At 34.8% G+C, this 72,089-nt stretch overlaps 1 protein-coding gene across 1 annotated transcript; it reads right to left on the bottom strand.

Moving 5' to 3' along the window:
- Positions 1-12,351: 12,351 nt before the first annotated feature.
- Positions 12,352-49,092, bottom strand: LNX2 (ligand of numb-protein X 2). The gene is made up of 9 exons (XM_044668286.1): positions 48,692-49,092; positions 43,767-44,008; positions 42,252-42,451; positions 37,073-37,441; positions 32,887-33,027; positions 26,068-26,245; positions 21,852-22,083; positions 16,812-16,970; positions 12,352-14,702 (listed from the first exon to the last, which is right to left on the bottom strand). Exons 1-9 carry the CDS (start codon positions 49,090-49,092, stop codon positions 14,567-14,569), a joined length of 2,058 nt encoding a protein of 685 aa, XP_044524221.1. The 3' UTR covers positions 12,352-14,566.
- Positions 49,093-72,089: the final 22,997 nt, after the last annotated feature.

Below are 72,089 nucleotides of genomic sequence, written 5' to 3'. Positions count from 1 at the left end.
ATTTAGTTTGCTATTCCACAGCAGCCATGGGAGGACTCCAGTCCACACCAACACAAAAGTCGAGAGCTCAAAATTTGGTCTGGCCTCAGTTTATCAAACTTTCTCATCACTCACTAACTCACATGTCATGCCTCATGAGCCAGCTGTTGCCCTTTCTCCTTTGCCTGGGCTGGTCAGGGAGCTGCCCAGGAGACATCTGTCCAAGGAATATCTAGCATGCCTTGTCCTTTACCTCAATTGCTGGATTTTCCTGCTGGCTCCAGAGGGCATCAGAACTTCGATTCTATCCTTGTGATCCAAGTCCCCTTAATAATTTCCTTCACACATGAACTTGGATTTTTTTTTACATTAATAGAAATAGATTTATCCTATTGTCATGATGTGCTCTAATTGGAATTAAAAAATTCTGGCTCAAATCTAAGCTCTGCTACTTATAATTTGTAAGGCCTTAGACAAATCACTTTACTCCTCAACTGAAGACACTCCCTATGATATTTACCATTGGACTATGAGCTCCTTGAGAGCAGAGACTTTTTTTGCAGCTTTTAAAACATTATGCTTAGTACATATTTGGTGCCTAATAGAGGCTTATTAACTTCATTTTTCTACGAAAGAATTTGTGGTTCTTGTTTCAGGTATAAAAATGCTTAGTTATGGCTTTAGAATTAAAGTAGTCTTGGGGAAAGCTAGGTATTTTTGTTTTTGTTTTTGTAGCTACATTATACTATTGGGTCAAATGGAATTTGTCATGGAATAAACTTTAAAAATATTTAAATCTAATTAATTAATTAAGAATATTTTTCCATGGTTACATGGTTCATGTTCTTTCCCTTCTCTCCTCTTTCCTCCTTTCCCCCTCCCATAGCCAATGAGCAATTCCACTGGATTTTACATGTGTTATTGATCGAGATCTATTTCCACATTATTATTTGCACTAGGGTGATCGTTTAGAGTCTACATCCCCAATCATATCCCCATCGAACCATGTGATCAAGCAATTGTTTTTCTTCTGTGTTTCTGCTCCCACAGTTCTTTCTCTGGACGTGAATAGTTTTCTTTCTCATAAGTCCCTCAGAATTGTCCTGGATCATTGCATTGCTGCTAGTAGAGAAGTCCATTACATTCGATTGTGACACAGTGTATCTATCTCTTCTGTACAATGTTCTCCTGGTTCTGCTCCTTTCACTCTGCATCAGTTCCTGTAGGTCTTTCCAGTTCATTGTTCCTTTTAGCACAATAGTATTCCATCACCAACAGATACCACAATTTGTTCAGCCATTCCCCAATCAAAGGGCATCCCCTCCTTTTTCAATTTTTTCCACCGCAAAGAGCATGGCTATAAATATTTTTGTCCAAGTCTTTTTCCTTATTATCTCTTTGGGGTACAAACCCAGCAGTGGTATGGCTGGATCAAAGGGGAGGCATTCTTTTAAAGCCCTTTAGACATAATTCCAAATTGCTTGTGGAATGAACTTCTAAGTGTTTTTCATATGCCCAGTTCTCGGCCAGGTTCCTCTTACCTAGATTGATGTCATTTAAAAAAATCCTAAATTCAAGGCTATATATACCTATATGTTATATATAATAAAAATTATGTATATAAATATTTTTGCTAAACTTCCTTTTGTTGGCTCGAATCCATGGTTTCAGCTTTCAATTTTGAATCCTGATTGTCATCAAACAGAATCTCAGCCATCTCAACTACAAAGATAACAAGGGAACCTTCTTTGTCCTTAACCAAAAGCTTTGTAGTAGCTATTCTGAGCATGGTGCCCCAAGACAAAACACAGGCTAGTGTTAATCAACACTCTGGACATGGTTGTTCAATAATGGGATTTTACTTAGAGCTACAGCACAGAGTCACTCTGAAGTGTGATTCTAAACCATTAAATGCCCACTAGTCATGGCACATATTTGAACTGAAGAATGGGAAGAGAACTGTGGCCATTTCAGAAGAGTACATAGAGTATTGGCATCCCTGTCATGCCTGGGGCTGGGATTATGAACATATTTAAAAGGTGAGTAACAATAGAACGATGGCTGGGTTTTCTTCTCAAATAGGCCATTGTTCTACAAAATGACAAAAAAAATTAGCTACAAAAAGGAAAGAAAAGAGCCAGGTGGTATCTTTTTTGCAATAAGGCATTATAATATAAGCTGTGATGATCCAGTGCTCCTGGCTATTGTCCATTCCACGGTTCCAGCTAGTTTTCTTTCATTCCTGGAAGGTACCCAGGAGGGCCTGCCCATGTGTACTTCCCCAGGGATAGCTCATGTGTCTGCTCTTGTGCTGACAAGCTTCTTGGTGGTTTAGGCAGGGCTCTCCCCAGTAGGGAGTCAGTCTTTGATGACTTCCTGCCTCAGGCTTAGGGAAGGCTCCAAATACCTGATTCCATCTTCTGAGACTCCTTTTTCTATAGACTTGCACCTGGCAGGTCTTAGAGCCCTCTCAAATATTACATACATACGTGCATAGATAATAGGAAAAACATCTATATTACATGTGTGTGTGCAAGGCATCTATGTACCTTGCAGGAATTGTTTGGATAGGACAGAGCTGAGATGAAAAAGTCCTGGATTAGTCATCTCAGAAATTGCTTCATGTTCTAATGTCTTAAGTCTCAATCCTTGGGGTTTAATGGTACCTGTTATTGCTGTTTGTTTTACTTGCTTTAATTTCTGCCGATAGCTAAACATAACAGGAGTCATAGATTACTGAATCCCGATTCATCTTTCTGACAAAGGGAGTCCTAGAGAGCCCTTTGTGCCTAGCATTTTTTTGTATCTATCTGTCCTAAATCTCACTTACATTATCCATTAAATATCTTTCTAGGAGCAGCTAGGTAGCTCAGTGGATAGAGGGCCAGGCCTGGAAATAGGAAGTTCTGGGTTCAAATTTGATAAATTTGGGTTCAAATTTGATAAACTTGGGCAAGTCTCTTACTCTCCATTGCCTAGCTCTTGCTGCTCTTCTGCCTTGGAATCAATATTTAGTATTGATTCTAAGACAGAAAGTAAGGGAGTGTATGTGTGTCTTTCTAGTCTCCTCTTTGCAGAGATCCAAGACATGAACTAAAATGAAACTTTTAAGTAAATCTGCCCTGGAGGCTGAAATTATGGGGCTAAAGAAGCAAAAAGGGGAAAAATGGAGTCTAATTTCTCTCCCTACAGGAAAGGCACAGACTGTAGGCCTGGTCTATAGGAGATGGACCCCATGGTAAAGAAAAAAAACAGCACCTCAATCTTGGGGATCCAGGAATGGTTGTGATAGTAGATTAGCATCTGAGCATTCCTGTGGGATGGCTGGGTTCCCTTATCACAATGAAGCCCTGGGAAATGAAAGCATTTGGATTTGGTAGTAAAGTACCCCAGAACTGAGTTCCATCAGTCAATGCTGTCCCAAGAGCATAATGGCAAATCAAGGCAACCCCTCTAGGTGCTGAGCTCCTAGGAGGACAAGGTCAAAGAGCAAAGACTCAGGGAAGAAGCAGGTGGAAGAGAAAGAAATCCTTGTCTGTCCAAAACCAACCAAATAAAACAAGCTACTTATACAAATAGAGGCAGTCTGCTGTGTCCACTCTACCCTGCATCCATCCTACACCCTATTGTCCACCAAAAGGAAAAGAAAACATGTTTCTTCTGAAAGGGGGCTCAGCGGGCTTTCCTACCACATCCCATAACAAGAGGTGATTAGAAGTACTGCAGGTAGCCAAAGGACCAGCGGTGAGCCCACACAGATCCTTCTCCACCCAAGAGAAATCTGTGCTGGCTCCCATGCGGCCGAAGTAGACTTCCTTTGTTAGACTCTTAAATCTTCCTATTGGGTAATTCTCTTTGTACAGAATGAATATGAGAAAGGTTTACATTGTCTGAATTACTTTCCTATTTGAAACCCAGAATCTCTCTCAAATGGCTTTCAAACCCATATTGTAGTAGAGTATCCTGTTTTTTCCATTAACTACTTGCAGAGTCAACTGGGGGACTGTTATTAATTTCAACGGAAAGCTAAAATGCAGTTCATTTTCTATAATTGCGGGCCTGCTGTCTAAAGAGCCGGCAAAAGCTTTTAATCTGAGGCATTTTTAGAAGAGTATGATCAGAATTACATTTAACATCTTATGAAGGTGCATAATTATGAAAGCCTCAGTAATGTGGACATTCAAAGAGCCCCATATTGTGGGAGCTGAACTTTAAGAGTGGGAACGCATGGCTACCTGAGTTCAACAACCTGCAGACTACTTTTTTTTGGTGCTGTTTTTCTGGTTTGGGTAATGGGACTTCTAACACCAAATTTATTTGCTTTCTGAGTATGGCAAAGAGATCTTCTGTAACCCCCAAATAAATTTCTATGTACTGGGTAAGAGGTTGCAAAGCGTCTAGCTTTTCCCTCAGAGATGTAGCTTTTGCCTGTTTAGTGGCCGTACGTATTGCCATTGGCCTTCCTCTCCCACATTCTGGGAAAACTTAACAATCTCATGACAAAGGCAGGATGACCGCTCCATCTGACCACAAGAGGGTACTATAACATGATACAAGTTAAGAATGTGATTTTATTTCAGACCACTCTTTTGCTCACTAGACGCACTCCTGATGATAGCTTGTCTCGGATTTTTAGGTAGAAGGGGCCTTGGAAGGAATCTAGCACAACCCCCTTGCTGGCAGATGAAGAAATTGGGGCCTGGAGATGTAATATGACTTGCTCAAGGTCAGGTCGTAAATAGTAGGGCTGACATTTGAATCCAGTTCTCTGACTCCAAATCCGGTGGTCTTTTTGCTGTCCCACTCTAATGACTCCAGGGGTTATCTTGTTCTGAGGTACTCCCATGCTCCCTCTTCCTCAAGTTTTGGCAAATGCTCAAACTTTTGGGTTCTCAGTTTTCTCATCTATAAAAGAAAAGGGGTTAGAGGTGATCTCGAAGGCTCCTTCCAGCTCTAAATCCTCTGATTCCCCTAAGTGGGGACCTGATATGGAGAAGAAAGAATAACATGAATGCAAGGAAAGAGAAATGGGGCAAAGATTAATCATGAACTGTTATTCATGTGGAAAGTAGAAGAGAAGGTACAGAGACTTATGAAGTTGACTGGTATTTATTAACAGGAAGGGGGAAAGACATTATCACTACCCACTTGGCATGAGCTCACTGTAGGGGGCAAAACAGCTGTGCAAGGCGTTGAAGAAAATAGGAATGCTTTTAAACACAATTCATGTCTGTGTGCTTTTTCCAGGGAGAAGTCTGTAGCGAGTTAAACATGAATATATGTAAAAAGTAAATGCAAAGTCTTTTAGGGGCACCAGAAACTGGGAGAGGACACGTTGACTCAAGTATGATTGTATCAGTATGGCAGTAGGAGTCGAAGGCCCTGCCTTAGAGACGTGACAATGATGAGAATAGTAGCTAGGCTGAGAAAGGGCAAGGAATATATCTCCTCTCATTGGTGCTTCACACCAATGGACAAGTTGAGGAACTGGCTTCCCATAGTTTAGGTTCTTGGGAGATATGGCTCAAGAGAATACAAAATTTCCATAGGCAGAGCATCTGGTCTTCTTTTCCTGTCCTGGTGAATTGGACTAGAAAAAATGGAAAGAAACTTTTCTCTCCCTTTAGCCTAGAGGCCTAAAAGAGTCTGATCCCTCTCTTGGAGTCATAACTGGGAATTTCAGCATCTGGGTCAAATTCAGAAAAGCAGTGGTAGGATGAGAGGTAAAGTCTCTGGATACCCTGTGGCCAGCAACATTAGCCCTTGCTCTCAATCCCATTGCTGATTTTACCAGTCCTGTGACTTATGAATGCCTTTTTCTCTGTGTTCTTAGCTTTTTAGTAAAAAATGCTTCCCCCAAACACCACTTTTTCTAAGAGCCATAGCGCTCAATCTCCTCTTCTCATGATCTCAGATCAAACGTCTTAGAAGTCTTAAAACACACCATCCTTTTATCCACATGAAATGTTTTACTCTTTGACCTAGGATATGGAGTGGTTCTCTCTCCTCCCTATCTTCTCTTTTTCTCTTTTGGAATCATTCATTTCCTCTGGTGCATTGCCTTAGTTGCTATTTATTCTGGCTTACCCCACTCCTTCCATTGTGTGTTGTCGATGCTTTCTAGAACCCTTTTCCAAGAAGAACGAGGATAGAAGAGGACACACAATCAGGGAGCAGGCAAGAGGGAACGAGAGAATGAATGAAGCATTTTAAGAGGATACTATGTCCAGAGTGCTGTGCTAAAGCACTGGCAATACAAATAAAGAAGTCAGATAGTCCTTGCTCTCAAGGAGCTCACATTCTAATGGGGGAGCCAACACACATGGAAAGTTTCAGCTTAAATCAGATAGAAAGGTCTCCTGGACCTCAGGGTACAGAGGCAAAACAGAAGGGTATGCCTCTTCTTTAATATCATTTCCAGTGATAACATCCTACCGGTTTTTTTAAGCTGAAGCAATTGACAGTACAAGGACTTTGGGAACAATAACAATTTTGTGGGTCTTTGGTTGTGGTGGTTGTGGTCCTTACAGGGGAAGTTGCCAGGCTGCATCTTCAGAAAGGTTCTTTATCAGGATAATAGCCGCAGACACTGGACTGGAAGCATTGGTATTCGTGATTGGGATTCAGGATCCTGGGCTATCTTTATGAGGGAAGAAGTAATGTTGAGAGAGGCAGACAGCTATCAGAGAGGTAAAAAGAAACTTCCCTTCTTAAAAACAAAAAAGCATTCAGCTATTCAGGAAGCTTATGCTGGTGTGGCCCACATTGAGTTCATCTATGCGAGACTTAACCATTAGCATTCATCAAAAATCTGCTGAACGCTCAGTTAGCTGTGCAATTATTTACAAGTCATGGATCTAAGCCTTAACCATTTCACTTTTGAAATGGGAATAGCAGTATTTGTATTATCTACTTCAAAGACATATTCTTTTTAAAGTGTCATAGAAATACACTAGGTGTTATGGGAGATCAAAAGTAGAATACATATGTATTATACTTTTAGATAGAAAGTAATTATACTTTTCTCAAGAACTACTTATAGAGTAGGAGTAGTCCTCTCTACAGGACACACATGAAAAGCTAAAAATAAACACAAAATTAAGAATAAAAGCAAGAGACAGAATGAATACATCCCCACATTGAAGGGTGGATAGCATCTGCCCAGATGAAGATAGAATACACCACACAAAAAGAATGGTTTTGTGAGTTTGGGGGATGGGGAATTGGAAGCAGGAAGAAAAATGCTAGGGATGGGTGGGTTCAGGTTTATTCAAGCAATCTCTTAAGAATAAAGGGAGATAAGGTTGGAGAGGCAGATTGGGACCTATTGCTACTATCTTCAATACAGGGAAGAAATAGAACCTAGGATCTGCCTGTAGCAAAACACTTGAAATTCATCCCTATACATCATGAAAACACAGAGGAAATGAAAAAGAGTTGTGAGAAAAAAGGAGATAAAAGATACACACACAATGCATTTTTAAAAGCTGTGTACTTTGCTTTGCTTTGCAGAGGGAAGAAAAGAAGATAAGAAATAGCAAGAGAAGGAGAAAGAAGAAAGAGTGAAGATGTTGAGAGGTGGGAAGAGAAAAAGAATTAGAGAAAATCAGAAGAATAAGAGACTAGGCAGGCCAGTGTGATTGAGTGAGGATTTCCATTTAGAGCCTCAAATTTCCTTTACTCTGTATATTCAAGGATGTCACAATTTTCTTGGTTGTTACAGTTGACACGATGCTAAATCTGGCCTCAAGTCTTTGAATCTTATAGAGAAATGCAGACTTCTTTCAAGAAATCCAATATAGGGGAGCTAGATAGTTCAGTAGATTAAGAGCCAGGCCTAGGGACAGGAAGTCTTGGGTTCAAATCTGACCCCAGGCACTTCCTAGCTGTGTAATATTGTACAAGTCACTTAACCCTGTTTGCCTCATGTTTCCTTATCTTTAATATAAGCTGTCATCTGGCAAATAATGTGTATTACCCAAATATCCTTTGACAAATTCCCACATGAGCCTTATCTAAAATTTGTTTCATTCTTCAAGTCCACCCCGTTAGGTGGCAAGTAACATGCTCTGTCCTTGGTTGCCTGAAATTATGGCTGGTCTTTGAATTCCTCTGAGGTCTGAAGCGTTTCAAAGTTGTTCATTTTCATAATTAAACTATAAATTGTTCTTCTTTCCATATTATTTTTTAAAACCCTTACCTTCTGTCTTAGAGCTGATACTAAGTATCAGTTCCAAGGCAGATGAACCTTAGGATCTGATTCCCTTTTATCATAAATTTTCTTTGATCTTTTCCTTTGAAAAAGATAAGCTTTCAACCAGTCTAAAGTTGCTGATCTCAAATTATCCTTTCCATTTGTACTGTTTTTCCCCCCACTGAATTCCTTCTGTAACTCAATTTGAGGACTTATTCCCAGTTTTCCTGTGACACTGAAATTATTGTCAATCATCTTGACAGAAAATCTCCAGGATGCCAAAAAATTGAAATTTAGATTCTTGCAACAGAGAAATAAATCAGGTGGCTTCTGGTCTCTGCTTTAAAATCCAAGTAAGAGGGCAGCTGGGTAGCTCAGTGGATTGAGAGCCAGGCCTAGAGACGGGAGGTCCTAGGTTCAAATCTGGCCTCAGACACTTCCTAGCTGTGTGACCGTGGGCAAGTCACTTGACCCCCATTGCCTACCCTTACCACTCTTCCACCTCTAAGTCAATACACAGAAGTTAAGGGTTAAAAAAAAATCCAATTAAGAATAGTAAAGGTCATGGGAGAACCACCATTTAATACATTTTGCTCATCATTGTCTCATCTATAGCATGGCTTCCCCTACTACCATTTTCTCCTTTCCTATGCCCTACCACTCTGCTTTCATTTACCATAACTATCACATATACTGCTACCAAATTAATGTTCCTTTAATTTCAAGAGTTAACTGAAGGCTCATGAACTTTAAAAAGAAAAATCTAATTTAAGTTTCCTTTGTAATGCTATTTATTTTTATTCATTTAATAATACTGTTCTTAGGTGTCCATGGTTTCATGAGACTGCCAAAGGCATCCATGACACAAGAAGTTAAAAATCCTTATTTTACTCTCATTCCCCAACTCAAAATCCTTCAACGGCTCCCTGGTGCTTTCTAAATAAAGCTCAAATTCATTTGGTTGATATTCAAAGTTCTACCCAAACTGATAACCCTTACCTTTCTAATTCTGATTGTATGCTACACTGGTCAAATTGTACTACTCATTGTTCCTCGAAGACATCCTGTCTTGATGCATTTACTCATGAGGTATCCCATAGCAATAACTATTAGGACATACTGGATTTTCTGTTGCTTGAAGATCTACCCCTAATAGGAATGTTGAGTTTTGTTGTTGTTTTGGAAAGTGGTGGGCAAGTAGGTATGATAGAGATTTCCAAGTTGGAAAGATGTTTACAAAGCACTTAAAAGTGCAACAAAAATTCTTCCCAGCAAAAACAAAACAAAACAAAACACTAGAAGGATTTTACCCATTTTCATGGAGGGAGTCTTCCCCTGAAACCTTTTGATCACATCTTTAATGGAAGTTGGTAAGAAGAAAAGCAGTTAAAAAAAACCCAAAACCCCATACGAGCCTAGGAGGTCAGAGAGCTGGACCCTAGTTCCAGCTCTGCCACTAATTACTCAAACAAATTTGAGGTACCAAACTTTTTTTTTATGATTGATTTTTTTTCATTTGTAAAACAGGCAGTTGGACTCAATCTCTGAAATCCTTTCCAACTTGACAATTCTGGCTAGATTTGCTCTATTTGGTCAATTTCACTGAAACAGATCTACAGGATTCTGTAAATGAAGGCTACTGGTCCTGATCTAACCCAGCATATATACTTTAGGGATATAGCAGTGAATATGCCATGTGGGAACTTTCTCTGAATCACATGAAATTTTTCCAAGCACCTTGGTAGAAACCTCAATTTTTTAGACTATGTGGAATAGTAGGGTTGGTGGTAACCCTGATCCCACCTCCACATTCCACTTTCTATATGTTTTTTGAGACTTTTGTGACTACCACACAATTTGTCATGGTCTCGGTCTTTTATAGCTCATGTCACATAACCAGTAGGCATGAACAAATCAAGAAATTAAGTGAAAAGTTTATTTACAAAATGGCTTTTTTTTTTTTTTTTTGCTGAGGAAGCCAAGTTGACATGCTACAAGACAGATTCACTAGAAGGGAATGCCTTTGGCATGAAGAAAAACAAAGCAGAAAACTACTGTAAGCTGATTAGAGGGTTGCTTTAAATAAATCCAATAAAGAGGTTCATATTACATTGTTCAATAATTTTTAGTTTTTAGTTTTACTCTTTATTGTAGTTTAATTGTACTTGAATCAAATTCAAGTTATGCATTTGAAATCCACTTTCTCTAGTAAAACATTTCAATCCATCATGCTATCCTGGTTCACCAAAGCCCCATATTTCAATCACGCTCCAGCTTCCTCCATTAACAACTTGTTAACAAGGCCAGCTAGGTAGCACAGTGACTAGAGCTCCAGGCCTGGTGTGGGGAGAACCTGGGTTCAAATTCAGGCTCAGATTCTTCCCAGTTATGTGACCCTGGGAAAACCACTTGATCCCAAATGCCTAGCCCTAACTCCTCATATAGCCTCAGAATTGATACTAAAAGGCAGAAAGGTTAAAAAACAACTTGTTAATGAAGGGCCATACAAAGACTTTTTGGCTTAAGAAGATCTAGTCAGGGCTGCCATAGTCTTGAAAAATCCTTCTCCATGCCTGGAAGAAGAAACTTTAGTAGGACTTTTCAGACATGATCCCATTAGCATTTCTGAAACGTGAAATAAAAACTCTTAACAATGAGTAGACTGAGAATCAAAACTGACTGTATTCAGAGGAATTCAACCCTTACATGAAAATTGTTAGATGAAGCGCGTTTTAGATGAATCTAATACCTGTGTCAGCTCCACACACTGTTCAAGGATTAGTATTTGAGCCTTTCATGCTCCAGAATAGCTTCTCCTCTAGAAACACCCTGGGGCTACTGTAGCTTTCATCTTTGGTAAAGCCCTCTAAGGAGAGACCCACAAGTCTGTCAGCGTGGATACTTCCTTTACTGATACAGATGACTTAAGTTCTGTGACTTGGGAGTGAAGACTGGAAAGAGTTGTGGTGATCCCAACTTCATCCCTCTGTCCTGATTTGGTAATGGACCTCTTCACTTCTTTAGGCTGCTGACGGAGTGTGTGCCCATCATCGAAGAACTAGACTGATGTAAAACTAGCTCTGTTTTCTTTTTGGCACATGACCTGGCAGGACTTGTACTTTGAGTCTGGGGTTGATCTTTTATTACAAGACATTAGGCAAGTGAAGAGATTAAATATGATGGCTGCCAATGTCCAAAAACCTAATACTAGTAGGGAATGCATTAAAAACAAACAAACAAAAAAAAAAACCAGATGATGGATTTAGGTTGATCCACACTTGGATAACAGATACATTTATGAGATCATTGGATGGGGTTAGGGTATATGGCCATAGAACAAAATAATATCTTAGCTCATAGACCATGTGTAACTTAATGCTTAGTGAATTTTTACAAAGTCAGCCAGGTCAGTCAGTAAACATTTATTAAGCACCTCTGATGAGTCAGGGATTATACTAAACCTTAGGACACAAATAAGAAAAAAGGAAGTTCCTGCTCTCAGGAAGCTCACAAAAAGGCAGACAATGATTATATACCAACAAACTACATGCAGGATGAAGAGGACATAATTAAAAGGGGGAAGGCACTAGCATTAAGAGGGCTAAGAAGAAGGGATTTTAGTTGGGACTTAAAGGAAGCCAATAGGCAGAGATGAGAAGGGAGAGCATTCCAAGTATGGGGGACATCTGGAGAAAATGCCCTGAGCCAAAGGTTTTCTGCCACTCTCTTTCTTCCAGTCTGAGTCACTGTCTGACAAAATGGAGTGAACTAAGAGAGGCAGAGGGATAAAATATTCACAAATATGTGTGCATTTAAAAAATAAAAGGTGAAAATATATGAAATACAAAAATTTGCTTTATTCATGCCTTCTCCTAATAAAAAAACAAAAACCCTTTACCTTCTGTCTTAGAATCTATACTAAGTATCAGTTTCAAGGAAGAGAAGTAAGGGCTAGGCAATTGGAGTTAAGTGACTTGCTCGGGGTCACACAGGTAGGAAGTGTCTGAGGCCAAATTTGAACCCAAGACGTACCATCTCCACACCTGGCTTTCTAGCCACTAAGTCATAGAGCTGTTCCTCCCATCCACTAATAAACACAATTAGGAGTTGTCCATATCTTAAGATAAAGATGTTTTCCTGAATGTATTTTTGTTAAAGAAAGGAGACAAATGCCACTATTAGGAGCAAGATGACTTTTATTTCCATCCTTAATGAAAATCACACCATTATTTAAGAACATTTGAAAAATCTTGAAATAATTTAAACTGAAGGCACAGAAGAACAAACAAAAATATCAGATCTTAAGGGGGGAAATACTCCAATGATGAGAATAAATTATGAACAAGTTTCCTTCACCAAACATCATTTTGACCAAAAGCTATATATAGCCTCTTGAAATTATATCTACTACTGTGCAAACCAGTTTATACGTTTTGTGATAAAAAAAAAATGCTGAAAAAAGACTCTTTTTTAAAGGTACTAAAATTCTACATTTACCTAGTTCACCTGCAGCACTTTACATCTGGTGAAGCTTAAGTCATGATACTGGCTGGTAACCACTCCCCCAAGAGATGACCTATTTTTATAAAATGTTTAAAAAATGCAAAGTACATTACAAAATTCTATTTTGGGGAGCAGGAGGAAACTTGTTGCATGTCAAATAGAATATCAAAGTATTTCACTATCAGATCGCTTCAAAAGCCAATAGTCATGCAACAGTAATATACTGTATGGAAGGACATTCCACTGTCTCTTAGATGTTTATTGACCAGGGCCACTATAGGGATAAATGAGATAATGGCAATCATTGCAGCTTTCTTTATCTGGGTTTTAACAGATTACAAAAAAAAGTTATTACAAAAGTAACTAGAATAATCAGTGGCATGCTACAGAGAACTTCTACCCAGCTATGCAATTGCTAAAGCGTGAAAATAGGATTCATGCTTCACGATGTAGTGTATTAATTTTGAAATACATTCTCTGATAATTAATACCATTCATTACAATACAGAGGTCATTTGTAAATTAGTTCAGATTCTGAACTAGGTTTCTAATTGAAACTCTTTTTCAAGTATGTATAACGTTAACAATGTACAGGGTTTATTCCAACTCAGCACACCATTTTATATATTTCTTCAAAGGATAACTGTGCTGTATAAATGAAAACAAAACAAAAAACTTAATTGTAAATTTATAGTAAGTTTAAAAAAATGAGTGAATGAAATAGTCTCTGGTTCAATATTTGATCAAAAAATTTTAACCACAAAAAAATTCATAACAAGTCAGGTACATAGCCAATCTCTCTGGACTTTTAGTTATTAAAGAATGAGGGAAAAAACTTACTCAAGATTCAATGAGAATAAAATGAAATGGTCTCTCTCTCACTTAACTGTGCCATATGCTTTCATAATAATGTAGTTTTCTTTTTAAGAAAACTGGGTTTAATTACTTAACTCACAAAAATGTTTCTTCGGAAGATTACTGATAACTAATATAAACTCTAGAAATGATTATAGCAAAAATGTTTTCATCAAAATTTTCCTATGTAATAAATCATTTTTTTAGGGAAAGTACCTACTAAAGGCAGTATTTTTTGTTTTTGTTTTTTTACTTTTTAACCTACTAAAGGTTTTTTTTTTTTACTTAAATGCAACTTCTACAAGCAACTAACCTATACTTATTTTCTAATTTCTTTTTCACTATTGAGCATAATATTCCCTACTTATTTTTTACTATTCCAAATATTGCACATTATAAAACCCTCTAGTATTATTAGGCCTGTGCCTTCTTCATTCTGAACACCAACAGACTGAAGTAGAAATAAGCGGGACTAGAACCCACTTAATAAGACAGGGCCTTTGAAATGTTGGCACCAATGAAATTAGAATTGATGTTAGCCAAAATTAAAATTACATCTCTTCACAATACTGATTCTGATAAATGACAGAGCATCTATATTTTGGTAAGCATGACTGATGTGAGTCTTCTCCATAAAGAAGGATAAATAGCTTATATCTTACAATTTAATTTTAAAAACAGCAAAGAAAAACCACAAATCACATGACTCGAATGGTTCTGTCCAAGTCTGAGAAGATTTCATTCATAATAATAGGCCCCATCCTAAACACTTGACAGTGAATTTTTAGAAAACAAACCTTAAGTTCAGTGGAACTAGTGCCTTAAAACTGAAAGACAAAAATGGTAAGGTGGAGTAAAATTCTTTTAATTAAAATTTTTAAAAATGAACACAATCCAAATTAGCAGTTTTGGGCCTTGTTCATCACCAGCTATGTTAGTGACTTAGAAAAAAAAAATCACAAATACAAAAGAAAGTTTTTCTTTAACAATTCTTGAGAACAGAAGAGAACTGAAGTAAAACTTTATGTCACAAATCTATACAAGACTTCCAGGCCAACAGATAACTGTCAGAGTAACCTTGTTCCTTTGTTCCTTCAGCATGGGAACGAGTGCTGAATGGCTCATGCCCAGAGTAGACAGCCCATTCACAGCAATAATCATGTCACCACACCTGGACAAAAACAAAGCATACCCAATGTTACCAACAGGTTTTTAACATTGGACATTACTAGACAATCATTCCGTCTATTCTTCTGTAAGGAAAAGCTACAATGACATGTCTTGGTTGGATTGTTAAAAAAACCAAATAACTCATTGATGAACATAAAGGGCTTGCTTACCACAGATCAGGCATTGTGTTAATATATTGTGGGAGATACCAAGATAAATAAGAGATTCTGCTTATTTTAAGAGCCATCTAGAATTTTTACTAGTCTTGCTAGTTTTATTGTATTCATTATGTCAAAATAGATTTGAGTGTAGAACTTAGACCAGGAAGACCTGGGTTCAAATCCTAGCTATGCTCCTCAGTGTGTGTCATTGGGCAAGTTTCAGCCTCTTGGAGTTTAGTTTCTCATGTGCAAAATAAGGGAGAAGTTGGATTGATTAGATGACTCCTCAGGTCCCTTCCAGCTCTAAATCTAGAATCCTGTCATCTTATTACAAATAGAACCTAGTGAACAACATCTGAGAGACCTAAAGCTGACAGGTGGCAGTGATCAAGATTGAGGAGTCTGTGCTAAAGGATTATTAAAGAGAAATACAGAAAATCTAAAGTAAAACTGCAAGATTTAGCTGCTAATACTGTCCTGTTTCTACAAGGTAATTTTTTGAACATTTACACGAGTTATGTAATTTTATATAGACCTAAAGAGTTGATTCTGAATGAATCACTTGGTTTTGTAAGAAAATATAAATGGTATTGTGTAAATAACTTTAAATACAAGTATGGATTATTGTATAATATATGTGGTAATATTTTAGACTTTGTACTCTATCTAAAACATTTCGGCACCATCTCTTCCTACTGCTGACAAGTGTGTTTCCAAGGAAAGGAAAATAATTTTAATCTAATTGAAATAAAATCCTATTGGGGAGTAAACCTGCTGCTACTTCTAAGTTTTCAGAGGAAAAGGTGATCATTTCTTCTTGATAAGACTAATCTCTTTACTTGTATCCTTGAATTCATCATTGATGGGACTTTGTTCCAATCAGTCATCCCATATCTCTTTTGCATCTTCAATCTTATCCAAGACCTCTTTTAGCTCCTTTCTCTCCAACTATATAGTTTCCAACATCTTAAAAAAATGAATATAAAAAATTCTTGAGGCAATTTGGAATTATGCCCAAAGGGCTTTAAAAGAATAACACATGCCCTTTGATCCAGCAATGACACTACTAGGTTTATATTCCAAAGAGATAAAAAAAAATTGGGAAAGGATCTATTTGTACAAAAATATTTATAGCTGCACTTTTTGTGGTGGCAAAAAATTGGAAAATGAGGGGATGCTCCTCAATCAGGAAATGGCTGAACAAATTGTGGTATATGATGGTGAAGGAGTAACTATTGTGCTATAAGGAATGATCAGTCAATGGATTTCTTTAAGAACTGGAACAACTAAGGGCATTTTTTGCATGCTGCACCCCTCCGCCCAGTAGCCGAATGCCAGCACTTCCTCCATCCACTGTCTGAGGTAATTCAGGGGGCTCACAGGTAGTTTGAAGGTGCCATGTGACCTTTAAAATGTTCACCCATGATGATCTATGTCAACTGAATACTGTCCATAGAAGTGAATTATAATATTAGTCTTGTTTATCATTTCCTAGCAATATTTAGCTGTCAGTAGTATCATTTTATAAAAGAGCAAAATCATTTATCAAGCATCTTGTTCACTATTTTAAGTTATTTTTACAAAGATAGCTGCTACTAAAAATGTAAGGCATCAGGAACTAACTAAAATTCATCACTATCTCCCCTGCATGACAGTGTGCTAAAGGATAATTTCCTGCCTCCCCATAACTGTTGGTTCTGACTAAGAACAATGAGGAAGCCCTTGACAGCTGGGTGTGCCTAGCCAATCAAGGTGCTCAAATCTGATTGTTAGCACTCAGCTAAAGTGCTTTCCTCCATTGTAACAAGACCTACTTCAGTCTAGTTCCTTGGACTAAAAAAATGTGGCTATAAGTAACTGAATCCAGATTCTATCAACTTAAATGTTAACAAAACACATTAAATCTTTACTAGAATATTTAAAGATCTACAACCAGTTTCTGGACTCACTTTAATCTTCCATCATAGTAAGCTGGGGTTCCAAGGACAATTGTTTTAATGAAAAAAGGTTGATTTGTGTGGTTTTCTTCATACCCGCCAACAATGCTAAAGCCCCAACTTCCTAAGTTGCTTCTTCGTAGAACAACATCATGGAAGCTATGAAGAACACTGTTAAAAATGATACAGGGAACAAAAATTAAGTTGATAATGAGGTTAAAAAATTTTCATAACAATTTACTGGTAGGTTTTTATATGACCTACAATTCCCCATATAGTTCTCTCCTTTCCCTCACCAGAAAGTCACAATAAAGAATACTTTTAAATAAGTACATTGCATAATTTTTGTTATACCATTATATATTACACTTGAAACTTATGAAAAGAAAAGGTACTCTAGTAAATATCCAGTGCCACCTCCCATCCCCTGCCAAAGATTATAGATACAAAAGTTTTTTTTGTCACTTAAATTGGTACAATGTGTTCTCAACAAGCCACTTCTAATAATCTTTTAAGTGATTTTTAAATAAAAATTTGAATAAAAACTTCTGTGAAGAGCTCTAGCAAAGACCATCTCTAAACTAGTTAGTTAAAATGAAATTATATTTGGAGAGCTGGTCCCAGTGTAAAAAACTCAAATGAAGAAAATACAACATAATTATTAAATTCAAGCGTTCCACTTTAATTTTTCAGGAGTGATTTTTCTACATAAATTCTTTCCGTCAACCCAATAACAAAGATGTCCCAATTGCCACATTTGGGGGTTGGGAGGAGGGAATGGGAAATAAGTTCAGAAGGAAAAGAATCATTAGAATATTTTCTGCTTTTACATCATCACATATAAGACTTTAGAATTCTGTTGTAGATTTCCAAAATGTTGCTCAAGAAAAGAGGAAATCCCACATGTTCTTCCATTAATGTAATGTTAAAAAAAAATTATAGAATCACAGAATTTAAGAGTTGGGAGAGACCGTCACTGCTCCTCAATCCCCTATCCTCAAAAAAACAAAACAAAACAAAACACACACACACACAAAATCCACTCAAACAGCTTTTGCTTGAAAACCTCCTGAGTTGGAATCCAGCATCTCCCAAGGTAGTGAGTGCTTTCTACTTCTGGAGACTAACTCTTAGAAAATTTTTCCTGATAGCAAGCCTTCATTACAGCTTATATTCATTGATTTTAGTTCTGCTCTCTTTGACTAAAGAGAACATAATACCTGAAAACAGCTATTGTGTCCCTTGAGTTCTTCTCTTCTCAAGGCTAGAACAACCCCTTCCTTATAGTTGCTCCTCATAAGACCCGACTTGGGTCATCAACATCTCAGTTGATTCTTCTCTTGATGGTCTTCAGATGAACAATATTTATCCTAGACTGCTGTCCAGAACTGAGCATAATACTGCAACTGCGAGCTGATCATGGCCAAGATGGGAGACACATCTTATTCCCAAGATCTCTGCCTCTCTTAACAAAACTCAAGACCTCATTAACTTCTCTGGCAGTCACAACATACTGCTGACTCCTATTGAGCTTATATAAACCTCTTTATCTTTTTTTAAAAAGTCGAACTGTTATCTAAGCATGAATCACCATAGAGTGTACTTGGGAAGCTGATTTTTGGAAGGCTTTATATTCTCTAATGAATGTCTAAATCTTGTTGGATTCTGACTGTGTATCTCTGCTTTGGCTTTGTGTCATCTGCCAATCTAAGGAGCAGGTTATCACTGCTTTTATCAAAGTTCTTGATAAAAATGTTAAATAGCTCAGCTCTTTGGGGCTTTCTACTGAACATCTCTAGCCAACCTTACAGAGAATCACTGATGACTGTTCTCTTGTGTTGGCCATCCAATTCTATATCCAATTATATTATCCTCAAATCTACATCTCTCCATGTTTTCCACATAACAGCATGAAATAACTTTTAAAATGTTTTGCTAGAGTTGGCACAAACTTCAGCTACAGCATGCTCTTGATCTACTAGTTTAGTAACTGTCCAAAAAAAAAAAATAGTCTAGCCCAGTCTGTTCTTGATAAAGCCATTCTGACTCTTCATAATTATTGCTTTCCCCCCCTCCCCAGATGTTCATTAACCATCTCTTTAATGATTCATCCTAGAAACTGATGTCAAGTTTACTCGCCTATGTTTTGTAGATTATTTTCTCCCATTTTATGAAAATGTTGATAGGTGCCCTTTTCTATCTAGAATAAACCTACCAACACGTACTATAACCCACTGTGCTAGAAGGTAGAGATATAATTACAAAGCATGAAGCCATCTCTACTTTAAAGAGTTAAATTCTGATGGAGGAGGCAACAAACAACATATTATTTATATATTTATATGTGTATTTATCAATCTATGTGCGTGTGTATAGTTATACCTACAGATACATACATAAATATCTATATCTAGAACTACCTCACATTAAAACAAATATATACAAAGTAGTCAAATTCAAGATAGGTTAGGGAAGGAGATATTAGAATTTAGAAGGAAATCAGGTAAGATACATTTTCATGTATTTAAAGGAAGAGAGGGTCTTTCCAAGCTAGAGAAATAGAGGGAATGGGAGATAGACAGGCAGAGCAAATCATGACTTTTCAAATGTCTCATCTAGTTTTTTCAGTTACTCTTTTTGTGGCAGAGTGAATTTCATCTGGGCTAATGATCTGAATTAATACTAGGCAACTAGGTACTTGGGACTATCTTAAATAGCCTTGTGAACTACTTCCCCCTGTCATTTCCAGTGCAAAGGTTATTTTTCTTGCCAGAGAAAACAGAAGCAGACGATGCCTTGAGGGGTTCTGCTTCTTCTATGTGGTTAGCCATCCCCATTCCATCCATGCCCAGTTTTGGTTCTGTCTCTTCATTGATCTTTGCTTCCCCTCAAACAGATAAAACAAATCCATGCTGTTTTGTTATCATACTCTGCTTCCCTGGAAAACCTGAGCTCATTTACATTCTGGGCACCATTTTCCCAGGCCTATACATAAATGGGACAGTAAAGGAAGAAAGAGAAGACAGTTCTGAAGGTCACAGAAGCATTTATTTTTAGATGCCTTTGTTTTTTAAATGAAGTTGACAGTCCTAAGGTAGAGGTCCTTTTTCAAAAATATAATTATTTTATTTTCCCCCCAACACACACACATACATACAAATTTTAACATTTTTTTTCTAAAATTTTGAATTCTAAGTCCTCTCTCTCCATCCTCTCCCCACTTCCTGAGACAATAAGCAATTTGATATAGGTTATACATGTGTGGTCATACAAAACATATTTTCACATTGGTCATGCAGTAGAAGATGATAAAGGTCCTCTAAACTTCTGTTTTTAATGACCAAAAGGTGTTTCTTGATACTGATCTTTGATGTCAGGTTTTTATAGAATTGAGAACAGTTGTGATTACAAATACACAGACACACAAATAGTCTCTCCCAATGTCCAACAAATTCTAAGGAAAGATATGTGTAAAATGCTTTACAAAACAGGAAACTCTATAAGAATGTTGACTATTCTCATTCTCGATATCTTCTAGATAAGAAAGAAATGCACTGTACAATCAAGCCTTAAACTCAAAATACTCCTCTCCAACCAGAAAACAAGGGCATGGTAAAGTGTGAAATTGCTAACCAAATACTGAGACTGTTAGCAGATTAATATTTCATTAATAAGAGGTTGTACAGAGAGAGATTATGGAGAATTGAAAGAATTCCTACAAGACATGAATGACTCCCACACAATCTGTAAATGGAGTGGAAGAGCAGAGGGGAAGCACACAGGATTTGGTGAGGGGAAAAGTATTTCTCAATTACAAATGCTAATTCTCAAACTTCCCTATTTTTGCTAAAAGCACCACCCTCATTCTGGTCTCTCAAGTTCCTAATCCAAGCATTATTCTTAGTTCTTCCCATTCTTGCACTCTACAGAGCTAATCACAGTTGCCTTTTCTATCTTCAAAGATTTCTTCTATTTGACCGTTTCTCTCCACTCACATGGCTGCCATCTCAGGTCCATCACCTTTCCTTATTCAGCTCCCTGCATCAAATCTCTCAGTCAGAATCAAGGGGATTCCTGATGATCCCCAAGGTAAAGTTTCTGATCTCTGTGGGAAAAGGCATGGTAAGACTCTAGTCCAGGATTTCAGTGAAATGAGAAGTTGGAAGGAGCAGTGACTATAGCCAGGTAGTGATAGCAGCATATAGGAGGGACAAAAAGACCAAGGTCAGTGGGAGCAATGTAGTTACATCAATATTGGGCCAAGCAGCATTTAAGGGGTAAAATGTCCCTTTGGCATGTGTTTAGGTCACATGAGTTTCCTACATGTGTGCCTCTCTCCTTGTGAGCTATAGTCTGAAGAATACAGGATGCATAGCAATCTCCCAGGAAACCCAACCTGCAAGTACAAGTTGACAAAGTAGTCCAGAGGGTCAGAAAGACCACATATACACTAAAATGATTATAATAGCCCTTTCTGTAGAAATGAAGAACTGGAAACAAAGTAGACATTTATCAAATGGCTAAACAAATTGTGATATGTGAATGTAATAGAATACTACTTCACTGAAAGAAGTGATGAGTAGGAAGAATTCAGAGAAGCATAATATTTGACCTGATGCAGAATGAAGTTAGCAGAACCAGGAAGACAATATAAACAATGATTAAAACAAAATAAATGGAAAGAGCAGAAAACTCTTATGAAAGTTGTATAATTATAATCCCAAAGACTAGAAATGAAAGTGACTTTGTCAAGGTAGGGGATTATGTATCCTCAGATTTAGTTGATGTGTAGGTGAGTTTTGCTTTACTATACTGTTTATTTTCCTCTTTTCTTTTTTTGTTATAAGACATGGTTTGTTAAGTGGGAGAGATATATTTTGAAATGAATTTAAAACAATCTGATTTTTTCAAGAATTATAGTAAAAGGATGGCCCCATGTTCTAAGTTTTAAATGTCATATGCTATTTAAGTACTTTGAAGAAGGAATGAATTGTGCTTTTTCAATTAAAGAAAAAATACAATAATGCAACAAGCAACTAAAACAATTGGTACCTTGGAAGTCCAAGCCACATGATCCATGATGGTGACCAACTAGCATCATACTCATTTTCACTGATTGTACTGGGTTGCTCTTCATTAACCTGGGTCTGTTCTTCAACAATTTGGACTTCTAGTGCTTTGAGGGTCACAGCAGAGGAAGCAGCACTAGCTTTCAACACAGCAACTGCCTCACTATGACTTAAGTCAGTCAAGTCAATACCATTGATGTTTAGCAACACATCACCTGTTGAGAATTACAAACAAGAAAAAGCTTAGGTAACAGCCTAGGTTTACATGGCAATAAGGAGTTACCTAGAATTGATCACTGCAAATTATTTCCCATAAATTACATGTGAAAAGCCCATTTGTACTTCCTTGATATTCCTGAGCAACTGTGTTTATGTGACACAGATGGCAATAATGTTTATTCAAATGAGCAATATTACTGAAGGGTAATGCAAAAAACGATAGATAGTTCTAACATCCCCAAAATGATTTTGAGGGGGAAAAAGAGCAATAAGAATAATATTTATGTAACACACTTAGATGGGCATAGAAATAAATCTCTTACCCAACAGGGAAGTAGAGGAGGAAAAAGCAGAGAAAGGTAAAAAAAGGAAAAGCAGATTAAGGAAGTCAATGATAAGAAGCAAAACAGACTTCTGAAGAGGGACAAGGTATAAAGAAAGAAAGATAAACAGAAGAAAATAGGATAGAGGGAAATACAGTTAGTGATCATAACTAGGAAAGTGAGTGGCATGAACTCATCCCTGAAAAGGAAGTTGATAGATGCTAACAATATGTTGTTTATAAAAAACGCCTGAAATAAAAAGATACATATATAGTTATAATAAGGGGCTGGTGCAGAATCTATTAAACTTCAGCTGAGGTTAAAAAAAAGGCAGGGCTGGCAATCATGATCTCAAAGAAAACAAAAGCAAAAATAGGTCTAATTAAAGGAGATAATCAAAGAACATTTGATAAAAGGTACCAAAAGGTATCATAGATAATAAAGCAATATACAAAACTTTCATAGCAATTTTTCTGATAAAACTAAAAGAGTAAAATTTTTAAGAATAAGAGCCATTCCCAAATTGATAAGTAGTCAAAGGACATGACCAGGTAGTTTTCAAATGAAAGAAAACAAAGCTATCAATAGTCACATAAAAAATGCTATCACTACTGATTAGAGAAATCCAAATTAAGATACCATCTCACACCTATTATATGGGCTAAGATGACATAAAAAGTAAAGTGACATGTTGGAAGGGATATGGAAATAATAGGTTCACTAATGTACTGTTGGTAGAGCTACAAACTTGTCTAAATGTTCTGAGAACAATTTGTCCAAAGGGCTATAAAACTTTGCTCTCTCTACCACTTCTAGGTCTGTATCCCAAGAAAAAGGAAAAGGATCTATTTGTACAAGAATATTCACAGTAGCTATTTTTTTATGTTAGCAAAGAATTGTAAATTGAGGGGATGACCATCAATTTGGGAAGGACTAAATGAGGTTTGGTATATGATTGTGATGGAATACTACTTGGCTATAAAAATAATGAATAGGATAGTTTCAGAGAAAACTGGAATGACTTTTATGAACTGATACAGAGTGAGGTGAACAGAACCAGGAGAACATTGTACACAGTAACAGCAATACTGTAACCATGATTAATTGTTAAAGATTTAGTTACTTCGATCAAGACAATGATCCAAAGTGATTCCAGAGGGCTCAGGATGAAAAATGCTCTCCACTTAGAGAACTGATGAATTCTGAGTGCAGATTAAAGCATAATTTTTTTCATTTTATTTTTCTTTCCTTTCTTGTGTGACATGGCTAATAAGGAAATATATTTTGCAAAATTTCAAACATATAAATATTATTGCTTGCCTTCTCGATGGGTGGTTGAGGGGCTGGAAGGAGGGAGAGGATTTGGAAGCACAAAAAAAAAGATATTAAAACTAAATGATAAATTAAAACAACAACCATGGACTTAGTAGTGGTGTGGTCTTGAGTAATTAACTTCATCTCCATGGTCTTTAGTTCTTATATAATGTAAAAATGGAAGTTGGGGGAGGTAAGAGAGGGACCGGTTATTAATTTAAAGAAAGATGTTTTAAGTTTTTATTGCTATTTTTCTGCTTCTTATATCAGGATTCTATATATCCCTCTCCTTTTCTCCAAGAGACACCCAATATGTTAGCATTTTTTAGAGGAAAAATAACATTAGCACAACTGATTAATATACTGAAAAAGTCCAAAAACATGTGCAACATGTAACACTTGTGGATTTCCTAATTCCACAAGGAAGTAGGGTATGGCTGTTTCTCATCTCTTTATTCCAATCTCACTTGATCTTTTAAATTTTGTTACATTTAACTTTTGATGTGGAAGGTTGTTTTCTTTCTATTTACATTTTTGTAGTCACTGTATATATTATTTTGTTGGTTCTGCTGATTTCGCTGTGTATCAGTTTATGTAAATCTTTCCATGTTTCTCTGTTTTCATGCACCTACATTTCTTATATCACAGAGATATTCCATTTCACTCATATACCAAAAATTTTTCAGAATTTCCTCAGGGCATTAATTTTGTTTCTAATTCTTTGATATCATTTTTATTTCTGATATTAGTAGTTTTTATTTTTAAAAATCAAGGTAGATAATGGCTTATCTAATTTACTGTATATTTTTCCCCTTCAAAAAATCAGTTCCTAGGTATTAATACAATGGAGTTTTTTTCTGTCTCAGTTTTGATCATCTCTCCTTTGATATTTAGGATATCTATTTTAGCATTTAACTGATGCCTTTAATGTGTTGGTTTCTAAATTATATTTAGTTCCATGTCTAATTCATGGATCTGTTCTTTTTAAAAATTTTATTGATGAAAGTGCTCAGAGACATAAAACTTCCCCTAAGTACTGATTTGGCTGTATCCCAAAAGTTTTAGTATGGTGTCTTATTACTGTTACCCTTAATGAAATTATTTATGGCTTCTTTTACCCATTCATTTTTTAGGATTAAGTGGTCTAGTTTCCAATTAATTTTTAACATTTGCTTGAAAGATCCTTTGGGTAAAAAAAATATTTTGTTGCATTATCGACTATAAAAGGTATATTTAATAGTTCTGCCTTTTTTGCATTTTTTTTGCAATACTTTTGTACTTTAATAAGATGGTAAATTTTCATGAAGGTTATCATGCACAGCTAAGAATAGTTATACTCCCATTCCTAGCAACATTAACAAAAAGTCCATCCATTAAATTTAACATTTCTAAAATTCTATTCAAGTCTTTCATTTCTTTTTTGTTTAGATTCATCTAGCTCTGTGGGGATAAAGTGAGGTTCCCCTATTATTACAATTTTACTATTTATTTTCCATTTTCTACCAGCTACATTTTTAATTACATCTTCATTATACTTTTCTACCCTAGGAAATTCATCACAGGAAAATCTCAAGATTTTACAAGACAGAATCTGCCTGGTACTAACATCTCATCAGTAACCTCTGCCCCTCTGATTGGAGATTTTGACTGGAGAGCAGGGTCATGGGTCCTAGGACCTCTATTTAAGAAAGGAGTTTTACTCAGTCTTCTTCCATTTCCCACCAGCTACACTACTTTTAGACTTCTCCATCATGTCACTGTGCCAGACCCCTCCTCCCTACCTCAGCTTTCTTTTCTGTGCTATATTTCCTAATTAGGTTGTAAGCCTTGCCACCCTTCTAAAAACCTGTATTTGTACCCTGAGCACACAGTATAGTGTGTACACATTGTAGGTGCTTAATAAATCTTTATTAATTGACTAGTTCTCCCTGTAACTCATTTAATTTTTCCTTTAGGAATTTAGATACTATGCCATTTAGTACATCTATGTTTAGAAGTGATGAAAGACAGCACTCCAGTCTATTATTTTAACTGTATATTTTCCTATTTCAAGTTTGTTTTTTGTAAATAATATATTGATGGACTAGAGTTTCTAATCTATTCTGCTACCCTTTTCCTTTTTTTGGGTGTGTTCATCCCATTCACTCTCATAGTTATGATTTTTAATTGTGCATTTCCCTCCATCTTGATCTTATGCTTTTCCTTTACTTTGGATTCTGTCCTCATTAATGGATTTTAAAAATATTTTTACTGTATTAATAAAGAAACATCATAAGGCCCCTTTTTAAAGGAAAAAAAATCTGTTTTATTAAAGTTATAGAGTTCCTTAAAATCAAACTTTACCTCTCTTAATTCTGCCATCTCTTGCAAGGCAGCCATGCGGTGGCACACTGGTCACAAAAATTGGCAATTCACCACTCTTACTTCCTCTGCCGCCAGCCACTGTCATTCCAAGAGATTCATGTGGTTCTTTCTTCACAGTAATGTGCTTTTCTTGGCATGTAACACATTGGGAAAGATCCTATACAAAGAAGGAAAATGATCCATTAAATGATTTTTTAAAGTGAGAAAAAGAGGTTTTCTTTATATTAAAAATGACAATTTATATTCAATAATATGACTTTATTGTGGCATTTGCAAAGTCCTCTTTTTCTTCTCTTCCACTTGAGGGGAGCAAGTATTTAAGGATCAAATTTATTTACATAGTACTTTATATAAATGTTTTTAAAAACCATTTTGAACTCAAATTATAATTTCAATATTAAAAAAAGAGTAGAAAATGAGGATGGCATATGAAAATACGAAGCTATTAAATACAGTTTACTTTCCTTCTTTAAGTCTATAATAAATTCTGTTAAATTACTTTCAAAGCTGTCCTGCTCATATGTATATATTTATGAGCCTCAATCTGTTCTATTTAATGCAATAAAAAATACTGAGATGATCCTCTTTTCTTTTTTCCCTAATTGTAATGCCTTTTTCTACTTTGCAAATACTTGATTAAATATTAGAATTAGGTTTTTTTTTAAGTATTATAGAATTCATCTGTAAAACAACCTGGTCCTGACACCTTTTTGTTCAGAGTTCCTTCATGACTTGTTTAATTTCCTTTTCCGAAATTTAGTTACTTAAATTCACATAATTTCTTTAGTGGCTATTTTGTATTTTTGCAATCTGTTGTACATTTCATCTAAATCATGTAATTGGACAAAATAATTTCTGATAATTTCCTTAATTTCATTTTTATTGCTTATAAATTCTTTTTCATTATTGCTAATAAGCAGATTTTTGCTCTATTAGAAATCAGATTAGCTAATGCCAAATTTTTAGTTTTTAAAAAACAAAAAAATCTAATAATTTGCATCAATATGATAGTCTTTATCCTTTCCATTTTGTTAGTCCCTTTAATTTCCAAATTTTCTATTTGGTATTTATTTTTTTGTGTTTAAAATTTCTATTTTTTTAAAAAGGTATATGCCCAATTCATTGATCCATGCTTTCATTCTTGTTTCATAAATAGTTATCAGCTACTTTGATTAATTACACAGTTTTGTACAAATGACTTCACTAAATCTTGGCTGAAATATGACAGGGTATTAGGTTTTCTAATAAAAGAAATGTTGAAATTGAGGGAACTACACTGCCTCCATCTTGTGACTCAATTCTGGATCTGACTGTAAAGTTGACTAGCCATTTGAATCTACCTAACTCACATTAAAAACTGTTTTCTCACAGTTCTTTTATTGTTAATTTAAAAAGAAATAATAAATGAGAATTATTTAAAGAGATAAAGGCTACCTTTTTTTTATCTTTTCATACAAGATATATAACTTAAAAAAAATGATTCTGAAACCTCATTGTGGCAGGTGACCCCTTTGTTCTCTACAATCTATTTGGCCTTGAAGGCTTTTCACAATTTGGAAATATTTCCATCTAACTTCTGAGCTTATTTTACAAAACTTCTTCATGCACTCACTGTTCCAGCAAAACTGACACTGTTCCCTGTATGGGACATTCCGTCTTCCACCTGCCTACCTTTGTACAAGCTGTCTCTCTTGTCTACAATCCTCTCTCTACTCACCTACCTACTAGATCATAGAATTAACTAGAAGTCACCGTATAGGCCACCCAGATCAAATCCCTTATTTTACTAAGGAGAAAATGAGCCCAAAAGATTAAAAAAGGGCAAAGGCCAGTATTGAAATCAAGGTCCTCTGCCTTCAAATCCAAAGCTTTTCTTTCTACTTCCTACTTCCAAAAGGTCCTAGCTTCCTCTCAACTCACCTCAGTTGCCCTTCTACACTGAACTTTTCCTTAGCCATCAGATGAAAGTGTTCTTTTCCTGCCCCTAAATAATCAGTCTCTCTATCATAGTTATTCATCTGTATTTCCTCGATAGAATAAAAACCCCTAGAATATGAGATTGTTTTTTGTCTTTGTATTCTCAGCAACCAGGATAGTAACTTGTATCCATGGTAGATGCTTAATAAATAATTGTTGATTGAATTCCAAAGAAATGCTTTAAATAAGACCAAATGATGAGCTAACAGCAATGTAGTGCACAGAATGCTGAATGCAAGAAGTAGTGAACAAAATTAGGAAGTCGTGAGCTAAACACTTTGACACTTTTGGACCTTCACCAGCTGTTTGATGATGACTAAGTCTCTTCAGACTCTGTCTACTCAAGTGGAAACACTCCACTCCCTCCAACAGTACCTCCCCTCACTGGTTTGTTATGAGGATCAAATTAAGTAATAAATAAAAATAAGACATCATCTAAGATCCTTTTTCAAGCTCTAAATCTGTAATCATCTGACCACCATCATCCTTACCACCACAATCTATCATCTGAGGATTAGCATTGGCAAATTATAAGAGGTAAGGAAATTGACTTGCCACAGTAACTCTGGAAGATCCCCTGCTAAAGTGTAGGGAGGTATTTATTAAAGAGGAATAAATTAAAGATCTCTGGTATAGGCAGGAATGTGGATTAATGCTGCCTGTAGAGAGTATCTTATCCAAGGCAGTGAGGAAGAGTCCAGTGAAACAATGTCTAAAAGTAGACAAAAGTCCTTTGGCAGAATTTGGGTTCTAGAAAAATCCTCAACCTTATTAAGTTTGACAATGGAAGTTATCCTAAGGAATCTGATAAGATGGCTGTAGCTATTCCAAAGGCACTAAAAAAAAAAACCAGCAAGGAAGATAAAGGGAGAAAACACACATTGCTTTCAGTAAATATTACTTAGTCAAGAGAATGTTTTTTCATATTCACAAACCTCATGATGACATTGTGAATAAGACTAATATAATTATGATTTTAAAAATACTGACCAAAGCAATGAAATATAATGACTATTTGCTTCTAGACATTAATTACAATGTTACTTTTAATGACATTATAAGATGACTTGTATTTAAGAGCACTAATAACACCTTTCTGAACTTAGCTCCAGGGCAAGGAGGATCACTTTATCTCTGAAGTCCTTGAATATGATTTACTTTTGTACCAGAACACTTTTAAGAAGCTAAAAACACCTTTTCACTTATTTGCTCTCTTAAAAAAGAATTTTAAAGATGTCTTTTGTTTTTATATGTCATTTCTGGGGATCCCCTAAGAATTCTCTCTTGTGAAAAAGAAAATAAGTAAGCAGAAACATCCCATCCAATGACTTCATCTAATCATATTCTGTATTGGTAGTCCCTTGCCTCTGGGTCTTTAAGGAGGGTGGAAAGAAGGAAGTTTCTTTAGGTTACCTGGAGCCAAACTTCAGTGATCCTTCATTTACATTGCTGTATTTGATTTTTTTTTTGCATCAGTTCATATAAATTCTGCTTTCTTACTAAAGCTATTAGTTACCTCAATTAGTTTCTTTGCTAATTTTTTTTTGGAGGGGGTGGGTTTCCAAGTATACCATCATTTCATTTGTAAGACATTTTAAAGAAATCACAATGGGTTAACTGAGAGATTTACCTGTCATAAAGGGCTAAAACTCCAAGTTGAAGAAATTTTTACAAATAAAATCATTTTGGGAGGTTTAAAGCTGCTTTATTCCCCCTTCTTTCACTCTCTTCTGACTTTCAATTTTAGGAATGTCAAAAAGTCTCCCCTTATATCAGTGATACCCAAACTGGGCACCACCGCCCCTTGGTGGGTGCTGCAGCGATCCAGGAGAGCAGTGATGGCCACAGGCACATTTGGGGGGCAGTGAATAACTGAACTGTAAGGGGCCGGTAATAGTATGTGACAGGGGACGTTAAGTAATATTTTTTCTGGAAAGGGGGTGGTAGGCCAAAAAAGTTTGGGAGCCACTGCCTTATATCATTTAATGAATTAGGGTTTTGTTTTGATCATATGAGGTTATGTTAACAGAAAAGAGGTTACAGTCAACCAAAATGTTCCAGGAGGAATGGTATAATTAGATAAAAGGAAAATTTTAAATAATCACCACACTACTGAGGCAGTGAAGTGGTTTAATGGACTCAGTAAAGACATGAGTTCAAATCTGGCCTAGACACTTATGGCTTGTATAATTCAGGGCAAATCATTTAACCTCAGTTTCTTCATCTGTAAAATGGAGATAATAATAATATCTAACCTTTCAGGGTGGTCATGAGGTAAACTCAGATATATTTGTAAAGCACTTTGCAAATCTTAACAGTTATATAAGGAGACAAGACTGGAATATGCTCTTTTATTCTTCCCTCTCACAATTCTTTATTCATTTGTCATTTCTTGCGAAGTCTTATCTCTATTGCTAATCTCATTTCCTTCTATAAAATTATTTTACTCATCTGTGGCAAGTTATATTTTCCTAATAAAATGGTCAATTTTTTGAGGGGTGGGGTAATTCCAATGCCTCAAACAGTGCCTAGCATATTGAGGACATTTAATAAATAAATGCTTAATTGAACTGATAGCAAAATGGTTCCTAGAGAATGTGTCTTCAGTAATACAATGATTATACCTGAGCTCAGAGAGCTTTTTGATCACTCCTAGATGGTTCTGCAAATTCCACTCTTTGGGATTACTTGAAGGCAAGGTTGTGAAAAATCAAATCATTCATTCTTTCTTATACGAACCAATTCACCAGAGTTTATGTACCCTTTAGAAATAGGTGATCTGATTTAACTATTCAATTAAAAGAACACTTATTAACCTCAACTATGAGGATGCCAAGGTACTGGGGATAAAAAGTCGAAAATAAGACAGACTTAAGCTCCTCCAGGGCAGAATCTAAGAGCAAAGAACATCTATCCAGGTAAGTAAATTTAAGGCAATCTGAGGAGGGAAAAGGACTTGTACAAACAACTGGGGCAATGAAGTGTGGGGGGGGAGGGGATCTGAAGCAGGAAACCTTTGAAGGAGTATAAGAAAACTCTGCATTGGACATGTTAATCTATATAGGTTGGTTTTAAATATTCAGTAAAATATCTGGATATCTCCCATATGCACTTTTTTTTTTCTGGAGCCAAAAAGAAACCTCAAAGATATGCAGACAGTTTCAAAATCTTTAGGAGTTCAATTAACACCTACAAATGTTTGTATCAGGAGTCATTTAAATATTTAGTTTAACAAACTTAAGTTCCAAAGCAGACTGATCATAGTCTTCTTAATAAGTCCGGTTTTTCCCAAAAGACGGTAGCCTCTTACTCTCAATATTAAACCACTGACAAATTAATGTAGTATGTTAATAGTAGTTTGTTTAAATGAGTTACAAAAGCAACATTTATGAGATTCTTTGAACCATCAAGATATGTGAAACATATAGGACATACAGGGTACAGATTTTAAAATATTTGTAATGGGACCAGTGAGATGCAGAAGTGCTTTAAATGCCCAAACCCCATTTCAGACAATTTCTCATTTCATACACCCATGGTTATTATCCTAGAAGATGATGACAGATTACCATTGTGTAGACAGTATTTTTTGTTCAATTTTGAAATAAAAAGCAGCACCTAAAGTCTCATAAGTAATGAATCAGATGACACAGTAGTCAGTCTATATACATCAATGCAGAGGAAGGTAAGTAAAAACATTTCCTGACAGAAAAGTCAGGAGTTGTTGCTAAACTAAATCCCTCTGAAATTATCAAGAATACATGTATGAAACAAAATATTATAACACTTTGGAAATTACTTACACTTTTCACATAGACCAATACATATTTTAATTTTAAAAGTTTTAATTAAAGGAGAGCTCTTTAAGAAGCTGATATTTCACTTCTCCTTTGATATAACTGAACACCAAGTTCTTCAATCTAGTAAAGTAGTTTCATGGTTTACTTTAGATAAAGTTTAACTAAAGAACCATTTGAGGTAAGTAAAAGGAGATAAATGTGTGATGAATCCTTTTGTTTTCTGAATTTTGGAATTAAGGCTTGGGCACTACTAAATCCTCAACTCAGATGACTGACTCTAGAATATGATATACAACCACACTGAAAGAAATTGACTTTGGAGAAATAAAAACGTTAACACATGGGGATTTGAAGTGATTTATTATAGAGTTCCTTTAAGATATAAGAGAGATTTATGATTCATAAATTTTAGTACTTATAAATATTTTTTGTTACCATGGACAACCTAAGTAGATAAGTATAGTTTTAAGAATGTGAACTCTCTGAGGGCAGGGATTATCTTTTGCCTCTTTTTGTAACCCCAGCATTTATCACAGTAGCTGGTACATAGTAGGAACTTAACAGTTACCAACTTGATTGACTTTTTAACTGTGCCTTCTGTCATACAATTAGACCTTTGAAATTACTCAAAAATAATGTTGCCAAACAAAAAGAAAATAGAGAATTCATCAATACTTAAAAAAAAAGGAGTTGAATATAGAGTTAGGTTATAATTATATATGCAATCCCATCGGTATTCTTTGCATATGGACATGTTTACATTAGTGTTTGTCAAGTTCAGAATATTCCATCAGAACACATGCAAATGAGCTACCTGGGGAGCCCTCAATGATAGGAGGGGTACCCTTCTAGGTCACTTCTCAAGTTACCAGACAGTACTAAACACATCTTAAACTTTCCTTTGCCTCTTATTGTAAAGACAACTTCTCAGATAAATTTTAATAAGAAGATAATTTTAATAGCATTAATAGTGACTATTATGCTCATAAGGACCTTTAAAACATAAAAGAAAAATTCTCACCTTATGTGAGCTAGGTCTGCTGTGATACAGTTGTTGTGCTTGGTGCTGGCCGCTGTTATGAGTTCCTGGTTCTCTGTTAGTATTAGTGGTCTGTGGTTTCCCTGGTCTTGCAATTGTTAAATTCACCCTCTCTCCACTAGCCTGGAGAAAACAAACATTTCCAGTCAGTCTTTAACTTCCAATTTAAGAATTAATTTACCAAAGGTAGTCATTGTTTCTAATACTTTACATCTTTTATATTTTTTAAAATAGAAACAAATCTCAAGAGCATTCCATTTATTATTGTAATACCATAAGACAAAGATCAAAATAACATCTAATTAATCTCACTCTAACCATATTTCTGCAGGGGGGCTCATTTGGGCAATGACTTGGGGAAGCAATGAAAAGGGAAAAACTGTGACTGCCAGCTGATATTTTTAAGCATATGTATGTGCATACTGGTGGGCAGATATCTCATCAGAAATTTTTATTTCATTTCTGGATACATCCATCTCATTAGTTCATTGTCAGGCTACATTTTTGTGCCCACACCTCCTACACTCCCGCCACCTTTGAAGGTTAAGAAAAGATGCACAAAAAGCCAAGATTTGAGAAGCAACTTATTGAACATTTACAATGAAAATTCTTAACCAAGCTTTCTGCTTTCAAATATTTAGATGCTACAATGGCTATTTTTTAAATTACAAGTCAGATACTGAGATGAAAAAAAGGTATCAGATAAAACTTTCCTAGAAATCTTTTTTTTTTCTTTCAACTCTTACCTTTTGTCTTAATATCAATTCTAAAACAGGAGAGTGACAAGGACTAAGCAATCAGGGTTAAGTGACTTTTCCCACAGCCACACAACCAGGAGGTATCTGAGGCCAGGATTTGGACCTAGGTCCTCCTGACCCTAGGTCTAGAGCTCTATCCATTGTGCTACCTAGTATCCTTAACATCTCTCTCTCAAAAAAAAAAAAAAAAAAAAAAAAAAAAAAAAAAAAAGGATACATGGGGTTATCTAAACTAACAATGGGACCTTAGGCAAATCATTTATTCTTTCTTGGTCTCATTTTTCTTTATCTATAAAATTAGAAAAGTTGAGACAAATGACTTCTAAGGTTCCTTCCTAATCAAATTCTATTGCTCAATATCTCAAATTACCACAGAAATTTACTGTGATTTCTTTACTCTTCAAAAATATAACTCAATAGAGCTATATAACTCTAATTTGAAACAAATCCTTGGTCAGAAATGAGATGGCCAGTTACAATATTTTTAATATGGGGAAAATGTACCCTATTTTTATAACAAACTGTATCATGAAAAATAAACTGAAGAGCAGAGACTGCTTGTATTTAAAATCAGTACCACTAAGAAATATACTTATTTCCAGTGCTTAGTTTGGAAAACTCAAGCATTAAAACATCACTAAAGTTTTGTTTATGTAATAATAAACATCAACAGAAATGAAATGGGTTTGGTTTAGAGCTAACATTTTATCATTAAGAATTTATATCACATTTATATCACACTTTATGCTATATAACATGCTTAACATTCATTAATATGGCTCTTATAACACTGTCAATACTATATAAATTTCATTATAAAGAAGAAACTTCAGAGGGGCTGAGTGATGTAACTTTCTAACAATGTTTCAAAATTGCAAAGAATAAAAAAAATGAAGCTATATTTCCAAAGTGGAGAATGTGAGAGTAGGATAAAAAAAAAATGCTAAAGCTTTATGTTAAAAATTCTAACACACATAGAATGTTGAGCTTTAATATTATTAAATGATTAAACAGTAAAGGGTCAGAATACACCTAAATGGAAATGGAGCAAATTGTTAATCAAGATTTTAAAAATGAAAGGACATTTGACTGTTAGATGCTTTATCAATTCAACATCTGATATTTTGGGTGTCTACAAAGACACTATCTTTGATTACCATGGGGATTTAAAAATGTAGGATTCTCTAGCAAAAAGCAGCCTGCCAGTTGCTACTTGGAACTAAGAATGGTTTTTACATAGCCAACTCCTGTGCTAGAGACAGTTTCAATTTTACATGATTTAGGATATTATCCTGTAAAATAATATGTAATGATTTAAACATACAAATGTAATCATAATCCATTGCAAATACAAAATCTTCTCATACAATTGTTGATATATTGTCTGTATCCTAGTTTATAGCTTATAAATGGGTAGTGTAGAGGAGGCAACCTATAAGTTTAGGGAAAATATCTTTTCAAAAAAAGTTTCCTTAGAGGTCAAAGAAGCAAAGCTATAGGATTGTATAAGTAGAAACAGACTCAGTCTGTATTTTGCTCAACAATAGGATGAACCTAATGATTCTACCTAGAAGGAGGCCTCTACTATCTCAACAGGTATCCTGCTCTACCAAGATAGTCTGATTAGATTAAAACCATCCCTACTAGAACAAACCTGATCTTTGCAACTCTGGAAACCCCAAGGTGACTTTACGTTCTTCCCCAAATGATCTAGTAATCTGTCCCCATAACTCAACTTCCCAAATTAGGAAAGTGGCTGAGTAACCTCACTTGACAGTCCTCTTTACACTACTAGAAATGTCAGCCTACAATTGTGTAAAACTCTTAATTATGTGTATCTCCTTTGTCTCTTAAGACAGACATGTCCCTAGCAAATGCTCATCAACTCATGCTAATTAGACTTTTTCATTTTTTAGTCTATTCTCTTGATTTACTAGCCTCTAAACAGACCAACGTGGAAGGAATTACAGGATCTTGGTACCTCTAAATTCGGGAATTACCCAAAAGTAGTAGTATCTTCTCTATGGGTTAATATTCGAATACTTTTGCTTTAATTATTCCTTTTACTAGTCACTCTTAGAATATTCTTTTCTTTTACATACTGATCTGTCTCCTTATATTATGTAGTTTTTCACTAGTATGTTTAATTATAAAATGTGTTTACATTTCATTATGTGTACCCATTTCAGGTATGTCTCACATGGCATTATTGCAAACCTAATATAGCTTTCATTTATCACATTAAGCCTACAATATTTTCCCCATTTAGTTGTTTCCTGTGATTATTTCACGGAACCAATTAACATTAGGTAGCCATACACAATACACGTGTATTCCTTCTTTAATGAAACTAGAGCAGCAAGATAATCTAGTGCTATGTATTAGGTGTATAAGAAGTGTTTACTGAATTGAACTGAAAGTAGCTCTGTATTGCTTTATTGCTAAAACCAAGTCTTTATCCTACTACTCACTGACTTAGTAGATCTTAAGTAAATAAATTACATAAGAGAAAGCATAGAATAGTGAATAGTGCTAGTCTTAGATTACCTGTAGGCACTCTTGGGATCAAAACCCACCTCTAACATACTGGCTCTGTGACCACGGCCAAATCATTTACCATTTAGGGTTCTTTGCAACTCTCTAAGACTGTAAATTATAGAAAGGATTCCATTGCTACTTTCTTATGAGGATCTTTCTATACTGACAAAAGTTATAGATTTGGTTAACACAAAAACAAAACCAATAATTCAACCCTACAAAAACAAAGGGAATGGCAATAATGTCTATTTTGGTGAATTTGGCCATATACAAGTCCTCAACTTGTCCTCATGTTGCAATCTGATAAGGCAAATATCCATGCAAGACACTATCCCAATAGAGCAAGGACTTGAACTCTGGTCTTTCTAGCTTTAAGTCTCTATCCACTATATCACATCCTTTGTTTTTTATATTAACAAATTATAATTAGGTAATAAATATATGAATTGTGTCTCCTTTCCTTTTTTTTCCTTTTTCTTTTTTTTTAAACCCTTAACTTCTATGTATTGGCTCATAGGTGGAAGAGTGGTAAGGGTGGGCAATGGGGGTCAAGTGACTTGCCCAGGGTCACACAGCCGGGAAGTGTCTGAGGCCAGATTTGAACCTAGGACCTCCCGTCTCTAGGCCTGACTCTCAATCCACTGAGCTACCCAGCTGCCCCCATCTTCTTTCCTTTTAATCTATCTATAATCAAACCAGAAGAAGGATGCCATCTATGAGCCTAATTTTTAACAAAAAACACTATCAAAAATAAGTTCAAGTGAGGTAAAGAACAGATTTAAAAATTTTATTTGACTATTAATTAATATTGCCGTGGTGGGTAATAAAATCCCTTTTGCATAACAAGTAAAAGTCTATCAAATGGAATTTACCTGGATAATCTGAGCAGCAAGTTCAGGTGTGCCATGTTTCAGGTCATGCCCATTGATTGCAAGTACTCTGTCATTACTACTGAGCCTGCCATCTTGAGCTGCTAGTCCTCCTTCCAACAGATCAAGGATAAAAACACCTGGCTCATCTGTCCTTCGCACTAATTTAATTCCAAGCTGTTCATTAGAATCTCGCTTATGAAGGATCACATGGAAGCTCTCTTCTCGTAAGGAGTTATTATCAGAATGGCTATATGTTCGACTGCCAAAACGTCTCTCTCGAAGCACAGTAAGATACAGCACACTGCAAGGCTGGGAAAGAACAGCTCTGGCATAGTTATGGGACACATTGCTGATGTCAAAGTTGTTGACCTAAAAATATAAAGATACAACCGAAATACTTATTAACATTTGAATCAACTAATCAGCGCAAATATTTCTATAGTGTTTTCAAAAGAAAGCTAAAATATACTTTAAAAGTCAATTATTATGAAAATAATCTCTCAGAGAGATTTAAGAGGCTCAACAAAATAAAATCACAAGTAAGCTGCTGAAGTATTAGTGAAGATGGAAAGGGGACACAATGATGGCAGCTAGAATATCTTTAATTAGGTTAAGTACTAAAAGACCTCTGTGAATATGTTCCTAATTGTATGAACTTCTGATAAGATTTTCTAAGAAGTGTATGCCATGTCACATGATCAAAAGCTTTCCTAAAGCCCATAATCAGGTTATACCTAGGGGGAAAAAGCCACTTTTAATAAAACAACAAACTTTCTCCATATAATGTCTTATGCTTAAAACATTAAATGCCATTGTTTTATACTTGTATATTAAGAGAATAGAATAAAACCAAGACTACATGGATTTCTTTGATCTCCAAACCAGTTACCTAAAATTAGATCATGACTTGTCTTTCTTCAGACATTCTGTTGCTCTGAATTGTTTCATTTAAATAAGTTTTATTTCACTAGAGTTAACAGTATTTCACTTAATCTTTTATTTTCACTCCAGTCCTGTCAACAAGCAACATAATAAAACACAGATGGCATACTATAAGATTTCACATTTATTTACTCAGTAGGGTACCATATTAATTCATATCTAAGCATATAAAAATGATATAATGATGAATAGAATGGCATAGAATACCCTTAGGTCAATGGATTACAAATCCATATCCTAAATAGATATTTAGGAACTTTTCTTCCGTCTTTGCTGCTAATGTCAAATGAACTTAACATATAAGGGACTATGACTATCTCTGAATCTCAATTTTCTTATTTAAAAAAACAGGAATCTCTGCCTTAAAGAGTAGGGAAATAAAATAAAAAAGTAAAATATCTAAGTGACAAGCACAATGTATTACAATTAAGGAAGTAAAGAAAACAAGAGAGCAAAGCATATGATTGGGGTCATTAAAACATTTTTTTAAAAGATAAATTCTTATTTATGGAATCACAGACAAATTAGACTGACTTTGTAGAAATCAAGTGAACTTTGATCTAGTCCAGTTCAGTTACTAATCATATGATTAACTGAATATGTATATCTAACATCTCTGAGGTCTTAATTTTGTTGTTCAGTCATGTCCAACTCTTTGTCTTCTCTTGGCAAAGATATTGGAGTGGTTTGCCATTTCCTTCTCCAGTTGATTTTACAGATGAGGAAACAGGGTTAAGTGACTTGCAAAGGGGTCAGATAACTAGTGTCTGAGTCCAACTATGAATGCAAGTCCCTCCTGACTCCAGGCCCAGTGCCCTATGCACTGAGCCAAATGGCTGCCTCTACATATTTTCCCCTCAGTTCCAAAAATTCATTTAATATACTGTCCTTGCTACAGGATGTATCAGATGTTAAACTTATGAGAATAGATTACACTTAATTTTAGCAAAAGGCCAAGTTTACCTATCTTAGTTTACCCATCACTAAAATTAAGGAATTAGAGTAGATAATTCCTAAGATCTGTTCTAGATCTAAAATACTATGGTTCTATTATCTACCACTTCGTGAGGATACAATCACTGAAATCCAGTTCTATTTCTCATATTCTTCACTAAATTAATTTTGATTCACCAACTCATACAATTACCAAAATACTAATTTGATCATTTGTTAGTGTTGTTCAGTTATTTTTAGTTGTGTCTAATGGAGTATTTGCTATTTCCTTCTACTGCTCATTTTACAGATGAGGAAACTTAAGCAAATAAGTTAAGTGACTTGCTTAGGGTCACACAGCTATTAAGTGCCTGACACCAGATTGGAATTCAGTAAGATGAGTCTTTCTGACTCCAGGCCCTATACTTTATCCAAGGCACCTCCTGTCTGCCCATTCAAAATTTCAATGCCATTCATTCAAACACTTACTAAAAGTGCCTGCTGTCAGCAGACCACTAAACCAGTAATTATGGGGAAGATGGACAAAGTCTGATAACATAATCAATACCTTCATGGAGTTTATGGAACATTAGAAGCATAAGAGAAAAAAAGATTGAAAAATACACATTACATGTTAAGTGTATTAGAAATCAGCACAACAAAATGTTATTTGAGATTCAAGGAGAAAAGTAAAAGGGAAGTCACAGAAGAAAAAAAAATATATCCCAGCTACCTTGATCCTTGTCTTTTCTCCAATATGGCTAAAATAAAATCCTGCTTTTTGTTTCCTTAAGCTTTTCTTCTCAGGCTCAGCTCCCTCTAAGCTTTAATACTCCTGATGTCATTCTTATGACAGCTTCATATCTATAAAATCATCTATTTACCTGCCCTATCTAGAATTAGCTATAGTTACCTTTTTTAAAATCTCCATTGGTTGATAGTCTTGTTTGCATCTAAACTGGGCTATTTTTGACAGCTCTTATCTTTTCCATTTTATCTAATTGTTTTCTTAAATGTCTTGAGAATTTCATTCTTGAGAGCTTCCCATCCCTTCAGGTCTTATTCTTCATTAGAATTTTGGTCCATTTCCTTCTTCTGAATCCTTTTAAATTTGGTCTCTCAAAATATAATATCTACATCAAACTATAGCAGTTCTGATTTCTCTCCTTTAACACAAATAAGATGGAGTGGTCACTTTCTCCCAAAGTTTCCATTGTTTCCAATGAAGAAGCCAATTCTTTCTTGGTGAGAATGAAATATGAAATAGAATTTCCCTTTAACCATACCTCTACCTAGAAAATTATTAGAAATTTCAAACACTTATAATATTCATATACATAATTCCTTTACAGGAAGAATATACAATAAAACTGTCTAGATTATTTTTCTCTTTGCTGGCTCATTCATGTCACCTTTGTGTTCAATAAGATGGCTAATAGAAGCAAGTCATAACTTTTCAAATGTAAATAAGCAAACTCTACTAGGTGGATATTTTTGCATATGTTAAAATCATATCTTGTAATAAAACTATTAACAGATTTATGAACTGACTGAATTTAGACAAAGAACTACTTAGGAATTGTTCAAAATCATTAGGACCATCAGTTCTGATTAAAAAAAAAAATTAAAAATCCTCAGCCAGGTTAAGAGCTGATTTTCCTGGTTTTCAAATTCATCAACACGAGTTTTTTTCAGCCTTAACATCTCACAGGAACCTTCCAAAGGGCTCACTATTTAGTTTATTCTGCTCACCCAAAGTCAAACATAATGTTTCATAATAGCAAAATCCTCTTTCAAAGTCTTTTAGATCTTTAAAGGCTTTAAGCAATTCTCTACATTTGGACAAGGGGCATAGTACTACTTAAGGAATAAGATATAACAGCTAAAATTAAAATTTAACTTTAATATCCATTAAAGGAAAATTATCTATTTGTAAATTCATTAGATAGGGGGCTACTTATTTAACTCTTCTCAATATAAATCATTTATCCATGTGATCTAATGATTTTAGTCCTTTCCTAGACAGTATTATTTATTAATAAAGGAAAGTATTTTGAATTTTTGCAAATATATTTAAGGTTTTTTTTTGGTTCTGTGGTAACTATAAAGGCTACTTCAATTAATATTAAGTTATAGTTACTTTTTAAAGACTTAACTATGATAGTTATCTTTAGAACAGAGGTGAGCAAGATCTAGATTAATAAATTCATTAATCATTCTTTTTTGCTATAGACATCATCAACCTATGTTCAATTGTGACACATACACACATCAAGATATATGTCAAGGTTCAAAATCTTCATAATGGAGAAAAATAATTTCTCATCTTTATGTTTAAATTTTCAATTAAAAAAGCTAATAATTTCCTTGTTTAGATCAGAGTTTTTTTTATAACCATATATAGGTAATAAAGGGAAACTTGGATTTTTTTTAAATGTCACATCATAGGAACAAAGAATCTAAGTTTTGAGAGGAACCTCAGAGGTCATAGGTCCTTAAGGACCTAGTCAAACATCTCAATGAATAGATGAGGAAAGTGAGACCCCAAGAGATGGAGTGACTTGTCCAGATCATAGAGGTGGCAAACAGCAGCAGGATTTTGAACCCAGGTCACTGTTGCTGGGTAGATTTTTCCCTTTCACCCTTCCTTGCCCATTGGTAACTCTACTAGCATGTCTCTACTTCATTCTGAAACAGCTTTATCCTTGTGAACTTTTGGAAGTGGTTCTTGTTATTGGACACAAACAGTAACAGCTTCTCAGAATCGATCCCTTGGAAAAACTAAAAGCAAAAGCAATTTTGCCCTTCTCTGCCACACTTTTACAATGATCCACCATTTTCCTTCTTTTCTACACTCAATTATTACCTCTTCTCCCTAATTCCCATTTTCTTCCTGATATCTTTACATGGCATAGTCTCTGAACATACTAGTTTGTCAATATTCAAAACTACTCTTTCTAAAGTCAAATACTGTAGTACTAACATCTCCTTTGCTTTGGCACCAAACCTCTCTTAATTCAGTCCAAGATCACATTAAGGTTTTTGGCTGCCTTGTCACAGAGATATAAGTCCACTATACCCCAAAATCAATTTCACGAACCAGCTGTTCACCCCTTGTCCCCCATCCTGTACTTGTGAAATTGATTCTTTTGAAAACTCTACCCGAACACATCTGCTTTCAATCTAAAAATTATAAAGCTAGTATGTATGTTACTCATGTTCCACTGCCAGGAATGTAAAATACTCCAGTCTTGAAAGCCCCTCGACATACTACAAGGTGATAAAATTTAATTAGATTCTATACCTGAAGTATCTGGTCTCCAGCAAGGAGTCGTCCATCTCTTGCAATTATGCCATCCCGATAAACTTCTTGGATAACAATGTTGATCAAAGGTGTTTCATTGCCACCAACAATGCTAATTCCTAACTCAATATAAGGATTAGACCGATGAATTTCAATTGTAGTAATTTCTCCTTCAGGTAAACTAGGTGGTGGTTGTGAAGCTGACAAATTTAAAAATTAAAAAAAGTGAAAACTTTTTTAGCTTAGCAGTTTTCTAAGTTAGTTATGAGATAAAAACAGAAAAATATTTCCAGAAATAAGTATAACATGATAACTTAAGTCTTAGCTTATCATTTCCTAAAAGATCTCTCAAAGGGAGTCTTGGCACAATATACTGAGATAAGGAAAACACACCAATTTCTGCTTTAAAACAGAACACCAAATAGAGATTTTTTAAAATTACCTAATATGTGCAAAGCAATATGCTAGGCAATGCAGGAAACACAACTAACTCACAGGATATGATCTCTCTCCTCAAGAAGCTTTCAATCTACTAGGGTAGACCAAATTAGCTAACAAAAAAGTAATTAAAAAGACAATACAAAAATCAAGCACTAAACTATGTATATATAAATGTTGTAGGAGATCAAGAGTGATAATCAAGGAAAATGGGAATAATGACAAAAGGCTTCAAGAAATGGAATGAGGTAGGTCTTGATAGATCAGATAACATGCATTAGCAGACGACAAAGGAATGTAATTTTTTTTAAATTATAATTTCTAAAAAGTTTATTACAATAACACACAATAAACCCAGGGTCTATTCCTAGAAATCATCATCACTTGCCTTCCTAAATGATTTTACAAAAGCAGACATTATCGATCTCTATCAAGAAACCAGTTGAGCTTTAAAAAATACACATAAGCTAACACATAGATGAAGGTGCTAATAAAGTACTCAGTTTTATAACAAGAAAAAGGAGAAGAGCTTTCTTTTGAAATGAGGGGGGTTAGTGTTTTCCTCTCTAAAATATCAGTTGCTAAAGTCAGTATTATTTAACGGAAATAGAAGAGGGGTTAGCTTGCCTGTTGCTTATCAATACGGTAATATGCTAAGCAAGAAGATGGTTGATCAAGGGGGTTATGTTTCATTTTAAAAACTAGGATGGGAATTTGTTGAGAAAATCTGTATTTCCTTCCTAAAACACCAAGTCAAAAGTCAAAAATGAAAAAGGGCAAAAAGTATGACCACATCTACCTATATAGATTGTAGCCCAAAACTAGTGAAAAAAGGGAAGATAAAATTATTTGAAGGAACAATTTTTTTCCTGTCACAAAAATAATTTTTCCTTTCATACAAATTTTTATTAATATCTGAGGAAGTGGAGAAATCCAGTTTGCCATTAATAATTACTACAAAAAGTCAGAGTGTTTGTGTTTTATTTTGTATTGGAGAAAACTCTATAATCCTGATAAGCTTAAATGTCCAATTTTGATAACTGAAAAATAAAATATAAAGAGGTAAACCACACATACTGTCTGCCACTGTGTTTTCCTCAAATGCAGGGTTGTCAAGGCCAGGCTCATCTGTCCACATAGGAAGAGAAGTTGATGTCAAGTTCCGTTCTGCTGGCACTGTTCCTGTTCCAGCATTGTCTGGTGATAAATTACCTGGGTGATCTATTACATTGGATCCATTTTCATTCTCAATTTCAGTCTTTAATTTGCTAGTTTTCCTTCTCTCTAGAGCAACTCTCCTACAGGAAGCTCCAGGACATCTAGAGAGAGAACATTAGGTTGCTTTCAGATAAGTTGAGAAAGAAAAAAAAAAATCGACAAATTCAATACTTTAATATTTCAATCAAATCAAAATAACCTCCTAAATAGCAAACAGTGCTTCAAAATATCTTTGTTCTACACAAAATGATTTAATCTATCATTCAAGCAAAACTCCTATTTAACATCCCATAATATAAGTGTAAAACTATTTAGGATAGAAAACATAGGAAACACCATGCTTAAGTAACAATTAAATAATGCTTACTATTAAACATGTTACTCCAAACAAATTCAATATATATTTATTAAACAAGTTCCATAGTGACAGGGAAGCTAAGTAGTACCTAGAATAGAGTGTCAGACCTGGAGGCCGAAAGACAAATTTTAATCTGCCCTCAGATTAGCTGGATAACCCCAGACAAGTCACTTAACCCAATTTGCCTCAGTTTTCTCATCTGTAAAATGAGTTGATGAAGCAAATGGCAAACCACTCTGATATCTTTCCCTAGAAAACCCCAAAGGAATCACAAAGAGCTGGACATGACTTAAAACAACAATCAGAGGCAGTTTGATACAATATGGAGTTAGCTTTGGTGTCTGAAAAGGTTTTCCAAGTTCTCTGTCAAAACTGTGTGGAGCTGTGAAAAAATCCTGTCAGTTACGCCACATAACTCTTTAATAAAAACTGTAAGCCACAAGAGTGGCTGTTCTGCATTAGTGGGGAAGTTTTTTCATAGGGAGAGGTCCCTATGACAAATTACAAATCTAGCCCCAAAACTCTAATAACAACTAACATTTATGTAGTATTATAAGGTTTTCTCAGGGCTTTACATTTCAGTCTTCGATCTCCATAAAGTTTACCAAGTATTTTCCTCACAACTTTGTGAGATAATGAAAGAAGTATTCATTTGCAGATGAGGAAACTGAGGCACATGAAGGCTAATTAACTTCCTTAGATCTCACAGTATAATAAGATTCAGAATCAAGAAGTCTTTTAATTCCCAAACCAGGATTCTTTGGCATTAACAAAATGTCTTGGAGTGTATGAAAAAAATGAAAGTTATTCCATTCTCTCACAAAGTAGTATTGAAGGTGTTCATTTGAAAAGGACCATTGTTCTTACATTTTACAATTTAAGAAGCTGTTGTCTTCATAGCAACGACAGAAACGACTATTACTGAGTTACAAAGAAAACACTAACTGACCTATGACTTTCTGGCATCTCAAGTTTGCCTCTTTGATATTCCTACAGCTGTATTACTGTGATATTCCCATGATTGGCAGTGGACAACATATCATGTGTCTTACAACTTAAAAGGCAAGCAGAGTTATGGCCTACAAGAAATGTCCTTCATGCTAGACACATACTCATAATGCAGGAACCCATCAAAAAACCTACAAGACTAAAATAGATTTATAAATCTGGGTGTTGTTTTTTTAAAGTAGTAAAAACATTAAGCAATAACATCTCTTAAAATCTCAAGTCAGATGTTACATTACATAGATTACAAATTACAGCATCAGACACAAGGGAGAGGTAGCATGGTCAGCAGAATACTGACTCTGCAATCAAAGGACCTGGGTTCACATCTCGCTCTGCCAGACTCTAGGAAGTCAATCTAACCCTCTTTCTTCTTCTTCTGTATATTGAGAGGGCTGCACTAAATGGTCTCTAAGGTCCCTTCTAGCTCCAGCTCTATGATCCTAAGAAATACACATAAGATTTAGTGTCAATCATCTCTTCCAGACCCTTCTTGATTTTTGCCTTTTGAAGGCACTTCAGATTTGCAATAATTTTTGATGTTGGTTAGTGATTTATTTTATTTTTTTTACTTTTCACCCCAAAAGAACCCTTTGCTCCTGTAGTCCCTTCATCTTCTTTGTGAGTTAGTTCACAAAACCTCCACTTCTGCTCATTCTTCACTTTTGTCCTAGCTCTGCTCCTGATGCTTTAGATTTTTCTACCATACCAGGAACCTTCCCTTCTTAACTTTTGTGTTATCTTCTGCCATTAGAATGTAAGCTCCAGGCATATAGTCAGTGTGTAGTAAATGCTTGTTTACTAGACTTCTCTTCTTGATTCTTAATGTTGGTGGTTCTAACATGTTTTAGTCTCAGGAACGCCTTAAACTCATAACATTTTTTAAAGGGGATTGCATCTATTGATATCTGATACATTAGAAAATGGATATGTTTTTAAAATATTTAATTATCTTAAAATATAAATAAACCCATTACCGCTTAATATATTTTAATATATTTTATAATATTTAATATAGTTTAACAAAAATTAATTAAAATATAATATTTTAATAAAAATTAATTTAAAAGTTAAAAATAAAAATTCCCCCCCCCAAAATAATTTAGTGAATTAAGTGGCACTATTTTAGATAGTTTGCAAATCTCTTTAATGTCAGGCTTAATAGAGGCCTGCTTTTGCATTTAATTTATTGTGACATGTTGTTTTAGTTAAAGCATATGAAGAGAACCTGGCCCCACATGATTACATAGTTGGAAAAGGGTAGTGAATTTTAATAGGCAAGTAAATCATTGTTGTTGTTAAAAAGTTTTGGCCTCATGGATTACTTAAAAAGCCCTAGGGAACTCCAGAGATTTATGGATCACACTTTAAAAACTCCTGTCTTAAGGTGAAGATTTTGGTCAAGTTTTTCATTTCTAGAAGTTTTTGTAAAAGGGAAGGTAAATTTTTAAAAAAGTGATATAAGCAGATGAAAGTTTAATATTTATATAGGAAACTAGTATAAGGTAAATGATGAGGCCTTTCTTAAAGTCAGGGCAATATGATGGTTCCTTATAGTAGGATATTCAATTGGAAGGAACATTATTATATGGCTAGTTATATTTATACAGTTTTAACTGTCTCTCAGTCTACTCCTCCCTCACAATTCCTCTCCCTATCCTCCAATACCAATTCTGTGTAGTAATTCTTCCCTAAGAACAGATATAGATAGAATGGCATTTTATTCAAATGAGCAAATACTAGTTTTTTTCCTAAAAACTTTTAAAAGCATGATATAAAATCACAAATTGATGTATTATTTTTTAACTCTAAAGAGATCATAAAAGGCTATGGCAATTTTGTTCAAAGTTAGGATGCTTTAAACATACTGTTTAAAAAGTTGTTTTTATAGCTACTGTGGTCTTAAATGTTAAATTTTTATTATTATATTTTAGACCAGGCCTGTGGTTTTATTCATAAAGCTCTTGGTAAAGAAATTCCACTGAGATCATCAGAATCTTTTTGACAACTTTTAAGAGTTTCAGCTATGAGTTATCTGGGGTAAGACAAGAGTTTAAATGACTGCCCAGGATTTCACAGCAGTATATGCCAAATGCAGTATTGTATGGATGTAGGTCTTTCAGACTTAAGACCATCTATCTATTATGCCAATTTTCTTATAAAATATTATTTTGGAAAAAAAACACTTTTTACTAGAAGTTTGGCAGGATTTTACAAAATAGCTGTTAAGATGTCTTTTGGCCAGAATATCTCTCAAAGTATTTCTATACTTATAAATAAGTTTCAATTTTTTTAAACTTTCACATGTCACCTTTAGGCATATAGCTAAATCTGAAGGTCAGTTTTCTTTATTAAAAACTTCTGGGTGCAGCTACGTGGCTCAGTGAATTGAGAGCTGGGCCTAGAGACAGGAGGTCCTGGGTTCAAATCTGACCTCAGACTCTTCCAAGTTGTGTGACCCTGGGTAAGTCACTTAATCCCCATTGCCTAGCCCTTTACCACACTTCTACCTTGGAAACAATACATAGTATTGATTCTAAGATGGGAGGTAAGGGTTTAAAAAACAAAACGAAAAACTTCACAAAGGACTTGGGGGAGAGCAAGACAAATTTCTTTTAGCTTTATTATTCTTTATTTGAATCTAGAACATCATCCATATTTAATGAGTTTATATTCCTAAAGTATACATTGCTATGGTATAAAAATGTTTCCCATAGTCAGAAAAATGCAATATGATTTACTTGACAGAGAGCTGGCTTAAAATTCAGTAATACCTGGATTCCAATCTTTCCTTTGATACCCAACAGTTGTGTGATCATGGTTAAGAGATCACTTAGCACTCAAAAATTACAGATGAGTTGTTGGTATGTACTGGAGGAATGAGCTTCCACATGCTGATTAAATGAGTAGTCCTGACTCTCTAAAGCAAACTCATACATTCTATAGCATTTTAAAATTTAGAAAATGTTTTTCTCACTACAATCCTACGAAATAAGCAGTACTATTACTGACTCCATTTGTAGAAATGAAGAAAACTGAGGCTCAAGTAGATTAAGAAACTACCTAGGGAAACAGGGCTAGTAAGCGTAATAGGTTCTATGAATCCAAGTCCTCTGATAGCAAGATAAGTGTTAATTCCATTATATTACAATGACATAGAAAGGGAATATCACAACATAAGAATGGATAGCATGCAATTTTTATTGACTATAACAACAATTTCTCTTCATTTTCTATCCCCGAACCCCAAAAGATGAAATTTAACCCAATTTTTTAGAAATCTAACAAACAACTAAAGAAACTTCCTGATGGGCTAAAACAAAAAATATAATGAAAATAACAAATTATAGGCCTCTATAAAGGTCTACTAAAATTAAACATAACAAGCAAAACTTACTAAGTTCCTTAATATACAATTTACCTGTTTTTAAGATGTGCCTCCAAATCACAACGTTGCATGACATCTTGGCATACTGAAGAAAAGGGACACAGAACTAACAGTTTGTCTAAGAGTTTATGAACCAGAATACTGGATTTCTTACACAGCTTAAAATGGAGTCTTTTCCGATCCAAAGGACAGAAATCTTTCTCCTGTAAAAAGTTTCTTAGGCACTTGTAGCAAAATGTGTGTCCACAAGGGGTATCTAATGGCTGTAATAGGGGTTGAAGGCAAATATGGCAGACGAGGTCATCATCTACTTCATTCTGATAATTGTACAAATGATTTTCTCTGGTCCAGTGCTGTTGACCACATTCAAAACACAATGGATTTAAGGAAGAGTTCTGTTCCATGGAAACAATCTCATCATTGGTAGTACCCATTCTACATTAAATGGTGAAATCTTTGTCTTTTCATAAGTCAGACTTTATTTTTAAGAGTTTGTTTTAACAGTGGTCCATTTTTCTGCATGACAACAAAAACAAAAAAAGTAATATTAATACAGATAGAAGTGCCAAAAAAGTTCATTTATCAACCAATTATAATAAGCAATGCAACAAATAAACAATACTAAAATCTTGTTTAACAAAGAAATCAGAACAGTAAATGCAATTTAATTTTTTTTTAAAGCAAAAAAGGCTGATAGAGGATAAATATATTTTGCTTATTCTAAGCTGGCATCCAAAATGGTTGTTAAATGGTCTAGTTTTCCTTGACAAGAGGACTTGTGGTTAAAAGCAAGGATAGTATAATATTGGTTCTGAGAATAAGAAGAATTTTTTTGTTTTTGCTTCTTACTGTAATATGATTTATTTGTATTTCCAAGGCTGAATGAGTAGTGAGAACTGTCCTAATCCTTATACAAATGGTTTTTCTTTCCTTTCTACTCTAGATGCTCAAGATATGTATAGCAGGGAATACCCAAACCTCAGAGGAAAGAGATCTGTTATTTTCTGCAAACAAATCCAACAATGTAGTGATGGGTAAGTCATTACTGTACAGATCTGGGAAATCATCTTTGCCTCTGTATTGGCAGAAAAGGCAAACATGAGGTTGTAACAATTAACATAGCACAGACAACTAAAAATAGGTTCTATATCTAGACTTGGAAGGGGGCCCTAGGTAGAGACTAAAATAAATATTAATTATATTGCTGGACAACATTAATATTTCAAATACCCATCATCTGGTCAAGAAGAAATCTTTTTGGACTTTAGATTCATTTGCTGAAGTTGTAATCCACTCCTCCCCCCAAAAATGTGACTCCTAAATTAACAAAATTGGGGGGTGGGGGCATGGAAACCTAGGCAAATAAATGTAGGTTGAGAAAGAACTATGATCTTAGATGAATTATGAATTTAAAAAAAATCCAATGAAATACAAGTAAAAATTCATATAGGTTAATACACCAGAGTAAAGCCAACAGTTTTCCTGTAGTCTGTTACTCAATTTTTCTGTCTCTTTTCAAGCATACATTAACTTTTATAAATGTCAACAGTGGTTATAAAAGATTAGAAAAAGGAATGAGTAAGGAAAGAATAATCATTTGTCTAAGTTATAAAGAAACTCCTAAACCTAGATATCTGAATGCAAAATTTATACAGTACCTCATTTCCTACTCAACTAAAAAAGAAAATTTACATATTCTTTATTAGTCTTAGAACATGGCAGCTTTTATTTGAAAAAATTTTCCTTTAAGAAAATATACAGCAATTCTTGCCTCCCACATAATGACTAAGTAAGCATTTATCTTAGGGCTATTATATTTTAGCTATTTTCTAAATCTCTAAATAACTTTTAGTTCTTTGAATATTTTCATTTTATTACAAAATCCTTTGAGAAGGAAAAATAACATGTTCCTACTTCTAAATTTTTAAAAAGTACCAATTGGAAATACATCATCCCCACCCCCAAACTACCTCTATTTCACCATGGGCCAATGTTAAAACAAAAATTACATGAGCAAATTACAACATATGCATCTAAGGATAATTACTGATCAAGCACAAACTGTTAACCACTGAAAAAAAATTTTCAAAATTGCATTTCATTAGGCATATTGACAACTAGCTTAAACAAACTGTGTTAGTTCTCAAACATTTAGATTTCTCTCATATTAAAATAAATTTTACTTTATAGTGGAATCCAACTTCTCATGGTCAAACTTTTTTTGGTATGTTTTAAAAGGATTATACTACATTTGACCCAAAAGGGATTAAATAGCAATTTCTAATCCATTATTCAATACAGATACAGAAAATGCTGCATTTTGGCTGTCCTGGCTGTAATTGATAATGTACATCTTTTGGAATGGCAAGGATTTGGTAGAAGGTTAATATCTTTAAATTTTTTGTTATAAATGATAAGAGAATTTAAGTGAAACCTGAAAAGGATATATCTTAAACTCATCTGAAAGGCAGAAAAAAGAACTCCAGAGCCTTTAGCCTCACAAAGAATAATGGCTAGAAAGACAATATAGGTAATAAAGATTATAATCAATATAAGTCAAACAGCATCAATTATTTAGGATTCTGGGGAAATAAAAAAGAAACAATATTTAATCTATGTGTTTAAAATCTAGTGTCAGTGATAGATTATAATAACAATTTTAAAAATGACATCTGCAATCCACTATTCACAAATAAGCTATAATTAATTCAATGGAAAAGAACATCTAAGTTCTTAGGGCATGCAGAAGTGATGAGAGCAAGGTAGAGTTAGAAATAGTCTGTTCTGAGTAAAATGCTGAGGGTAGGGAAGAGACATGGCTTAGCTCAAAAAAAGAGTATTTCCAGGAAAGAAGAATAGTATTTAGGAAGTTTTGAGAAAGAAGTAGAAAATTTTGAATTGGAAAAAATGAGCTTGCTAAGTCATGGAGATTTGCAGAAAAGGAAGCTTCATCCAACAATCTGGTCATACAAGTCCTAAGAGGAAGGCTGATTCCAGCCACTTCAGAGCTCAATTTTGAGAAATATAAGATAATTCTTTCTCTATACCAGTCTGAAGGCAGTATTGTTTAATTGAAGAAGAGGATTGTCCATGTGAAATCTTAGAGACCCCAAACTTGTGGCTTAGTGAGATCTGATGAACCTCAAGTTTTAGAAATAACTTGAAGGCTGGAGACCCCCAAAGCTTGTGCTTCTCGGTTCCTGTTAGAATCCACCCAGAAGGGAATCCCAGACTAGCAATTGCAGACAGAATAATGGACCCCAGGGTACCCTTCCGGTCTTAGGTTGTCTTCTCTAAGGTATCAAAGACCCAGTCCCAGGAAGACACACCCCGGGGGCAGGAAACATCCTTTAGTATCTATTGTGTAAGCAGCCCCATCCCTAACACCCTAGCCTCTGGCTAGGATTCCTTTCTTAAGCATGATTGTAAATCCCACCTTTACCAGTATAAAGTCAGACATCTTTCCCAGCCCCTGGATCTTCCCAAAGGGTTAAGTTCCCCAATTTCCTTTGTTCCTTGGAGTGGTCATCTAGGGCAGTGACACTCCCAGGGGTCAGGGAGCAGAGCAAAGCAGTGTTCAATCCTTGGACTCTGCATAAGAGGCCTAATCAGCCCTGTTCCCCCTTTCCCCTTGATTAAAGAGTGGATTTATGACTATTTAATAGTTCTGTGTTTTTTTTTCTAAGTTAACAGGATCATGGTGAATTCCTCAAAGTTGGTTTGAATCTTATAAGAACTGCTATCCAAAGACCTCTCCAGTACAGATACAAACATTTATGAGCTGGAAAGTGAACAAAATTTCATGAAGACTCCTACATGTTCTTTATTCTAATAAAATTTTCTTTATAAGTACACTAGAAGTTGAATGCACCCATATGAATGTATTATACCTTATATATCAAAGCTAAATATACTATTTTTATAGCATCCTCTATTCTTCCCTTTTCTATAATAGTTTTTTACCATCTCAATGCCATGTTTCTGTTTATATTTCTTGCAACTCTTTCCTTTCTCAGTCAAAAATCCAGGAAAGTTGGCAGCTGGGTAGCTCAGTGGAGTGAGAGTCAGGCCTAGAGACGGGAGGTCTTAGGTTCAAACCAGGCCTCAGCCACTTCCCAGCTGTGTGACCATGGGCAAGTCACTTGACCCCCATTGCCCACCCTTGCCAATCTTCCATCTATAAGACAATGCACCAAAGTACAAGGGTTTAAAAAAAAAAATCCAGGAAAGTATCAACCAGAGTAGTCTTTCTATAAGGATATTCACTAGCTAAAATTCAAAATGACTACTTATCAAAACTGAAGTTTCTCTAGGGTGTGGTAGAAGAGAATGATGAAAATGCAGGGTTGGGCAATCTGAATGAGTGAGAAGTGTAGAATCTCAGTAATCTTTCACCTCAATATACATATACAAAACAAAGAAAAACAAATGAGCAAACTAGAAGGGGGAAAGGAAGAAATTCACACAGAGGGAAAAATTAGTGAGAATGAGGAAATGAATAAATTAAAGGCTTCTAACACGCAAGGACTAAGTATTACAGATGTTTAGAATGTCAGGAGAAATGTCCAAAAGAGAATAATTCTACAATATTTATAAACAGAATCCTACAACAGAGAAGAGAATGAACATTCAGAACCCTGAGAGTAGTAGAAAGGAGAGTAAAAAAATGGAAGGAGAGAGAACAAATAAGAGTTCTTAAAAACACAAACCCAGTAAACAGAAACTACAGAAAGGCTATTAAAAAAATTAAACAGGGATTGGGGTCCAGAATGGGAGAATAGAGCTGAATCAGACAAAAAACATAAAATGAGGATCACTATTACTATTGCTTCACATCCCTTTCCCTCTTCTTCCTCTCTCTTTCAATTTAGATATATACATACATGTGTATATGTTTATGCTTATAAATATATAAAGATTTAGTGTTGGATTAAAAATTTAATAAGCATTACTATGAATGTGAATAGGATGATCTCACTCACAATGAGGAAAGGGGCAGAATGGATTAGCATGGATTAGCTAGCAAAACTCAAAGATTTGTTACATATGTGGTACATATGCAGATCTCATAAGAAGTTAAAATGAAGAGGTTAAGAACAGAATTTATGTTTAACTGGATTTTTAAGAAAGACACAAAAACACAAGAGACATGAGAGGAAAAGTGTATTATATTTAAAGGTATTTGGCACAGTTATTAAGAATGCTGGCTATAACAACGCCCCAAAAAATTAGGAAATAATTTTCTGTAAGGGCAGTGACAAAAATCATCTCTTCTTGCACACAAAATAATGATTACACTTAAGAGAATCTGAGAATAAACACAAAAATTGAAACAATTAGCTTCAGTGAAGTGGCAGAATATTAAAACACAGGAAAAATAGGAAGAACATTCCATGTAAGATAACATCAAATTACATTAAATGTCAGTAGCCTATTGTAAGTCGCTGAAAATAAAACTCCAAAGCAATTTTTATAGAAATTTATAAAGACATGAAAAATTGGAAAAAGGCATTTATTCATGGCTGGGTTGTACCATTAGTATAAAAATAATTATATTTTTTAAATTACAGTACAGATTTAGTTCGATTCCGTCAATTACTGGAGGAATAGAATTGGAGAAAAAACAAAATTCATTTGGAGGAATAAAAGGTCAAGACTATCAAGGGATAGTTTTTTAAGGTTATAGTTTTTTAAAGGTAGGAAGGAAAGACTTAGTGCCATAAGATATCAAAATGTACTACAAAGGTATATTGATCAAAACTCTTTCATAATGCATTAATTATTTAAAACTTTACCTTCCATCTTAGAATCAACATTGTGTATTGGTTCCAAGGCAGAAGAGTGGTAAGGGCTAGGCAATTGGGCTGTTAGGGGGAGTGATTTGCCCAGAGTCATACAGCTAGGAAGTGTCTGAGGCCACACTTGAATCCAGGGCCTCCAGTCTCTAGGTTTCCCTCTCAATTTACTGAAACCCCTACCTGCCCCCTCATAATGCATTTAGAGGTAGATCTATGTGTCAGATTAGATAAACCCCAGAAACAAATGCTCATAGAAGTCAATAGTAATTCTTAAATCCAAAGAGAAAAACAACTAAGGGCATTTTACTCAACAAAGCTGCTGGGAAAAAAATAGAAATTATCCTTGTGAAAAATGGGTGAGAAAAAAGAGAATATATAGCATTCAAACATCAGCACTTTGTACCAATCATTTTATCTGATACAAATGTTGAAAGTAACATCTAATTGCATAATCGTGAACAATATAAGCTATTTACATCTTCATAGCAAAAAAGAATTGTTGGTCATAACAGATAAAAGACAAAACAAATTCAATTAAATTTAAGAGGACTTGCAGGAACAGAATCAATATATTAAGAATCAAAGAAAATGTATAGTTTGAGTAAAAAACTTTTGCATTAAATGTCTGATATTCAAATCCCAAGTAAATTAACTCATGTATATGAGTTTAAGAAACATTATCCATACTATAAGAAATGAATATCATGAATGTAGAAAAGCACAGAAACACTTAGGTGAACTGATACAAAATGATGCAAGCAGAACCAATAAAACAAAATGACTACAACAATGTAAAAAGAGCCACAAGACAATGCAAAGTGAATTGCTTTTCCTAAAGAGATATAAGAAGACACCTTCTCCACATTGTATTGCAGAGGCAGAAAGGTCCATGGATGTTCCACATTGCATATGTTTTCATATTTTTTCAATATATTGTTAGGTTTGGCTTATTATTTTCTCTGTTTTCCTTTCTTAAAAAAATTTTTTTTCCTTGAAGGCAGCTAGATGACTCAGTATATTAAGAGCCAGCCTCAGAGAAGAGAGGTTATGGGTTCAAATCTCACACAGACTTAGCTGCGTGACCCTAGACACGTCACTTAACCTCCATTGCCTACTCCTTACTGTTTGTTTGCCAGAACCAAAATACGGAACTGATTCTAAGATGGAAGGTAAAAAGAAAAAAATCTTTGTTATATGGAATGATTCTTTGGGAGAGGAAAAGGAAGTAATAGAGGGGGAAATTTAGGTATAAAAGCAAAAGAGTAATAAAAATTCATTTTGAAAAAAACACTATCAGACAAGTGGCATAGTTGAAGGACATCAATAAAAGATTTTCAAAAGAATAAATATAAAATACCGAAATCAGGCTGAAAAAAAAGTTCAAGATAATCAGAAAAGTTATAAAATAATCCCAAAGTTTTTCATACTTGCCAAGCTAGTAGAGAAATTAACACATAGGAAAATTCGTTATTGGAGGCTTTGGGGGGAAAACAGGCTATGCCAATTCACTGCTTATGGAACCATCATTCTAAAAGTATGAAACAATTGGAATTACACATGCAAAATTAATAATTTTTTCATAACTTTTGATCCATAGAATATCACAAGGAGAGACTCTTCAGCATTAAGATATCAATATATACAAAAATGTTGATTTCACATATGTAATAATTAAAAGCCAGAAACAAAATATCCTCATTTGACTGGGGAATGGCTAAACAAATAAATGTAATAAAATATACCTTAAGGCAGTGGAATCAAACTCAAACAGAAATGGATCCTTGTTAATCATTAACTTAGAAAACCACAAATTAACACTATCTATTATATTTTATAAGCCAAATATATGTAAAAAAACAAGCATTTATATATTTATTGAACATTTCTCAATTACATTTTAATCTGGTATAGGCCTATTTTTCAGCTTTGTTTGCAAGTATGACACCTCTGCATTAAAGAATGAAGACTATGAAGATGTCATTAAAACAGGATGACTTGCAAGAGATACAGAATAATTACAAAAATGAATATAGAAGTAGGTTGAATGATAATACATGTATAACCCAGTGGAATTGCTTGTCAGCTCCAGGAGAGGGGAGGGATAGAACATGAATCACGTAACCATGGAAAAATATTTTTAATAAAATAAAAATTATATTAAAAATATTTTTAATAAAATAAAAATTATATTAAAAAAGATACAGAGTAAAAAAAAAGCAGAGTTAAGAGAAAAACATGTAAAATGACTATTTGGTATAAATTAAGGCAATAGAGAAAGTTATCTTAACTCTGTCCAATAAAAGTGCTGATGTTAGTACTAATAATCAATCAAGTATTTATTAAGAACCTATGAGGTGCCAGGTATGATCAAAGTTAAACACTGCATATACATTTCTCACCACTGAATATACTTTGTAAAGAGTTTAGGGGAAGTGTCTTTTGTGCCACAATAAGATGCATCACCAACAATACAGGTCAGACCATATGTCCCTTACTACATAAACTCCAGGGGCTCCCCAATTACCTCTGGGATCAAATACAAACTTCTTTGTTGGCATTTAAAGTCTTTTACAACCTCTTCTCATCTGAACACTATGATTCAGTTAAATCGGCCTTCTTGCTCTACCACATATATGGCATCTTATCTCCTATCTAGAAGTCTTTGCACAGGCTGTCATGTGAAGAACATATTCTGTCCTTACCTTGGCCTTATAGAAGCCCTTGTTTCCTTTGAAGTTCAGCTTGAACACCATCTTCTGTGAGAGGGGCTTCCTGATCCCCCAGATGCTAGTGATTCCTCCTCTCTAATTACTTTGCTATTATGTGTGTCCAGTTTCCTTGGTTCTCTATGTCATTGAAATTACAGGGCTAGTCCTCATTCTCCATATTTTAAAAATACTTTTATGTCTGTATATTGTTTCCCCCATGGAAGGCAAGCTAATTGAAGAAAGGGATTTCCATTTTTGTCTGTCTTTTCAGTGCTTGGCACACAGTAGATGCTTTAATAGATTCTTGCTGGTTTACTGAATGATTAAACACACCTATGATTATGTGTAATTCTATACATTAAATCTATACATAAAAATCCTTAAGGATTTTTAATGAAAAATAGAATATAAAGTATATTTAATAGAAATATTTTATATATTATACATAAATCTTTATGTATATTCTATAAATAATATATAATAAATTATATAAATAATACATATCCTTACAAACCCTATAATATTTGAAAACATGATCAAGGAATTGAATGACTAGAAGAGAAGATGAACTAGTCACATGGCATGAGTAAAAGATGACAGATGGCCAGCTGATAACCTTGTGATGTCAAGAAAAAGTGAAGGCTTCTAACATCTTAGGCAAGCTTCTAGAACCTAGACAAGAGTCACATAGGTCAGGCAAGCTTGGATGGATTGCAATCTATTTCATTAAAGGGAACTTCTCAATCTTTAGGACCACAGATCCATTTGAGTATTTTATGTTATCTTTATGACTATCTGCGTGAAAGTTCTCACTGCCCCACACACAATTTCTATTTTAAGCTTAAATGGAAGAAATTAATCTTAATGGACTGGATGCGCCCATTAGCATGATAGTATGATAATAAATCCTAGAATTAAAGGTCTTCCTAATGAAATCCAAAGTGGATAAAGAACATATGTTAAAATTGATTCTTGTTCTGGACCCTTTGATCGCCTTAGTCCTTGGAATTAGTAATTTTATAAGTAGATAATATAACAATAATAGGAAGTATTAAGGGGACCCTAAACGCTACTTGCAAACTGTCCCAAAAATTAAAGGAGCCTACGTTACTTGCAAACTGTCTAATAATTTAGGGGATCATAGAAGCTGTTGGAACCTGTCTCATAAATTAACTAGGCTACAACCTTAGACTATATGCAAAATTAGGGGAAGCCTGAAAGGCCTTACTGTAATAGTCTCTCAGGCCTGCTAATTAGCCATGGATCTGTAAGGTTCAGATAAGCTCCACATATAAGCAGTTAAGTACAAAAGAACACCAGCAAATTTTATGCTGATGGATTAAACAGTAATATGGATATGTTAATAAACCACCTTAACCCCAACCTCCTACCCTCCTGCTCCCAGCAACCATCTGCCACATCAGTGCTCTCAACTGTGATCCATGATTATGTGCCCCTTCCCTTCTTCATTCTCTATCCCAAGCTGACTGCCTTCCTCTACGACCCTATCCCTGTCTCCATCATGCCATTTGTCTCTATACTTTATATGCAGTTTGCCTCCGTACTCTCTGTGCCTTATTAAAGTATGACGGGAACATTGCTCTTTACTTATTGCCATCACCGTCTTTTCCCAGTGAATATCCGAAGACCTGGTCATACCCCCCCACACTTGACTCAGAGGGACCCTTTGCAGGTCCATTCCCTTAATCACAATGAATAATTCCATAAATCTGTTGGCAATTCAGAACACATTACCTAGGCCAAAACATATATGATCAGCCTACTGAATTACTTTATCACTATAAAATAATAATAGATAATTTATACACACATATATGCATATATATACATATATAGTGCTTTAGAGGTTGTAAAGCACATTAAATATATTATCTCAATTGATTGTTATAAGAACAAAGGCTGAGAAAGAACAAGTGACTTGCCCAGGGATACAGTAAGAAATCTGAGGTAGAATTTGAAAACAGGTGTTCCTGACCAGTACTACTAAGTGATGCTGCCTCTATATATTTTAGAAAGTTATCAAAATGGACAATGAATTGGACCCAGAACTGGAAAGGAAACAAATATCAGGATCAACCACATTTAAGAAACTCTACAATGCTTTAAATTGTATTTTAAATGACGCTAATAAGACTAGAACTTTAAAAATCCATTTTCCAACAGTTTTATTATTATGTAAATAATAATGTTCTATTATTAATAATATGTGACCACAAATTAAGAGTATTCCTGAGCATATATGACCAGAGGAGATAGCCACTTTAAATTGAGAACAAAAGTAGACTACCCAAGAGTCAGAGAAAGTTCTAGGATCCCCAGAACAGTAAAAGAACAAATAGGTGGATCTCCTTTAGAGAATTTATGGAATGATATGGATAAGAATTAGAGGAGTTATATCAGAAGAAGCACTCACATTAATGAAATTACAGGTCTTTAAGTATTTAAACTCATAGAGGGCACAGCACTTACATATAGGTACATATATTTGCATATTAATTATGGCAATATATTATTTCTAATACCCAGTTTTAAATTTAAATAAATGGGAAAGGTAAATAAATGGGAAAGCCAAGCATCATAAAAATATAGTGTGAAAATAAAACATTTAGTCATATCTCATGTGTAGAGCACTATGAAAAATCACATTAACAAAAATTAAAAAAACAATAAATCATACTATATTTCTTAAACCTACTGATGCCTACATGCATCAGACAAATGATCCCTTTTACTGTATAACATCAAAGAACCATCCATTGCTTTTTTTCTGCTACACTAGGCTGCCCCCTTTTTTGCTTGCTGCCAAAATTTCTAGTCTCTAAGAGAAAAGCAAAGTTTCCTCTCAAAAACACCATTCTAAAGGAAATGAGCAAAGAAGAATAAGGTTTCAGCTATGTCCCTACTTTAAGCATCATTACACATATATGGGTTATGTCTTCCATGGTTTTAATAAGTGGTTGTCACTTCATACAGCAGTGTAACAATACACAGAACTTTCTTGGAATGGCACCTTCAATGGCATCAACTCCATTACCTTGTTTGCAGTCATTTATTTTTGACAATGATCATTCCCCTTATAACCTCTGGCATAGAATTTGGAGTAGAATTATTCATGGCCAAGTCACTCTGTGGTCACAAGCAACTATTCATAGAAATATGACAGACAGAAGGAAGCTTTATTAAATGCCTACTATGTGTCAATGTTCATCTTAGTTCTTCTCATTTACAATGTTGTAATCATTGTGCATATTATTTTGTTGATTCTCTTATTCATTATTTCATGTAAATTTCCTTATGGTTCTTTGAATTCTTCATATTTATCATTCATTATAAGACATCTTGAACTGGATGTTCCATAAACATCAAACTCAACCTGTTCAAAACTGAAGTCATTATCTTTCTTCCTAAATTTTTCCCTCCTGACCCTCATATAACCTAAGGGTACTACTATCCTTCTAGTCACTTAGGCTCAAAATCTGGGCATTAACCTTAGCTCCTCACTTTTGCATACATACTCCCACCTCACCCTCTATCCAATCCACTGCCAAAGTCTATCTAGTTTACAACTTTTTTACAGGTCTCCTACCTTTCTCTATCTCATCACCCAGAAACAAGCTCTGTTTCACAACACACTTGGGTTATTCTAATGGCCAGTTGGCTTCACTGCTACAAATTTTTTCCCACCTCCAATCACTCAGTTTTCAAAATGATCTTCTTAAAGTACAGATCTGGCCTTGTCCTTCCCTTTTCAATAATCTCTAGTGGTGCCTCATGAGCACCATAATCAAATATAAAACTGTTATACAAACCCCTTCATGAACTCCCTCTGCCCTTGATTTAATAGTCTTCTTATACTTTACTTACTTTCACAAACTCTGAGATCCAGTGTCAATGACCTCTNGTCTTCTTATACTTTACTTACTTTCACAAACTCTGAGATCCAGTGTCAATGACCTCTCTCCTGTTTCTTGCACAAGATACTTCATAAATTTTCACTGGCTGGAATTCTCTCCCTTCTCATCTCCATCTCCTTGAGTTCCTTGGCTTCCATCAAGGCCTAGATGAAAAAAGTCACCTCCTAAAATAAGCCTTTCCCAATCCCCTTAATGGTAGTGCCTTCCTTCTACTGATTATCTCTACTTTATCTGCTCTATACCTTGTTTGTACATAGTTGTTTGCATGTTATCTGTTCCATCACACTATGAACTTTTACCTTTATATCCCCAGTGCCTTGCACAGTGCCTGTCACATAGTAGATGCTTAATAGATGTCTGTTTCCTATTATGACATAGTAATATTTGTTTAAATTCATATAGAACAATCTATTTAGTGATTATCCAAATGATATGCACCTTCATTTCTAGTTCTCTGCTATCACAAAAATGGCTGCTATGAATGTTTGGGTGTATATGGGTACATGGGACCATTATTGAGTTGCTGAACTCGGGTCAAAGAAGATCCATTTTTTAGTTTAAAAAAATGTTCTCCTAACACCACAGTATTATTGTCAATCTTGAAATATCACAATCTGAGAAGAATCAAAGTTGTAGGTGATCTAGAAGGCAAGGTAAAGATATGTGATAGATGCAAAGACACTGTAGTATATCCTCAATGATTATCTAGGCACAAGAAATGACTGAAGGCAACAATGAGAAAACTTATGATTGTATGACATGAGAGAAAGTGTGTCATGGTAGTAGATAGCTTATGAGCTCCACTGTTAAGTTATAAAATGTAAAATGACCTAGAGGGACATCTACAGCATGTTGGGTGGATCTCCTCTCTGTGAAATATCTGTAGAATTACATGAATGACATAGGATGAAAAGGTATTATTAACAAGTGGCAACTGAAATAGCAATGAGATGACATTGCCCAAAGAAGTATAAAAAAAAAAAAAAAAAAAAAAACACCTTACCTTGGCTCCAAGGCAGAAGAGTGGTAAGGGCTAGGCAATGGGGGTCAAGTGACTTTCCCAGGGTCACACAGCTGGGAAGTGTCTGAGGTCACATTTGAATCTAGGACCTCCCATCTCTAGGCCTCGCTCTCAATCCACTGAGCTACCCAGCTGCCTCCAGAAGTATTTTTTAAAGTCAATTTATTTACAGATAAAGGATTTTCAGAATTCACAAACATGGAATTAGAGCAGCTGTGAGAATGAGCAACTAGGTGGGCAGCTAGGGTGGTTGACTAGATAAGAGTGCTAGGCCTAAAGTCCAGAAGAATCATCTTTCTGAGTTCAAATCTGGCCACAGATACTTATTAATTGTGATGCTAGGCAAATGACTTAACCTTGTTTGTGCCTCACAAATGAGTTGGAGAAGGAATGGCAAATCACTCCAGTGTCTTTGCCAAGATAATCCCCAAATGGGATCATGAAGTGTTGGGCATGAATGAAAATGATTGAAAAACAATGAAAGAATATGAACAATCTCTGTACTCTGAAGAGAAGTGGTGATGTAAATCATGGGAAATGAGTAGCTTAAGGTACCGAGAAATCAGGGTGGTTAAGGAATAATCAGAGGGTATGTGGAAGTTTCCCCATATAGGTGAGAGAGAGTTGAAATGGACATAGTGTGATATTGGAAATTTGGGAGTCCTTAAACTAATTTTGAGGTCCCTGATCTAAACTTCCTGTGGACATTTATGGCTCCTTGAAACTACATTTCCCATGATTCTTTGCTTGCATAATCACATAGGCAGGAAGCATAATAATGTAGAGAGAAGGATAAAGACTGAGAACTGGCTTGGTACTTCCTCTTTTCTGCCTTTGAAATGAAGCCAGGATGGAAGGAGGAGGTAAAGGCAGTTTTTTTCAAAATGACTCTTAGTATGGCACATAGCTTCATTTTTCTAATGACTACAATAAATCCTTTAAAACCCTAATATTTTAAAATCTATCCTTTTCTATCCATTTTATTTCTTACAATAGACTGAAAGATACTCAACTCATTGAGAAATTCAGGAAAATTAAGGTCTCTAGCTAAGAGCTACCAGGATCTAGATTGATAAATTTGGATTGAAAGAACATTAAAAGAGAAATGTTTGCTGAGTGGTGGTAGTAGGTGAGGAATTTGAAGTAAAAAGGGTGAACAAGGAGTATCTAACTTCATTACAACCAGGGAGTCTGAGAGTATGAAAGTAAAAGTATTAGATAAGAGTTCATAGGGGAAAAAACAAAAAGAACAAGGACAGGTCAGATAGATGGCTCAATGGATTGAGAGCCAGGTCTAGAAGGGAGGAGCCCTAAGTTCAAATCTGGCCTCAGACACTTCCTAGCTGTGTGATCCTGGGCAAGCCACTCAACCTTAATTGTCTATCCCTTACCACTCTTTTGCCTTGGAACCAATACTTAGTATTGATCCTAAGATGGAAGGCAAGGGTTAAAAACAAACAAATAAAAAAAAAAAGATTAAGGTTTCAGTGATTGTCAGAAGGAAGGAGGCAGAGAGGGTTTGTTAATTACAAAACAGGTTCTTGTAGAAGGCAGATCTGGAGTGAGATGCTTTAGGGGAAAGAAATATTAAGCGGGGGAAGGGAGATGGATGGGGAATAGCATTTGTCCATCAGCAGTCTGGGATTCAGGGTCATTTAGATAAGAAGTGTATGAGGGTGGTGGGAAAATGGTTTCCACTGAGGAAGGAGTCCAGGCAAAATAATGAGATCATCCAGTGGGTAGAAGGGGATAATGTACAATAAAGCTGAAAAGGAAGGTAAGGTTGGGACCAAGTCATGAAGAGTTTTAAAGGTCAAACAAAGGAGTTTATATTTATTCTAGAAGTGAGGAGCCCCTGTAGTTTAGGGAAGTGGCATGGTCAGTTAAAGAAAATTCTTGAAGCTGTGTAGAGGATAAATCAGTGAAGGGAAACTTGAGGAAGAGAGATTAGGAAATAATTACCATAGTCCAGAATGGAGGTGAAGTGATGAGGGCATGAATGGGGGTACTCACTATGCCCTCATGTGAGTAAAGAGAAAGGAAAGAACTGTCAAAAATGCTATGGATGTAGAAAAAACAAGATTTGGTAGTTGATCAGATAGATAGATGGAGGAATGAGAATGATTAGCTGAAAGTAGCATTGAGTTTAAGAACCTTGTATCAATCACACAGGTGAATTGGCTAAGGTCACACAGATAATAAATGGAAGGGCAAGGATCCAGCCTACTCCTCTTTCTACTACTCTGTATCTAGAAACATCTGTCTGTTAGATTCCCTACACCAAACCTTTCCTTACTCTTGTGTGCTTCTACCTGATGGGCTTCTACTTTTATCCCATTACAGTTTTATCCTAGTGTTCTTTAAAAGATGAAGTCCTGGAAATGTGGTTAACAAGGGAAGAGGCTTAGGACTAGATATAAATCAGCTTGTAAATATATAGGAGGTAGAAAGGGGAGAAGTGCTTTGCCACAATCTCTTAATGTCAAATACAACTCTGCCTCAGCAAGAAGCTATTTGATGAAGCCTGTACAATATAATAAATGAAACAGAATAATCCAGTAATTAGTATAGGTTTTATGACCATTACACTACTAGCAATTAAGATTACAGTATTACTTTACCTTAACTACAGGCAAGATTTAAGAAACTGGGATGGTTACGCTTTCAAAGCTAGTCAGGTTACATCAATAATTATGATAATTTCATTTAAAATGCTCAGTTTGTTTCAATCTCAACCTAATGTGTATAAAACTATTTCAGAAAAAAACAGATGCAGGGTTCCGATTACTTTTAACTTGGTTTTATTCCAGCTAAAACCCACAACAGTCTCTAAGAGTAAAGGAGAACAGCTTATTATTAGCCTTAACATTATCATCGACCTTTAGCCAGAATCATTTCTCAAGTGCAATGCTACAGGCCAACTGTCTTTGTTATCCACAAGCAAGTCTTCTTTGACTTTCAGCTCTACTTTGTTAAGTAAAAATAAAAATACAACAAAACAGGGTTCATTATTTTTTGGAATCGAATATGTCACAAATAAAATTCCACAAATTCCTAAATAGATATAGTGAAATGGGGGAAAGTAGAACAGTGAGCTTAGAATTCTTTCATTCAATTAAATTTTTTTCTTAATTACTTAATAGATGTCATACACTATATTTGGATTAAAATACTAGCTCTTCGACTTAAAAAATTATGTGATCTTAAGACTGTTTTAAATTCAGGGAAGTGTCTAGCAGACACCCTATGGACATGTGAGACTTTAAAACTACATTTCCCATGATTCCTCATGGCAAACAGGAAGTATGATGATGTAAGAGAGGATATAAGACTCCTGGGTCAGGAGGAAGTCGCTCTCTTAGCTACCAGGCACTGGAAGCTATGAAAGGTAAAAATGGCTGAGGCAATGCGAATTCTTACAGGAGCGTGGTCTAATAATTATTTATCCCTATCAGCATGGCCTTAATTAAACTACTAATTTCTATTATTATCGCAGTCTTTATCATTTTTAATCGTAACAAGACACAAATTGTCTATCTCATTTTCCTCATCTGTAAAACAGGCATAATTATGATGATACTTATTCAATATCTGTACTATTTACCTGACAAGACCATTGTGAAGTACTTTGCAAAGCTTCAAAATCTTTTTTAAATGAGTTATTATTAAAATACAAGTGACATGTCAAAATGATATTTTTTTTTTAGATTTTTTTTTTTTAATTTTAAACCCTTAACTTCTGTGTATTGACTTATAGGTGGAAGATTGGCAAGGGTAGGCAATGGGGGTCAAGTGACTTGCCCAGGGTCACACAGCTGGGAAGTGGCTGAGGCCTGATTTGAACCTAGGACCTCCTGTCTCTAGGCCTGGCTCTCAATCCACTGAGCTACCCAGCTGCCCCCTCAAAATGATATTTAATAGTTGCTTTCTGATATTTTCCAATCCATCTTCTCTCTCTCTTCCTCCCTCCCCAAGGCAGCAGGTAATGTGATAAAGGTTGTACATGTGTTATCATACAATACATATTTCCAGTCTGTCATATTGTAAAAGAAGATAAAACATTTACACTAGAAAAATTTATGGAGGAAATAAAGTATTCCTGTAGTCAACAAAGTACAACCCTATCCCACCTTGCCTGAGCAAAGGTCATGAAAATATTGTTTCATGTGAAAGGATTGTACATGTAGAGCTAGAAGGACCTTGGAAGTTATATAAATCTAACCCCCTCTTTTTACAGATGAAGAAATTGGAAGCCAGGGAAGTGAAGTAACTTCCCCAAGGCTACAGGAATTGAATCCAAGCCTTGAGACAGCGATTTGAGGTAGTCACCTTACTTCAGTGGCATCTCCTTGTACCTTCCAAACTTATCTCAGGGCATTTTACTTAACAATCAGTATGGTGACTACTCAGACGGTCATGGAAGAAAGTTGGTAAAGTTCTTTCTACTTCAGCAACTTGCCTGCATGACAGACATGAATTCAACTCTGTCTCTTTAATTTCTCTTGGCCCTACACCTAGTTTCCTCATCTAGAAAATTAGGGGATTATTGAAATGGTCTCTCAGTTATTTTTCAATCCAATTTATGATTTAATGACTTCTCTTATCTTGGCAGAGGTCATCCCCCTTCTGGAATGCATTCCCTCATACCTCATGCCAGTTAAAACCTATCTTCCATTAAGGCTCAAGTGAATCAGCTAAGTATCTTCTCTCCCTATTTTGTTAATTTGGCATAACAAGATCAAACAAATTAAACAATGCAGGACACTGGGGCCTCTGTCTAAAACTGTTATTGACCCCCGATGCTATTGGCTCAAACAGATCATTTAACAGATTTTGACTATATCTGTCATATGTTTTCCTCAACAAAAGCAAAACTCCTATTGTTTGAAGCAAGAATAATTAATCTAGGGCAATTTCATGCCACAGCATGAAAACTTCAAAATCAAATTTTTTGGGACACTTGACAGGAATTCATTTAATACTAATCAAATGAAAACTGGATAAAAAGAGCACAAATCAAATTTATTCTTCTTACTCACATTCTCTTTTAAAAATAAATAAATGTGTACAAAATATAAGTGCTTAGGAGTATGAAATCACATTCCCCAAAATTGAAAGAGCAAAAGTTATAACTGTTACAAACCAATTCAATTTAAAATTCTACTTTGGTCTTGTGAGCAAAAAAAAAAAAAAAAAAAAAAAAAAAAGCTTAATTGGTGCTAAGTCATAAAGAATTGAATAAAAATAAATTTTAAAATAGTCATATATATACATATGGCTATGCTGTAGATGTTTTGCAAGGTAGGAATAAGAGAAAGAAAGAAATATTTCGAAGTCTTAAGATAAGCTCCCAACAAATTCTCTATTACAGAATTACCATTCTTTATTCTTTCCTGTGAAGATTAATGGGAGAAGCTAGGTGGCTCAGTGGATTGAGAGCCAGGCCTAGAGACAGGAGGTCCTGGGTTCAAATCTAGCCTCAGACATTTCCTACCTGTGTGACCCTGGGTAAAATCCCTTAACCCTCATTGCCTAGCCCTTACTGCTCTTCTGCCTTGGAAACAAAACACAGTATTGACTCTTAAGATGGAAGGTAAGCATTTTTAATAAATTAAAGAGGAAAAAAAAGGTTAATGAGTAAAAAATGAAATTTCAATGTGGCATGTAGAGCAAAAGTAGTAATAAAGTAACTAAACCATTATTCTGAGTAACTTTTAATGACTAGAAATAATATACTTTTAGTGAGCTAAAGAAATTGACATATTTGTGATGAACAGAAAACATACCCAGTTAGCACTACTAAATAAGCCAGAAAAAGAGTACACGTTATGGTACCTTAGGATGATAGTCATTTGTCTGATAATTTACAGCAAGAAACCTAAAAGCTTGAAGGATTTTATGAAAATTCAGGAAAGTAATGATTACTATTTCCCATGAGAACTCAGGAGCCCCTATATAAATCATCCCTTCCGACATCCCAAACTTCCAATTTGCTAAAAGTTCAACAATCTAGAAGAATAAAGAAGAATGAAAGACCTTTCATTCCTGCCAAATCCTTCAAATCTCGATCTGTCTTCTTTCTGTTAGCAAAAGAAGTCTGACAGGGAAAACAGAAAGGTGTATCCTTGATATCAAGAAGACATGGAGTTTAGGTTCTGATCCTCACATATATCAGCTCTGTCATCATGGGAAAGTCTCAGAGACTGTAAATTGCAGAGATAGTATAGACCTGCAGTGGTGGTTTCTGTTACCTATACCCATGAAATCACAGGCCCTGACTCTATCCCTATCCTTACAGTCATCTCATGAAAAAAGACTAACGATGCCCTTGGATTTGAGTGGCAATAAGTTCAAAAAATCAAGGACTTAAGGCAGGAAGGACCCTTAGTAATAAAATCCACCAACCCTCTCAATTGATAGATAAGGAAACTGAGGCTCCAAGAATACCGGTAACTTGCATGTTCTAGGTCATGTAGTAAACACCAGAATTAGGATTTGAACTAGATCCTTGAACTCCAAATCCAGCAATATTTCCAGTGAACATATCTGATTCCCCTACACTTGATGCTTTGTATATAATCCTGATGCATTTTTTGCGTGTGAAATAAAAGCTATTCCATATCCAATATCTACAGAACGCCTTGAGTGCATGCTTGTATGGGAGCTGGAGGCCCATTTTATCTTTACATAGGGAAAACCAAATTATATCCTTAATAACTTGGAAAAATTTTCTGGAGCAACTGTAGATGGAGATGATAAGCAAAAGAAAGATAGTAACTCTCTTGAACTATATATTTTCTGTGAGCCCAGAGGCCCTGGGCAATGGACTACATATGGATCTGAATGTCCCATTAACATTTCTAACAACCCTCAAATAGAACTCAGTACATTGAAATATTAAACATCCATCCAGCTCACTTATCAGGTTTACCATCTTAAAGTTAATCAAAACTCTTCCCTTTCAAATACTTGTCTTATCCAACCAGGTGCAAAGTTCTGTTATCACTACCACATTCAGTGCATCTGTCCTCTACAGTCTCACATGGTATTTTAGAAGCAGCACCTACTCAATCCTGGGCTAGGCTAGTTTTTCCTTAAAAGGTAATTAAAATATATCTGAGACTTATCTTCCTGTTTAAGTTTAACTCAAGGATGTGCTCATTATCTTATTTTGAAAAATTAATTTTTTATACTTTTGTTTTTACATTACCTAAATTTCCTCTTATATCTCTTATTCCTCCTTCCCAAAGAGTTATCTGATATAACAAAGAATATCTTTTAAAAGAAAATAAAAACAATCAGTAAAACCTATCAATACACTAAAAAATAAACCATCTGAAAATATATGCAATGTTCAAAATCTGTGATCTTCCCATTCTGCAAAAGATATGAGGTAATCATCTCATCTTTGGGGTAATGCTTCTTTGTAATTTTGCAACATTCACTTTTGATTTTTTTGGGTCAATGTTATTCTTTCATTGCTGTAGTCTCTGTGTGTGTCATTTTCTTGACACTACTTACTTTATTCTGTAGTACTTCATATAAGGTTTTCCATGCTTCTCTGTATTCACCACATTCATAGTTTCTTTGCTCACAGTAATATTCTATTACCTAAGCATACTATAATTTGTTTAGCTATTCCCCAATCAATGAGCATCTGCTTGATTTCCAGCTCTTTACTAGTACATAAAGTATTGATATAAATGTTAGTATGTATATAGAGATCTTTCTTTTTATCAATAATCTTAGATTGTGTGTCTAATAATGAAATCTCTGGATCAAAGGGACAGAAATTTACCTCAATTTCTGATTAATACTTTTACAGAAGCTTCACTTTTTTACTAAAATAGTTTACAAACAAGTCAAAGAGATGTCATTTTGGTCCATTCAATGAAGTTAATAGTAAAAACGGAAAGCTACCATCATATAGCAAATCAATTTTTGCAAAACAATGGCTTTATGTTAAATTTTAATTTTGACATGTTAAAATTTTATAATGGGTAAAGAGATCAACTCTTGAAATTTTATTATCTGTAAGTAAAGTTTTTATATTAGAAACAACCATCATGAAGGTAAAGTTTACTTCAATGAACTCAGTATCCAGTTATAATTTATCTGGATTAATTTCAAAAAATGATATAAAGATGAATAAAACATTTCATGAATGCTTTCAGAAAAGGGATTAGCTAAAGTAAAGCACAGATTATTTTACATGGCTAACATAAATATCATTTAAGTTTAAGATTTACATTTTTATTCCAAATATTCTATTTATTTTTAGTTTAAATATCCTCAAAGTATTTTCTTTTAATTTGTGATGCAAATGAATTTAGTATTCTGAATATGCTGTTTTGGGTTTCATTTTCTTGAAAACTATAAAATTACCATAAGCTTTTAAAAGACATTTAGGAATAATTTCCCTATATTACTCTTCAAAACAGTTTAGTCAAACTATATAGGCCCTAAATCCAAAAGCAGAAATCTGAGGTAGAATCAACAACCATAATGATTGATTTCCTATCCAAAAAATCTGTTGCATCACCATTTAATAATTTAGATTAAAGTTGGTCTTACCTGCTAAAACAAAAGGGTAAGACATATATATATATATATATATATTTCAAGTAATTTCCAGGGCAGAATGATACTATCTTTTGAAAACAATGAACTTCAAGTGGGAAAAAAAGCTGCCAGTAATTCAGAATGAAATAGGCAATTAAAATAGAATCATTTCTCTCCACAAATAATTAAAGAACTATATCCTATCCTTTGATTCACTGAATACATTTGAAGCTCATAACCCATCAGAATGTTGTTAAGCCTTATCAACAACAGGACATAAGGGAATTTGTTAATAGGGAACCCTAATCCAAGAGTAAGAAAAATTTTTATTTCTCAAGTCTTTTATGAACATTTTTAGAAAGGAAGAAAGTTATTTTTAAATTAGCTTTGAAATGAAATTTGGTTTGAGGGAACATCTAATTTATAGCAACCAATTATAAAACAAAGGCCCATAGATGAGAAATTTTTCTATTATCCCAAACATATGCTAATGTATGACAGAAAAAACTCAATACTATATATATTTAATATTATTCAAGATGCTAACAATATACTTTTTCTAAACTATTTAAAATATTTTATGTAAAATAATGCACAGAAAGAATATATAGTAATTTTATGTATTATTATAAAAACCAATTTGACAATATAATAAATAGCTTATGGAAAGCTCAACAAAAATGTCATGGATGTATTTTATTTTTGAATATAAAATGTTATAAATATAGTGAATCAAATACATGAGGAGAAACTTAATTATGGTTTAAGTTCAGTAAAGATTGATAGGCGAGATACAGCTTCAGGAGAAAAATGGTAAATGTATAAATATATTGATAGATTTATATCCTATAGAGAATAAATTCAACATAATACACTCAGAAGGCTAATGGAAAAGGTGTGAACAGGATATTGATAGGTTCATACTTGTTTTACAGAAAAGACAAATTTAACATTCTATAGAGGAAAAAACTTTTCAGCCTCAAATTTTCTTAATACACCATCATTAACAACTTGGTAGATTCTTCCTTTTTTGGATTGTGTTTAATTTTCATTTGAAATGGCTGTCTACAATGTTTTTCAAAAAGAATATTATAGTCATATAAAGCTACCAATTAGAAGCCTCTACCATTAATTGGTTCTAAATACTAAAAAGCTTCTTATTTTATTATAGACTAAAACATCATTTTATTACAGGGGTCAATCACAACATTAAAATGTTCTACACTTCAAAACAGGGTTTTTAGCTTATAAACAAGATCAGGATCAAGAAGTTATTAACTTTAGGGGGAAAAAAAAAGAATAGGACTGAGAGGTTAAGTCAGCAGTCAGTTAGTCACACGAATTATACTGAATGGAATTTATTTCCTTGGAACATGGCTCCCTGTCTCCATTCTTTTCCTACTTTAA

This window comes from Gracilinanus agilis, chromosome 3, assembly GCF_016433145.1.
Source record: "Gracilinanus agilis isolate LMUSP501 chromosome 3, AgileGrace, whole genome shotgun sequence".
NCBI lineage: Eukaryota > Metazoa > Chordata > Mammalia > Didelphimorphia > Didelphidae > Gracilinanus > Gracilinanus agilis.
The sequence above is the reverse complement of the archived record's forward strand: the minus strand, read 5'-3'. Positions and strand labels throughout refer to the sequence as shown.

Coding starts and splice junctions, on each gene's coding strand:
- LNX2 (XM_044668286.1), bottom strand. CDS start 49,092: ATGGGTACTACCAATGATGAGATTGTTTCCATGGAACAGAACTCTTCC. Junction 16,971..21,851: donor ATGTGGCTTGGACTTCCAAG/GTACCAATTGTT, acceptor CATTTTTAACAG/TGTTCTTCATAGCTTCCATG. Junction 14,703..16,811: donor TACTATGATGGAAGATTAAA/GTGAGTCCAGAA, acceptor GTTTTTGTCCAG/GTGTGGTGACATGATTATTG.